General features: G+C 38.3%; 1 protein-coding gene across 2 annotated transcripts; it reads right to left on the bottom strand.

The window, feature by feature from the left end:
* Positions 1 to 19,689: 19,689 nt before the first annotated feature.
* Positions 19,690 to 62,220, bottom strand: RAB11FIP2 (RAB11 family interacting protein 2). 2 transcript variants are annotated; one of them, XM_027826640.3, is made up of 5 exons: positions 60,796 to 62,218; positions 46,169 to 46,611; positions 44,583 to 45,051; positions 28,376 to 28,421; positions 19,690 to 24,410 (listed from the first exon to the last, which is right to left on the bottom strand). In XM_027826640.3, the coding sequence occupies exons 1-5, from the start codon at positions 61,146 to 61,148 to the stop codon at positions 24,183 to 24,185; spliced, it is 1,539 nt and encodes a 512-aa protein (XP_027682441.2). In that variant the 5' UTR covers positions 61,149 to 62,218; the 3' UTR covers positions 19,690 to 24,182. The 2 variants fall into 2 exon arrangements, with proteins under 2 accessions (XP_027682441.2, XP_043407199.1); XM_043551264.1 differs by lacking the exons at positions 19,690 to 24,410; positions 28,376 to 28,421 and adding an exon at positions 39,874 to 40,015 and having other exon boundaries at positions 60,796 to 62,220.
* Between the last annotated feature and the right edge of the window lie 9,869 nt (positions 62,221 to 72,089).

Here is a 72,089-nt window from a genome sequence, read left to right as displayed (position 1 = left end):
GAGAGTTATTACACTTGTTGTTCTGGATACTTACAGCCTACCTATCCTAAACTGTTGTACGGTGCTGTCCTACCACCCAAAAGGTGGCGTTATTTCACCGATGGATGAAGCAGTTTCAGGACAGACACAAGTTATTTCCATTAGTTCCCTAAATGTTTATATAAGATAGATTCATATAAAAGTATGTTACAAGTTATGGCCCTGACTCTATGTTGACTTCAGTGGCAGTTTGGGGTGCCTAAAATGCAGGATTGAGCTCTATAATCCATGGTATGAGGGGGGACATTAGCACCAATTAAGGTTTTTATAACCTACACCAGTTTCTTCTAGGGCCCTATTCAACTGGGTTTTAAAACTGCCAAAGAAACTACTTGTTTCTTTTGTCATGAGGAGCTTGATCTCAACCACAGGAATTTGGGGTGCAGCTCTTTTCAATACAACAGTTGAAGTTCAGATATTTTTCCTCATCCAGTTTTATTAAGGTCTCCTTGTTAATTTTGGATAAGCTTTGGACTGCACTCTGACAGTTAAATAAACCTGGGACCTTTTAGACATGGCATCTCTCAGCTTTACATCCTATACTCTTCACTTTATCTCCGTTAGATAAAGATTTTCTTCCAAGCTTTTCAGTGTTGTTCCAATTTTATAACTCAGACAGATGAACTGGGTGACTTGGAGATTGTCCTATAGCTCAGAAGAGAGAGCAATATTCCACAGATTCATAGAAGGTCCATATAAACATATCCACACTTTCTCTGGGCTTCTGAACTCTTTGGTGAAAGCACTCCTGATCCATGTACATTCTTTTGAGGAATGAAATGCCCAAGCTTTTGAAGAACAATATAATTGTTATTCTCATCAGTTTATTCTCAGCAATTTCTTACAGTTACCTCCTTCCTCCGGAAAGGTAAATGATGTTAATACATTCTTTTAGCTTCAATGCCCATTGCATAAATTGACGAGCTGACCTTGACTTTGCTGCACTGTGTGTTAAGCTTCATTGCACTTTGGAATCTGATGTAGCACTCCTTCTACTGAGTTCATTCCATGGATTTAAAGTCCCAGAGAGTATTTTCCTCTTATTTATGCTGGTTCAAAGTCAGTTTCTCCATGTGTCAATGGTGAAGACTCACAGAAAAAGTCACTTTCTTCTAACATCAAACAAGAAACTCTGAGTAAGGACAATTCTATCATCCTCAAAGCTACACCTCTGTCTTCCTTTGTTTCACTGTAGAGCTTCTGTCTAGAACCTCTTCTGCTGGGCTTCAAGTTATAGATTTAAAGAAGCAACACCCAAAGCCTCACAGTGTCAATTTTCCCTTCTTCCATTATCCACACTCTCACCCAAGTCCAGGCTTTGATCTGAGGTCTGGGGTTTTTGGCACATTCTTCAGAGCCTCCCCTACTGTGTCACTGGCTGTCAAGGTGGGCATGGTCAGTGGCTGAAAAACACTGTCCTTTTCTTTCTCTGCTAGCCAGCTGGGCAACCTCCTGCTCTGAGCTCTCTTCCAAAGAGGCAGATAATTGAAAGAGGTGGAAGAGCCCAGACCAAGAAGACTGAGCAGCTGGCAGAAGGAGAGGGAGAGGCTTCCATTGGCCCAGTAGCTAGAGCTACTGCAGCCACTGAGCCAGGTACCAATGGACCAGGAGAGTGTGAGGTTTAATAGACTGGGTTGAGGAGTCTATGATGGAGAGTTGGGAAGATAGAATTGATGAGGAAAGAGAATTAATTGACTGAAAAGGAAGCTAATGCAACTGTAGACGGAAGGGGAAAAAGTGACAAGGAAAGGAGAGATGAGCTGAATTGTGAAGAAGAAGATTGATGTACATATTGGTGAAAATGATGGAGTAGATGGTTTTGTGTAGTTGGTTCCAATATGGAGATTTTATGTAAATTGCATGCAATTTTTTCCCCTCAGGCAGTACCAATATAGACAGATATGCCCACCCCTGAACCCTGACTCCTAACAACCCCTTCCCTCTCACAAACTGGACCAGAGAGCCCTTCAAATTGCCCAAGCAACACCCCCTGCTCCCCATAGCTCACCAACCCAATTTTCCACTTCCCATATTAGCTCCCATCAAAACCAACATCCACCCATATGCTCAGGCTCAGAACTCCCCCTCCCCGTTTTAGGCACCTTTACCTGTTTTGCCAGGCCCAGAGAAATGCATAAAGCTGGCAGGAACTCCTGCTGAGCTGAGTCCCTCCTGTCTGGGCTCCAGGCAGTAGGCACTTGGTGAGTCCATACAGGGTATCTAGAATTAGCCCTTCAGAGTCCTGGATTCGGGACTGTGCTGTCTCATCCCTTGCTGGCTGCAGAGACTCCAGGAACAGGAGAAGAATCAGCTGCACTAGGATCCTGCTGTGACAAAAAATGGCCCTGCAGAATAGCAGCAACACTGGGGCTACGTCTATACTTGGAGCTGGAGGTGTGGTGCCCAGATTACTAAAACCAGTACGGTAGCCATGGTAGCACGGGCAGCAATGAGCTGGGCACAGGCCAGCCGCCCCAAGTATGGACCCGTAGAGTCCCGGCTGGTTTGTACTTTGGGCAGCTAGCCTGTGCTGCTACTAACTGCGGCCTGTGCTACTGCAACTATACTAATATTTTTATATAGCTAGCGCAAGTGTGTCTCCGTGAGCTTGGAAATCATATCCCCCACTAGGGTTGCCACCTCTGTAATATTTAAAAACCAGACACTCCCACAGGAGTGCTGGAATCTCTTCCACCCCACCTCTTCCCCCCGAGATCCCACCTCTGCCCTGCCTCTTCCCCCCGAGGCCCCGCCCCATTCACTCTTCTTTCTCTCTCCCCCTGTCACTCACTGATCTTCCCCTCCCCCCCCTCACCCCCCCTCCCGGGTCAGGAGGGACTCTCCTGCTGAGCTGGGAGCTGCAGCTGCTGACACGGAGGGGCAGCCCTGGCTGAGTAGCGGTTGGTGTGGGTGATGACCCGGTGCCTCCCCACCTCCCCCACTCTCAGTAAGTGGACTTTCGGTGTCCAGTCAGTAGATCTGACCGGACACTGTCAGGTCCCCTTTTCAATCTGGCTTTCCAGTCGAAAGCCAGGCACGGGGCCACCCTATCCCCAGCTATAAGTGAAGACAGACCCTTAGTTTCTGATGCTGTAGGGGATCTTGATGCAGGAGTAGGACCTTGGTTCAAGATGTTGAAAAGTGACTGGTGATTTTGTTTGCTCAACTTGAGATACCTTAAAAGGGGCTTGTTTTCAAAAGTAGGCCTCTTCAAGGTTTCTCATGGTGGACTCCCAAATGTTGAAGTACCCGAAAATCACTATCCACTTTTGAAAATCTTTGCTTTACTCCAGACATCGTACAATCTCTGGTTGCTAGTTGGGGCATAACCCTATGAGTCCTATCCTTGATGTCCAATTCAAACAGTTTGAATATCAAAAACTTTTTAAACCTCTCATGAACAATCTACAGACCAAAATATATAATAATAAATTTGGTAAATATGTTGAATAATTAATACATGTGAAAAAGTCACAAATAATTTGCAAATTATTAAACAGAAAAAAGGCAAGGTTTGTCAGATGAATTATTTGTTACAAATTATTTGCCCAGCTCTACCTGGAGATGAAAATCCACATCATTGCAACCAATGTTGTGTAATTGTTAAAAATTGAGTTAATTGAGTATTTCCTCAAATATTTTATAGCAAAACTAGGGACTTTATTCCATTGACTTGCATTAAATTGCATGTTCAGTTCTCTATCCAGCTTTTCTTTAAACAGCTGTATTGATTCAATTGCGTATGATAAATCCTGTAGAAAAGAATGCATGTTAAAGATCAAATGGGAATTCCCAGCCAGTTCAATTACCTTTAAAGCTACAATAGAGTCTGTGGGTAGAACTCAAAGTGAATGTTTAAGGCATAGCTTCAGCTGTTTGTAACTTTGGTTTTGATTATCTGGCAGATCAAATTTGGTTTCCAGTTGCCAAAAATTCAGCAACATATTATTTTGATATAAACCCCCTATGATCCTGATGCCCTTCTACAAGTATTCCTACCAAAATATCATATTTTCAGTTTCACATGTCCCGCAGAGAAAGGATTGATTTGAAAGTTCAGGGACTGGGTTGCTTAACTTATGGTATTGTATCCAGATTTCTACTGAATTGTAGAATGGGACCCAAATTATTTTCTGGCGCCACCAAATCGTAACCTGTTCTTTACTATTTGCTAACTCTCATGGAATAATCAAGGCAAAGGTACAAATCTGTTTTTGAAAAAGTTGGAGAAATGAACCTACACCTTTGCTAAATATTAAAAGTAATCCCAGCTCTTCTCAGCACCCTGCACGATTTTTTTTGTTTTTTTGTAAAGACACATTTAAAATACTATGTTTACTTTACATTTGCAGTGTTGTACCCATGTTGGTCCCAGTGTATGTGAGAGACAAAGTGGGTGAGGTAATTCCTTTTATTGGACCAACTTCTGCTGGTGAAAGAGACAAGATTTCGAGCCACACAGAGCTCTTCTTCAGGAAAGGCCGAGTATCTCTGCTCTGATTATCTAGTAAATCAAATTTGTTTTTCAGTTCCACAAAAAAAATAAAAAAAAATTCAGCAATATATCTTGTCTCTTTCCCAACAGAGGTTGTTGTAATAAAAGTTTGCTTTATGATGTTTTTGATACCATACAGACAGGTCTATGGCATTCTGGATTTTTTTTTTAAATCTCATTAGTATTGTAATGGAAGTTTACTGAAGATGCAACTCAGATGCAGTTGGGTTAGTCTGAATACTCTCCCACATTCTTACCAGTACTTAATTCCAATTTGTTATTGCGATACAACTGATTCTGAGTAGAGGATTTGTTATCCTTTGCATCATCAAACAGATCTTCATTTGACAATATACCTAGATATAGCTTATACTTTTCATAACCAACTTGAGCTGGCAATTGGCTAACTTGATCCTAGGGTAAAATCATATATTAAAAACTTACATTTATACTTGTGACCTCCAGAAAAAAAATTGTTAAAAATTCTACTAATTTTATCAATTTAAGAACACCTTATGCGATATATCATTTACTGTTATGGTTTGTAACACCTTGAATATCAAGTTTCCCTCTGAGTCCTAGAGGGTAAGTAATTCTAATGCCAGTATGGTGATAACATATCTTTACACATTGCCTCTCTCATACTTTTACAGCTGTTGATTTAAATCCATTATTATAAGACTGTTTTTAGTGGAGAAATCCTTGTTCGCTGAAACATGGATCCAATCCTATATCCCTGATTTACAACTATAGTCCCGTTAAAATCAATGGGACTACATACAATAATAAAGATTTCAGGGTCTTACCCTGTATTTTCTCTGCATCTTAAAGAGATATCCCAATTCCACCCTGTTAATACAACATAAAGCCATTGGGAGAGCTGGTGAGACAATATGGCCTGAAGTGGCCGCCGTGTGCAGATGACCCCCAGCTTTTGCAGACAGCTTCTTTATGTTAGACATCAATAGCACTGTCTATGGTAGTCCCATAGATACTGAATAATTGGTAGGAGAGAATCAAGCCTTGTGGATGGTGCAAGTGAGGGCTCTGGAGAATAAGGAGCAGTTATCCATAATGACCCTGTTTGGTTTGGTCTGAGAGGAAGAACTTGAGCCATGACTCCATTCACTCCTGCAGTCTCTAGGAGGTAGAACAGGTGTATTTGGTGATCAACAGTATCAAATGCCAGCAGGATGCCCATGGCCTATTTAGTCAGGACTAGTTAAGGGTTCAGGATTGGTAAATACTGGCTCAGGAACGGTAAATACTGGCTCAGGAACTGAACAGCAACATTTACAAACGTACTTTAATGTATAACTTCAAGATTAACATAGCATACTTGCCTTGACAAAAGCAACTTTTAAAAATATTCCAGTGGAATGATCTTGGAATCATTTGATTTATTACAGATCTTGTGTCTTATTGTTCATGTAAGTTACTTTCTTATTTATTATAGATGTCATAGCAAATCCCAAAATGCACAGCTGCTTATAAAAATGGGTGGAACAAGGTTCCTATATCAGATGCCTGAACAGAGTCCAGTATAGTGTCATTTTTCAAAAAAACCCATCCTGAATAATTATTATGGATCAGTGAACCTGTCAGTTTTGAAACTCTTAAACAGTTTCCAGGCTAAAAATGGGAGTTACTTGAGGGAGAAAATGCTGACAAAACCAAGCTACTTTGGTTTTTTTTCCCCCCTGAAGTTACAAGAATTTGTGTACAGTAATGTAATATTTGCTAAAATGGTGACAATCCCTTTTAATTGAATAAATTTGCTGAAGAGCTTCATTGATGTAATGGTTTTATGAGTCATTTAGTAGAAAAGATTGAGCTCTTTAAGAGGATCCAGCTGTAACTTGCCCTGAGCATTGTATGAATTCTTCTGCAGAGTTGATGACTTTTTTTTGTACGGGTGGTTGAAAGTGATACCCAGTAGTTTCTTGTTTATCAGTGGGAGAACTTGTTTAAACACATTCAGGACTTTGCTGCTGTTTTTTATTGAACTGAATCCATCTGTTTCCCTTATTTAGAATGCTTTAAGACAAATACAGTCAACTTTGTGAAACTGTGCACTTAAGATTCATATTTAAATTAAGAAACAATATAACTGCAGTGTGTGATGATGCTTACCAAGCCACAAAGAATGGCGAGGCTACAGTAGATCTGCATAGTATTTTTGGCAAAGCAGCAGGGTCTTTCATAATAAAGAAAATGACTTTTCTCCTTTACCAAGAAAATTGAAGTAAAATTAGTTTTTGGCAAATTAGTCATCCAATTTTACACAAAAGTCAACCAAATAAACTGCATTTGACCTCATATTGTAGCATTGTTGGAAGTCACCATCTCACACTAATGAAGATTGTTTTACTAGTTCCATTTATCTGAAGGTATAGGAGTTAGATCTTGGAAAAATACTTAAAACAGCTGTGATGCTGTTTGTTTTAAACTCCAAGAATTTAATAAGTTTAGTCTCTTATGCCTTCGTCTCTCTCTGACTGATTATTTCTAGATCCAGAGCTGTTGCCTATAGGTTTAACCCAGGCAAACTAATAAAACACTATGTGGTGCCAAGATGCTGCAAAAGCCACATGGTAAGTCAATTACCTTCACTGAAATTATGCATTTACTATATTGTTTCTTGCACAACAGAATTTTCTGTTTGACAGGATGGGCATACAAACACAGCATAAAACTGGTATGTGTGTCAGAATTACTTGTCTGAAGAATTATTGCTGTCTGAAGAAGCTGAAAAATCAAATTGTTCTGTCATTTATACCCATGCAAACCCACAGAAGCTAAGGAAGCTGTATGGACGTAACTGCATACAGGATTTGGTCCATTGTAGGTTTCACACAAAATCTGACCTACCTTCAATTGCTATAATCAGGTGGATTCTGTGGATTCTAACTGTGGATTCTGATGTGGCTTTGTTTTTGAAAAGCTGCTGTTTTGAAAACCAGTGATGGGACCAAACTTCTTGTACTCCTGATACCATTTTAAATGGCAGAGATATTCGTAAAAGTGTGTGACTTAAAAGCGCCTTGACTTTATGGAGAGGATATTTTAGGCGATATATTTTTTAATCAGACTGTGCTTAAGATGAACCTGGCACAAACAGTGGTTAACTAATACTATACTGAATTTAAGGGAGAAGTTATTAAGATACATGCTTGGGAGTGTGCAAATATATCTGGAAAATGCATCTGGTGTGCAATTAAGGAAAACAATGTGGATGGGCAATATATTATTTTATTTAATTTATTAATATTCTTAAACTATTTTTTCCAGCTTACCAGAGCACATGTTCCATGACAATTTGAATCCAAATCAAAATTTTAAGAGCACCAAAAAGAGCATTTGACAAATTATTTTAGTAGCGGGAAAAAAAAATTAATGTTCAGAAATATCAACTAAAACTGCAGATCTTCTTCCAACTTCCGCATAAACATATTTTTAGGTTGAGAACAAACCAAGAAATTTCAGCCCTAATTGTCACTTTTCAGTAGGGAAGTTGTAATATTCTACAAAAAGGAAAAGTGTAATTGTAATTGGTGATAGTGATAAGATTAGAAATAAATAGAAAGTGACTAAGTAGACAACATTTACAATTATGCCTTTTCACCTAGGATGGAAGTCACTTTGACATGGATTCCCCTGGCTCCTGTCTCTCACAGTTGTGTTCTGGATCTGTTCAATGCACCCAAAGGGAAGTTAGCAGGGTTGGTAAATAGCCTGCATCTTTTAAATAAGGATCAGGAGCAGGGTAAGCATTAGAACAGAGATAACCTGATGCCACTGACACCTTTTCAGAATCCTAGGCTATGGGCAAACATTTTAAAATTGATCCATGGGAGAGGTCAACATGTCTACTTCATAGAGACTGTAGAGTCATATTCAATCTTTATTAATTACTGCTTTGTAGACATGTGGGGTCAGCTTCTATGTTGCCCTACACCTACACCGTATGTAGTCATTTAAATCAATTCTAAGTGCATATGATGATTATTATTCTGCTTTAGTAGCATTTTACACACACTTTGAGATAGTGTAAATTACTATACAAGTTGCAGGGACATGAAGATCTGGCCTAGTTTGAAAGATCAGAATTATGTGAGGTCCACAACTTTATAATTGGTGAAGGACCAATGCCAAATAAACTATAGTATGCTTTCCTGAAAATTTAAAGGAGTCTGAGTTTTGCTGCTCATGAAAGGTCATCTAAGAGCAATGGCTAGAAATATACATAATGTTAGCAGGCATTGGGCAGGTTTTCTCCAAAAAGCAGTAGACAAAACTCTTGGACTATGTGTAAGCATCATCTTGAGAAACATAAAGACTAGATATGTACGCTTTATGCCTCTGAAAAGCTAGGTGTTTTGTTTTCCCAATAGTTTAATTAAATATCCAACAGTTTGAGAGATATTCACTACTAAAAACATATTGTATTTGCACTAAGTGGAATAGAAAAGCAAGATAATTATCAGAATGATGTGATTTTAAGATCTGAAATCTCAATCTGCATGAGCTAAATAGCAAAGCTTTGTCAAATATTTTTGGAACAAGTAAACTTTCTAAGCACTAGTCCTGCTCCAGCAATCAAAAAGAGTGATGAAACCCTGGGATTCTTTCTGAAAAATTATAATTCTATTCCTTAGTATGTTTTTGTTCTCCATATAAGGCTATGTCCTTTTTAAAGATTTAAGACAAAAAATGTGGTTTGATAACCGGAGTTTTGGATACTTGAACTTGGCAGTGTTAATGTATTAATAGCATCACCTTTACAGCTGTGAACCTGTGAGAGTGGCAACTATTCTGTTGTGGTATTAACTAAGGGAAGCAAATTATGTTAGGAGCTAGGATTCATGATGTGACTGAGAGACTGCCAAGACTCATCAAACCCTCTGATCGCTACCCCTTCCTGCTTCTCCACGTGGGCACCAATGATACTGCCAAGAATGACCTTGAGCGGATCACTGCAGACTACGTGGCTCTGCGAAGAAGGATAAAGGAGTTTAAGGCGCAAGTGGTGTTCTCGTCCATCCTCCCCAGGGAAGAAAAGGCCTGGATAGAGACCGTCGAATCGTGGAAGTCAACGAATGGCTACGCAGGTGGTGTCGGAGAGAAGGCTTTGGATTCTTTGACCATGGGATGGTGTTCCAAGAAGGAGGAGTGCTAGGCAGAGACGGGCTCCACCTAATGAAGAGAGGGAAGGGCATCTTCGCAAGCAGGCTGGCTAACGTAGTGAGGAGGGCTTTAAACTAGGTTCACCGGGGGAAGGAGACCAAAGCCCTGAGGTAAGTGGGGACGTGGGATACCGGGAGGAAGCACGAGCAGGAGAGCACAAGAGGGGAGGGCTCCTGCCTCATACTAAGAAAGCAGGACAAACAGCAAGTTATCTCAAGTGCCCATACACAAATGCAAGAAGCCTGGGAAACAAGCAGGGAGAACTGGAAGTCCTGGCACAGTCAAGGAATTATGATGTGATTGGAATAACAGAGACTTGGTGGGATAACTCACATGACTGGAGTACTGTCATGGATGGATATAAGCTGTTCAGGAGGGACAGGCGGGGCAGAAAAGGTGGGGGAGTTGCATTGTATGTAAGAGAGCAGTATGACTGCTCGGAGCTCCGGTATGAAACTGCAGAAAAACCTGAGAGTCTCTGGATTAAGTTTAGAAGTGTGAGCAACAAGGGTGATGTCATGGTGGGAATCTGCTATAGACCACCGGACCAGGGGGATGAGGTGGATGAGGCTTTCTTCCAGCAACTAACGGAAGTTACTAGATTGCAGGCCCTGGTTTTCATGGGAGACTTCATTCACCCGATATCTGCTGGGAGAGCAATATAGCGGTGCACAGACAATCCAAGAAGTTTTTGGAAAGGGTAGGAGACAATTTCCTGGTGCAAGTGCTGGAGTAACCAACGAGGGGCAGAGCTCTTCTTGACCTGCTGCTCACAAACCGGGAAGAATAAGTAGGGGAAGCTAAAGTGGATGGGAACCTGGGAGGCAGTGACCATGAGATGGTCGAGTTCAGGATCCTGACACAGGGAAGAAAGGAGAGCAGCAGAATACAGACCCTGGACATCAGAAAAGCAGGCTTTGACTCCCTCAGGGAACTGATGGGCAGGATGGGAGAATAACATGAGAGGGAAAGGAGTCCAGGAGAGCTGGCTGTATTTTAAAGAATCCTTATTGAGATTGCAGGAACAAACCATCCTGATGTATAGAAAGAATAGTAAATATGGCAGGCGACCAGCTTGGCTTAACAGTGAAATCCTTGCTGATCTTAAACACAGAAAAGAAGCTTACAAGAAGTGGAAGACTGGGCAACTGACCAGGGAAGAGTATAAAAATATTGCTCAGAATGAAATCAGGAAGGCCAAATCACACCTGGAGTGATCAAATCACACCTAGCAAGAGATGTTAAGAGTAACGAAAAGGGTTTCTTCAGGTATGTTAGCAACAAGAAGAAAGTCAAGGAAAGTGTGGGCCCCTTACTGAACGAGGGAGGCAACCTAGTGACAGAGGATGTGGAAAAAGCTAATGTACTCAATGCTTTTTTTGCCTCTGTCTTCATGAACAAGATCAGCTCCCAGACTACTGCACTGGGCAGCACAGCATGGGGAGGAGGTGACCAGCCCTCTGTGGAGAAAGAAGTGGTTCTGGACTATTTAGAAAAGTTGGACGAGCACAAGTCCATAGGGCCGGATGCGCTGCATCCGAGAGTGCTAAAGGAGTTGGCGGATGTGATTGCAGAGCCATTGGCCATTATCTTTGAAAACTCATGGCGATCGGGGGAGGTCCTGGATGACTGGAAAAAGGCTAATGTAGTGCCCATCTTTTAAAAAGGGAAGGAGGAGGATCCTGGGAACTACAAGCCAGTCAGCCTCACCTCAGTCCCTGGAAAAATCATGGAGCAGGTCCTCAAGGAATCAATCCTGAAGCACTTAGAGGAAAGTGATCAGGAACAGTCAGCATGGATTCACCAAGGGCAAGTCATGCCTGACTAATCTAATTGCCTTCTATGATGAGATAACTGGCTCTGTGGATGAGGGGAAAGCAGTGGACGTGCTGTTCCTTGACTTTAGCAAAGCTTTTCAAGTGGAGTGCCCCAAGGGTCAGTCCTCGGGCCGGTTTTGTTCAATATCTTCATTAATGATCTGGAGGATGGTGTGGATTGCACCCTCAGAAAGTTTGCAGATGACACTAAACTGGGAGGAGAGGTAGATACGCTGGAGGGTAGGGATAGGATACCGAGGAACCTAGGCAAATTAGAGGATTGGGTCAGAAGAAATCTGATGAGGTTCAACAAGGACAAGTGCAGAGTCCTGCACTTAGGACTGAAGAATCCCATGCACCGCTACAGACTAGGGACCGAATGGCTCGGCAGCAGTTCTGCAGAAAAGGACCTAGGGGTTACAGTGGACGAGAAGCAGGATATGAGTCAACAGTGTGCCATTGTTGCCAAGAAGGCCAATGGCATTTTGGGATGTATAAGTAGGGGCATTGCCAGCAGATCGAGGGACATGATCGTTCCCCTCTATTCGACATTGGTGAGGTCTCATCTGGAGTACTGTGTCGAGTTTTGGGCCCCACACTACAAGAAGGATGTGGAAAAATTGGAAAACGTCCAGCGAAGGGCAACAAAAATGATTAGGGGACTGGAACACATGACTTATGAGGCGAGGCTGAGGGAATTGGGATTGTTTAGACTGTAGAAGAGAAGAATGAGGGGGGATTTGATAGCTGCTTTCAACTACCTGAAAGGGGGTTCCAAAGAGGATGGATCTAGACTGTTCTCAGTGGTAGCAGATGACAGAACGAGGAGTAATGGTCTCAAGTTGCAGTGGGGGAGGTTTAGGTTGGATATTAGGAAAAACTTTTCCCTACGAGGGTGGTGAAGCAGTGGAATGCGTTACCTAGGGAGGTGGTGGAATCTCCTTCCTTAGAAGTTTTTAAGGTCAGGCTTGACAAAGCCCTGGCTGGGATGATTTATTTGGGGATTGGTCTTGCTTTGAGCAGGGGGTTGGACTAGATGACCTCCTGAGGTCCCTTCCAACCCTGATATTCTATGATTCTATGTTATGGTCACAAATTATGTTACGGTTACAAGATCATCATCATTTTGCGAAACAATTTCCGGCACAGAAAGGGATCTACCATTTTAATATCTCACCTAAAGAACAGCATCATTCCTGATCTGCATTTGTTTTTTGAACTAAATATTAGTTTCCTGTATTTGTCAGATTAAATCTCACAATTTTCTTTGTCCAGAATCAAGGAGGAAATCAACTAAGACTATGGATGTCCTAATGTAGCTTATACTGGTATGTACATGGAATTTGTTCCCTGAAAGATCTCAGGGGCAAGTAATTCATTATTTAATCCAACTTTGTCAGTAATAAGGTCCTGGAGCTGCGCCTGCTCAGTCTCCTGACAGCCTAATGAACACATCTGGGCTTCATCAGCTAACCTGCCTGAAGGAAAGTCTTGCCTGATTGGATGAAGAAGCTAACAGGCTTGCACTTAAGCCCAGCAGCAGCAGCAATTCACTGCCTGCTCAAAGTGTTCACCCTCGGCTGTAATAGCTCCTGTACCTGCTTGTTCCCAGCTTTGCTTCTGTCCCACTCCTGCCTTGTTCCAGCCCTACCTCTCCCTCGCCTCACTTCGGGTAGCCCCGGTCTGACCCTCAACTCCTATTCCTAACTTGTCTTTGGCTGGCCTATGACTTCAGCTCCGACCTTCAGCTCCAATCCCTGGCTACCAAATCCTGCTCCAACCAATATGCATGATTGCCCATGTCCTGGTCTCTGACTAAGTCTTTCATTTTTTTGTTTTAATTAGGATTATTTATTTTTGGCAATTACAGATCACAGTGCCTTGTGTACTCTCCAAGTGGGAAACTTACTGTACCAAGTCAGAGTTGTTGTTTTAGTGACTTGAATGTTTTTTCTACAAATATAGCTGTTCCAAGATCCAGCTTTGGAAGTATCTAATTTGTGTTATTGGGAAGCTCATCAAGCCACGTTTTTCCCTTTCCTATTTTATATGAAACATTGTCAGAACTAATTTTATATGTTGTCTAGTAGCATCTGAACAAAATTTCATTTCTTCTGGATTTCTGGGACTTTTCTGTAGAAATGGTCTCACTGTCAGGTGGATTCCAGAGCCGAGTTCTGCTCAACGTTATGCTTCGTTTAAGTACTGTTTCTCTTCTTCATCTCCATAGAATACTTATATCTCTCTCTCTCCAGCAGAGCACTGCATCCTCCCCGGTCAACATCAGCTACCTTTGCCTGGCTACACAATTTTTATTAGAAGTATAATAATGAGGTAACAAATAATAGTTTAGGACTGACCAGTTATGCACACAGAGAGGAAAGATGTGGTCCCTACTTTTCCAAGCAAATAGGGTGAAATTAATGAATTTAAACCAGACACTGCCTTAGCCCTAAGTAAGATGGAAAAAAGACAAAGTCTACCCTGTCATTGGCTTATTCAAAGCTAGATAGATTTTTTTTTTCAGAAAAACTGATCGCATACTTCATCTTATTGGAAGATGCAATAGTTTGTTTTTAAAATGCCATTTAGCTAAGTCACTGTCAATTAGTCAGATGTAGCAAGAACATGGATCCCTTTTTTAAGCTGCAAGACAAAGGAGAGCATGGTCACACTGACCTATATGCACTCAGCAATTCACCTGTTCAGTCACTTCCTTTTCCCTGCAACGTACGCTGGGGTATTATTTTAAACTTTTACGACTCAACTCAGCTTTTAGTTGAACTATGTTTCTCATTAGCTCTGCTGCTTCATTTGAGTTAGCCTCTCAAATCTCACCTTCTCTGTCAAGACCTTCAAACAATTACCTTGTTCCTGTTCCACTTCCAGTTTTACCAGTCAGTGCAGTCACTTTGAGTCACACTTAGGCCCCAATCCAAAAGAGACCAGGAATTGAAAAAAGAATAGCCTTTCAAAATGACTACAACTAAACTTTTTCCTAAGCAGGTTTAGCCCACCAATATGCATGGGAATGGTATGTGTTGGAAGGAGTTTTTAAACATTGTCCAGAAATACTACAGAGATGGGCACTACGGAGTAACTAAAACACAATTTGCAAACACAATTTTAACATGGCTCAGCTCCATCAGTGCTATTTAACTCTTTGAAATCAATTAAACTGAAACAATGGTTAAATACAATAGAACTTGATTTGAAGCCCACTTTCTATGGAACCCAACAAATCTTATGCACTAGGACAGTTATGGCTCTGCGTTTCCATACTAAAGTGATTATTCTTTAAGGTTAAAATGAAAATACCAGTGAAAATACTCAGCAGTATTTACCATTCAGATCAAACAACATCAGTTTTTTATTTTTATTAGACTTATTTCTCTTCTTCCTCACTCTTGTTGCTGGGTTCCTTCATTTGGCATCTCAATTTAAAGTGCACATTATTCCAGTGGATTTTATGTTGAGTTGTGATGAGGTCACTTGAAAAGGAGTCCCAAACTGCAACTGTCATGTGACTGGTTTAGCCAATCATAATCCATTCTTTAAAAAAATAAGTTAATGTTTTAGAAGGCTTATATAAATCTAACAAAAGACAGACAGGCAGTAGTCCTACAACTAATCGTAAGTGCACAATCCTGGAAAGACATTAGCCCCTTTTATTCACGCTCAATATGTCCTAACAAGAAACAAGATTAGACCATGTCTCATAAAATATGTCACCCACCTTTTTCCTTGATCCTTTAAGAGCAACATTTAGCATCTGCTGTAATCAGATTCTATTTCTCTATATTCTTAAAACAGGACAGTGAATTTGAGGCAAGCCTATTTGATGAACTAGTCCTTGAGACTCTACACAGAAGTTTAGCTACATTAGTTTAACACAAAGATTAACAGAAACATATAGGTGTAAGTTTATTTTTAAAAAGATCATTTTTAATTTATACATGCAAAATAAAAGTTATACCAGAATTTGCCCAGATACCAATTTATTCTTTCTAATGTTATTCTTTCTATATATAAAGCATATGTATATTGCTGCAAACACTTATTAAAAAAAGCCCAAATAATTCTACAATACTGCCCAACACTACAGTAATTATTGAAGTATTGTAAGTTGTGGTGTTTTAGACCATTACTATAGAATATTGTAGCATATTTTTATAAGGGAATGTGAAAGCTATTAAAAAAGATTAAATGAAATTTCTAAATCTAGAATGGAATCAGGTATGAAACTATTTCAGAATGATTGTGATTACTCACAGCCTAGACAAATGGAGTCATTGTGTCCATAATTCAGGTCTAAAACAAATATATAAAAAACCCTACTTGGGAAGATCAGGTTCATGTTCATTAACATATTTATTAAGTAAATTATTATTATAAAATATCAATATATTTAAGCCATATAATTGTTCACTATTTGCAAGTTAGTTAAATGCACAATCCTTTATAATTACAATCTTTATAATAAAGGGACAATAGAACATACTGATAACTGATCAGTCAACAGCTGTTATTAAAATAGGTTATTATGTGGTTTCTGACTGTCTTCTGGAATCAGTATATTGACATAACTGGTGCAATGAGAAGACATCTTCCTAATCCCTTTGTACGAGTCCTTTACAAATGACTTAAAATTCATTAATTTTAAAACTAGTCACTTTGATGGAGCCTCTAAAGGGGTCCAGGGGAGTCAATTTTCAAGGAATTCTTAATGTAAGCAGCAGATATCTGAGAAGGAAGCCCTCATCACCTAAGCATGAATCATTTACAGAAGGAGGTGACGTGACACATTTCCGCATTTTCCTTGTTATAGAGTCATTGACACCTTGTGACAGACACCTATATGGGGCAACAATAGAGGCAATCTGGTCTGCCACGTGATGAATCCAACACCAGATCTCTTGAGGCACTTTCTAACTTCCCAGTGAAACTGGTTAGTTTAATCCCTGAAGATTATAAAAGTGTCCAGGTGGAGGTGACAGCTGGTTGAAGCTCTTCACTTTTGCCTGACATCTGCCTTATAGGTAACACCCTACTAACTAATCCATCTGCTAAACTTCCCAGTGTTAGCTACTCCTGCTGCATTATTTCATTTCTCCCATTTTCAGTGTGATGCTGATCTTGCTAATAAAGGATGCCACATTCAGTTCACTTGAAGAAAGAATCTGGCACATGTCTAGCAATTGGTTCAATGGGATATTAGTGGTATTTGGATCAGATGCCCCAATGTATAGCCTAAAGACAATTCTTCTCCCTTCATCAATTTGCTTCGTTATATTCAATATTTTATTAGCTCAAAGACAAGATGCATGGTGAAAAGAGAAGACAATCACAGGAAATGGTTCTCTTTCCCTTAATTGGTTCCATTTTAAAATGTTTGGGATATAAGCATGAGTGCTATCAATACCTTTTAAAAATGATTATTTTTAAACTAAAAGCACATCAGAACTTAGCCACAGATTGTGCTTCTGAGTATAAGCCAATCGTTTTATAAAACGCACTCAGAGTATGTCTAAATGCTGTACAAAAAAACCCACTATATAAATATTGCAAATTCCAGATGCCAACCAGCCCACGCAGATTCTGTGTGCTGACCTTTATTTAGCTATTGCAGACACAATGTCCTGAAGCCCCCCACTTTTCAAGTTGCATTTTATTTTGCATGGTAACACCTTAAGAGCCTGCCTTGGAGAAACAGCACCATTTTAAGCTGACAGCACTGTATGGGCACCAGGACTAGGCAGATTTCCTTAATAGTTATTCTTACTCTTACCTCTCATAAAATGATGCTCATTATAGAACAATTCCAACATTTAATGTACTAGTGCAGAGCCAATGATAGGCTTTTTTGGTCATTATTTATAGTTTTACTGAAGAACCCAAAATTACAAAAAAGGGCAACATGTCCTAAATAAGCTGCGGACCAAGCTAGCAACAATACTTAAATAAAAATAGTATACTGTTTGGTCTGTTATTAAAATACAGAAATGAGATCTTGAGCTTTGTTCCGATGAGCACCGCAATCAACCAATTTTGGTTTACATAGTTGGAGAGGTACTGCCCCCTTCCTGTCCCTTGTAGATTATATCTAAGGATTTTAGTAGCCCTCTCAATTTATGATGTTGTTTTTTTAAATCTGTAATTCAACTTTCATTGAGGGTTTTGCGGGGTGGGGGGGGGGGAGAGAATAAAAAGATTATAACCAAATCTAATATAGAGAATCTGAAAGCTATGGAATCTATCCAGAACTATATCTAAGAATTTATATTGCCCCTATAACCACAGTTTTTGAGCACATAACAAACACTGATTTTATCTTCACAACAGTCCTGGGGTGTGGGGACATATCTTCATTTTACAGGTTTAGAGAGATTAAGGTCTAGAACATCTGTGGCATAGCTGGGGATTGAACCCATATCTGCAGTGCAGTGCTTTAAAAGACCATTTTTATTTTCTTCAGCTGGAAAGGACAGACCTTTTAGCCCCCTATTCAGTGAGGAGAGTTGCAAAGCTCCTGAGGAGGGCAAGTAGCTAGGGTGAAGGGAAAGCCAGAGCCAAGGAAAAGTTGCAGAAAAGTGGGGGGGAAATCTACAGTAAATTGACTAAAATTTTCCATTAGCAACACTTGGCATAGATGCCTCAAAACACATAGCAGCACTTGTGAACCTCATTCTCAAGACCATATTGAGAACTAAAAATCAGTAATTTTCTGGTGGCATAAGCTCCAGAAGGCAACATGTAGGGACTGACCTATTCAAGGGACAAGTCCACCCACTGCAAGAAAGTCAAAATCCAAACAGCTGTGCATGTATAGGAATAAATTCTCCACCTTGAGGAGTGTTGCTCTCAACTCCTCCCCAACATCAGGTGAAATTACTATTGTCCTGGGTTAGGCTCCACCCTCAGGTTGCCCCAAGGAAGTAGAGGGGCAGAACAAGAATTAGACTGGGTGGCTTTAGTATGGATTCATGGGTTCAATTGCACCCGCAGAAATCACGAAGCCCAGGCCCTGTGTCACGGTGGCTCTGCTCCGACCCACATCACTGTGCGATGTTATCAGAGTCATATGCTGCTTTGGATACCGAAGAGTAAAATCTCCCAGAGGGGATTTGGGAGGTGGGGATCAGGAGATGCCCCCAAAAGTCCAGGAAGCAGGTACACGTGGCCAGGATGCTGGCTAAGGGCAGGGCCTTCCCCCACTCTGAGCAGCTGAGCAGAACTGCGTTCCCTAGAACATATCGGGTGGGGTCTCTCTCACTGACTTGTGTAACTGGGACCGTCCCCGGGGTGGCTGTGCAGAGTAAAGCAGGCCCTGTGCTAAGGCCTGGTGTACCCATTGAATCAGAAGGCTACATCTGCCACTGAATGAGGTCCTTTATATTGATAAAAACAGGTGAAATCATCATCCTTATTGATGGGATTGTGGAAAATATGACTTCTTTGGAGCGCCCTAGTTGTAATCTCTCTCTGGTTGGATTCTGTTTTGAAATTGTTAGACAGGGAAAGTGATGTGGATTATATATCTCCTATCATCATCTTCCATGGATGATTGTCAGCATGGTAAGTGCCACCCCAGCCATGAGTATCAAAGCCCTCATTACTATATGTCAGGTTTCAGAGTAGCAGCCGTGTTAGTCTGTATTCGCAAAAAGAAAAGGAGTACTTGTGGCACCTTAGAGACTAACAAATTTATTTGAGCATAAGCTTTCGTGAGCTACAGCTGATGAAGTGGGCTGTAGCTCACGAAAGCTTATGCTCAAACAAATTTGTTAGTCTCTAAGGTGCCACAAGTACTCCTTTTCTTTTTGCGATTACTATATGTGATGTTCTTGCTGTACGAAGTCAGAAGGGGATGGGGTTTGGTGACTGTTTCCTCTATATTAAAAGACACACACACACACAGCACAATGGAACAAGTCAGGTCTCTTTCAACAATTATGTTCTCAAGAGGGTATCTAAGAGGAAGCTTCCAAGCAGCTATGAAATACATTTACAACTGTCCTTGAGAAAATACACTCTTTGTAATTCTCAAAAGCATGGTCATTATGTCCTGAAACTACACACTTGATTAGAATGCTGAAATCTTGCATAATTTTGCACACATATTAGACACATATTAAACTACAAGACATTTGCTGTAGTGCACTGTGTTTTATTAGCGTTACACATGCAATACTGAATGAAAATGAATTCAAATATTAAGATTACGTATTTTAATCAACTAAAGAGAGTTCAACACCTAGTGCATATAACAAAAATGTTTCATGCAATATCGTACGTATACAGTTGTCACGGGTGCATATAGTTGTGAATCTGTAACTTTAAAAATGTACACAAGCTACCATTCATTGCACGAGACAAATCAACCCTTTTGTTTTAAGTAATGCTCACATCTTTTACAGACCTCCTGTATAACTTGGATCTTCAGCATTTTATTGTACCTAACATAATACAGGCCAGCTGGAAGCTTCTAAGAAGAATAAGAGTGACTGTATCATTTGTAATACACTTAACAGCAAATATAGTGGATTTTTCAACGTACAAATTATGAAAGATAAAATAAATGCTGTCTTTGCCTTTCTCAACAGAAATAAATCTCCCAACCCTTCAAAAACAGATTAAAGTGCCACCTATTGCATATTAAACACTTCCAGCGACTATATCTAGATTTAGAAGTTATAAATCTCTGAAAACAGGGGTTTAGAATGAAAATACTGATAAACCCTTAAATCTAATATCAGGAACACAGCAGTGCTATAACCCTTCACCATTTACCTCAAAAGAGAGCAAGTGGATCAAGAGGCTATAACCATTTTAAAATGCACAACTGACACCTCTAACATAACTACCATAGTTATGGATACACAAACAGCAACAAAGCATGAGTTTAGTTTAAAAACTTGGTGTAGGACAAGTTTTTTTTTAAAGCTATAGGTGTAAATAAAACTCCAGTGCAGTAGTAAAAATATTAAGACAGCAGTTCTGTTTCTTTTAAGATGCACCTAGTTAAAGAAAGGACATCCTTACAGCAAAATAATGCAACCTGGTTACTAATGAGCTCAGTTCTGTTTGGGTCCCCATTTGTAGAACCCTTTCAAATACAAGGCATCATTTTTATAGTTGGAAAATTACAACTAATTCTTGATTTACAGACAACAGCACTAGATGGAGTTATGTATAATCTATGGATAATGCTACACTCATTCGTAGGTGGCAAAACCAAGCTCAACATAAAATACAACAGCAAAAAGTAATACATAAATATTAAACAGTCTTATTGAATGGCAAGAAGTTCATTGGTTATTTACAACTCTAAAATATTGCCTTGATATTCATTCAATAAAGTAGTTAAACACATTGCTAGTACCAGAGCTGTTTCAAAGGAATATTTCAAAGTACAGTACATATACTGATGAAGCTTCATGTAAATTTTTCAGAGAAAAGATCAATAAAAGTGTGTGGATTGCCACTGTTTTCATCTTTAGATTTTAGAGTACTGAAAGATGGATTGTGTGTGGTAAGGTATTACAGATTCAGAAGCTGTTAGAAGATGCTTTTATAGTGTTATGCTTAAGAGTAAAATCAACAGAAATTTCCTCGTGTCTTATACATGTATGGAATATTCTGTATGAAGTGTTTTGATTTGAAAATTTTGCATGGTCCATAAAATACTTTTACAGTGAAGATGTCCTTGAAAAATAGCCTGTAAAAATCCCCACAAAATGTGAATCATTTTAAAAAACCTACTTAAAGAAGAAAAGCATGTGCATTTAATATCTTTCCAAAATTAAACCAAAAATAACTTGTACCTTAAATTACACACTGTACAAATATTTTTATAGTTGCACATGCTTCATTCTGCATATTTTAGTAATTGTACCTTTTTCTAAGCTACATTTGTCTTTTTCTCCCTTTTTGTGATAAACTAGGAGAAACAAAAGGTGCTTTTATTCAGTTATAGATCAGAAAGAACTAGATAGCACATTAAAAATTTCACTAAATTTCTTCACTAATGCAGTAAAATTGATCTTTTTGCTATGCAAATATGTCAAATGATCTACTTTTAATCAATTATGCATTTTGATATTCCACATTAACATTCCAATAGAAGTCATTTCAGAGGTTCTAAATACAGTAATGTTTCATTTCAATAATTATAGATTGGCTTGGAGAAGTTTAAACTCATTGGGGAATATTTTCCTACTGGTTTGCTTGTGAAATTCCTATTGATATGTATAAGACAGTGATGAGAGAAGAAACCTTACAAACGTAGGATCACATAGCGCCAGTGATTTTTGAAATTAAGGTGGAGTTCAGCTTCAAATTCAATGGCACATTTCCCCAGTATATATAGAAGTCATTAGCTTTAGACAAACTACTCTAAAATGTTTGAGAATCTTTGTGGGAATACTGAATAATTGACATACAACCTTGTATAATTTCTAAATTAAAATCTCCTTCAAGTGCAAAAACTAACTGAACAATAAATGAACTGTAACTTAATATGCTATCTTTGGCACTTTGAATATATTACAATAAACTTAGTCATTTAGAGTTAAGTAGACAAAAGAACATTCATATTGGTTTATGAGGTACAATACCTGATGAATCCTTGGGTGGTCTTAATAGCAACTACTTAGTAAATCAGGCCTTAATCCTGAAACATGATCTGCTAACGCAGAACACTACAACCAGGAGCAGTCTCACTGTAGTCACTGTGGCTCCGCCCAAGCATAATGGTTCATGATAATATAGCCCAACACAGGGTCAGGACTTTCATACTTAACACTTTTTACGAACCTGGCACAATCAATCAATCTTTTTTCCTATCCCAGGTACTGTCCCATGTCATTTTGGAGAATGAAAAGTAAAACAAGAAATAAAGTCAAGAAGTGAAAAGTTATTTACACTGTACAAAGAAATAATTTTCTTCGGAGTACAATGCAATGCTGTTGTAATATAGTTACATTGTCAAGAGCTCTCTGATTCCAATGGTTTATCTCATAGTGTCCAGAATCAGAACAATTCAAGATGGATTTATTCATTTTTGAAGTCTTAAACGTGAAAAAAAAGTCTTATTCTTTAAAACAACGACAAAAATCGGAAGTTTAGGCTTTTTTCCTCCTCAGAAAAGCCCACCACATGCCAGTGTAAGAAAAATAAGCAGTTTACAAGAACAAATGGAGAAAACAAAAAACAAACAATCCTGCCACCATGCACATAAAATTTTCTTTCAAAACCAAGAATTTTAACTTCTTAAATCCAATGCTATTATATTCTCCTGCATAGGTTCTGATACACCTCAGAATTTCACAGTAACAGACAACCCATTTAAGACGTACAAGGCAATTAAAATAAAATAATTTAGTGGATATTAGTACAGTAAAGTTTTTTTTCCTTACACCATTGTTTCCTATCAGAAATTGATTACTGTATTTTGCTGATGTGTGAAACAGTACACACTTTTGTACACCATATTATACGCAAATATAAATGATTAGATGCATGCTTATTTAAATACCTCTTCCATCGTCCTTATTAAAAGCAGACCTTTAAAATGGTTGAAAAGGAATACAGATCTCCTCTTTTTAGTTTCAGGTCTTTGTGAGAAATACTCCAGGCATGCCTAAGCAATACACTCTTTTCCTAGCAGCCTTGGAAATCAAAGGAAAGATGCGTCACATGAAAAACCCAACTTGAGATTGGGTCACTTTAGTTCTTCAGAATCATATCTCTAAGTCAGTCTTCTTATTTCTCCTCCTAAACTTTTTTTCTGCTGTAGGATTTGACTGAAAAAAGTATTAACCTCTTTATCCACCACTTTCTTCAGTCCTACTTCTGACTCGATTAGCATTTTGTTTACACTATTTTAATGTATAAAAAGGCATGCAATAACTTTACACCAAAAACCCATATCGTAATTAGCTTTTAACTTACTGATTTCAAAGTTCAGTGTTCATTGTACACAAAATCCAGAATTTAAGTGTGAAAATAACTGATTGCAATACATGCCATTGTTGAACTGACATGACATTTTAAAACATTCTTAAAGTGTACCGTACAGGATATGGCATTTCCTCTTTGTTTCCACTGAGTTCTCTCTAATAAATGCTGAGAATTAACTATATTGAAATATCACATTGCAACAATCCATATTCACATCCGGCAAAACGTACCATACAGACTTTAGCATGACACCCGTGATGGAATGCTGTAATACCAAAAAGAGTGACTCTGCATAATAGTGTATCAATAAGTAGTAAAAGTAGAGATATGGTATCAAACCGCAACAGGGCTAGGAGTAAGTTATCATGTAAAACAACTGAATGGACATTTTCAAGGTGTATTATTTACAGTACTGCAAGTAAAATATAGCTAACTGTAATTTCCAAAAAAGAATGTGAGAAATTCATCTACTATATCTCCTATTTGTTTTTTCAAAGTTCTTTAATAAACATAGCAGACTACTAGCTTCGACGGTCCCTGCTAGCATTTGGAGGACAAAACCCTGAATCTCTCAGAATGGGAAAGGAGTGGACAATAGAACAAAATTAAGAAATCAAAATGTGTAGTGCAAAATGTCCTTCCATTAACACATTCAATAAAAAGAACCATGAAGTGTTATTGCCTTAGCTTTTGGAAAATTTGCCAGCTCTTCGAGAAGGTTCATATGGCACTCTGAGAATACTAGGTGTTTCCTCCATTACTCGTACAAGAAGATTGTCAATGTAGTCCTCAAGTTCACGGATATGGGTGTCTTTCTTCCTAAGTTGCTCTTTATGTTTCACCAGCTCCTGCAAGACCTCTTCATATGTAAGATTACGGTACCCTGCAGTGGCATCAAAAGGATTTCCATCCTATAAATGAAAAAATGAAAAAACATCACAAAATTTTAGTAGACATATGGGAGACAATCCAATATTGTGAATTAGTTGAGAGGTTATGAAACAGAAAGTCACTTATGATATTGCTCTCAAGCAGGATACACCTCACATCCAGAAATAAGCTTCTCTCCATGGTAATATAATGCCCCTAAAATGACTGACCCACCAAGGAGGGGAAGAAGCAAGACAGCCCTGGACTATTCAAACCTTCCCACCACTATTTTGAGTCCTCTTTCTTTTATTGTTCATCTTTTGAGATGACTACAACAAAGACTCTATCTAGCTTTTTAATGACCTCAGGACCCATCTGTCTCTAATTTTCCATTCTTGGCCTTCAGTGGCTCTCCAAGTCCTGGCCTCACTCTCTGCTTATTGTATATTAGAACTCCTTATTTTATATTTTGGATGAAGTTAAAAAGCTGCACAAGAGCACTAATTGCACAAGAGCACTTACCTAGAAAGGAGAACTAACAGAAGTTGAAAAAAGCATGTGCTGCACTGAATTCTAAATTAAGTAGCAAGAGAAACAACAACATTTCCAGCAGTGCTTTCTGATGATTCACTACGTGTAGAAGTATTAACAGAGATGGGTACGTTTAATTCCCGTAATAAAAGCAATGTACAATCCAGGAAACATATAATTAAGAAAAGGATAATTAGCAAGAGTGGGTTTATGAAAATAATAGCACTGTTAGACGTGTATAATAATTAGCTTTATCTAGTTCAGAGACTGGGACATTTAAAGATATAAAACATTTGACTAAGTAAAATCATCTAACCTCTCAATCCTGAACCACTGACTTGAATATAAGGTGAAGTAATTCTTGCTTAGGAGATATTTTTTGTTTACATTTGAATCTTCTCATTAAAAATGATAAATCAGGCACAATCAGCAACCACTCTGAGCAGTAGATAATACAGAAGTAGCCTGCTTCACTCCTTTTCATTTCAGCACAGCTCAATATTTACACTTTGGCATCCATCTCATCATTAAAATATGCAGGTGGCCAAAGTTTTCAAGTAGGGCTAATTAAAAGTGATGGTGTATTGCAAATCAGTTGGAATGCTACAAGTTAATCAACCTCTCTCCATCAATTGTTTTCTATTAGTAACTCTTGGCACCATTTAACATTTTAGGATTTCTGACTGATTCTGTGAGATTTAATTTCAGCTAAACATCAGTATTTACTAACAGTTAATTTGCTATTGTCAATTTACTAAAAAATCATCATAGCAGATAATTTCTTTCCCTTCATAAAAATACCTAAGTTGGTGAAACTTACAAATCATTTAGTACCACATTTCCAATAATATGTACAGAATAGAAAGCATTTCCAATTCTTAGTCATTCACGTATTTTGCACATTTTCTTCCACCCTGAGGAAGGAAATTTTTCTGTTTACAGTACTAATACTTCATATATATCAGAAAAAAATATTAACACTTCCATGTCTAAAAATAAAGGGCTTGCTCAATTTTATAAATTGGAAAACATCTAGATCCAGTATGCAATGATGTTTTTAACTATTAAATATTGTTTCCCATACATAATATGTATGTTTTAAGAGGTTTTCTTACATTCTTTTCTCACCAAAACATCAAGCAGATATACAAGAAAATTCCAGCTAAAGAAAAATAAAGATTCAACTATATATCAGTATGTCTTTAATACTTAAGGAAAGGACAATGCCAACATTATGGGGATAACTCACATTTTGGTTGTAATTTTCCATTTGAAAATTTAGGCAACACAGCACGTTAAAAGATTAAGGAATAATCTAATTTTTACTTTTCAAAAAAAATTGCTACCAAAGTTTTACTAGGACATAATTATCTTATAAAATTTAAATTTTAGCAAAAGATTTTAAATAGCAAAATATTTAAAGAAGGGTTGTCCTAGTAACCAACTTTATTGGGGTACAAACTGACATCCACAGCAACTGAAGGAGAGCTACAGAGATAAGATAAAGGCTTGGCATTCTCTGATTCTATTGTTCTAATGAGGAATTTTGCTCTGGGAATATCATCTCAGCTGCTTTCACATCTTTTGTCCTACATGCTTCATCTCCCTTTCAGTTCTTAATTAGGCCTTAAAGAGCTCATGCTGCCCTTTCAATTGGCTACTGCTCCTGTTTAAACATTGCTTTCAGAGACAGGTGTTGGCACCAGAGTAGAAGATATACAAACTTAATTGCTAAACACTACATCCAAGGGAAGAAAAAAAAAGTTACTTGGTGGAGGGCTATTATTGCAGAATCTAATATAAATGACTTCAAATATCTTAACAATAATCATGAACATTCAGATTTTTCAAATAGTTTCCTTCAAAAAGTAAGGGATATAAAGATAGTGTCTTCTCCTCTTAATTATATCTTACATTAAATGAACACCACCTCAGAATCCTGCAACTGACATTTAGCATAGTTGGTATTCCAAAGAAACATCACAACATCAAGGATTTCTTTTATCACCTTTAAATAAAATAATTCACATCATATTTCTTAAAAGAATTCTAACGATGATTTTACCAACAATAAATTACATGATTTGAGGTAGTACATTTACAAGCACATAGAAACTGTAATTAAGGTTACTTTACAGACAATAGCTGCTAAGTTAAATCAATTTTTTGATGTTGCTTTTTGTCAGAGATTAAGTAACTGCTTGGTAGAATTCAGTTTACTATCTGATCAAAGGCAGTCTTCATGCATTCCGACATCTCCCACCAGTTTCTTACATTATGAAAACTTGGGCATTTATTATGAAACATCAAAAGTTATTGCAAGTCATTTACATAATATAGTGAAATACAAACAGTATAAAGTCCTATCTATTTGTCTATGCAACTTATTTTTTTAAGAGGGAAAACAAACCCACTTTTAAAGATCTGATCTGCTCATAAAAGAAATTGTAGCAAGATTATATTTTCTTTTGTACAAAGAAATTACATAGTAAATGTGTAGAATTTTTTTTCTTTATTTCTTAGTACACACTATATTTTTGCTATTTCTAGGGCCAAACAACTATTCCAAAGAATAACTTCAAGTCTCTTTATTACAAGGCCTTATTGCTGTTCTTCATTAGGTTGTTCATTTGTTATTTGTACTTCTAACCATAACATAATTTACTCATTTTCCTAAACCTGCGGATGACTTGCATTTTGATTAGCCTACTAAAAACTGTCCTTCATAAAGAATCATAGACTTCACAGATGGGAAAGACCTGTTAAGATCATCTAGACCAGGGGTTCTCAAACTTCATTGCATCATGATGCCCTTCTCACAACAAAAATTACTGGGGGACTGAAACCTGAGCCCACCCAAGCGGCGGCGGGGGCTGGGGGGTAAGCAAAGCTAAAGCCCAAGGGCTTCAGCCCCAGGGAGGGGTCCTGTAACGTTAGCCCTGCCGTTCAGGGCTGAAGCTCTCGGGCTTTGGCTTTGACCCCAGGCGGTGGGGCTCAAGCTTCGGCTTCTGCCCCAGGCCTCAGCAAGTCTAAGTCAGCGCTGGAGACCCCATTAAAACGGGGTTGCAACCCACTTTGGGGTTCCAACCCACAGTTTGAGAACCGCTGATCTAGTTCATCCCCTGCCAATGCAGGATTGTTTGCCAGGCAACACATTCTAGTGCTTTGTCCAAACTTATTTCAAAATGGCTGAAGCAAAAGGTGTTTCACTACTTCCCTTGGGAAGATCTATTCTACACTATAACTTCAGCGGTTATTCCAAATACTCTGCAAAGTCTCTTTTCAGTTCCTTTGAATTAACCCAGTCTCCGACCAGGAAAGAGAAACTTTTGTTAAGAATTGCTGGATAAAACAAGCAGGAAAGTTTTTAAAATGTTCATATTAGAAGTTAATAAAAACCACGTTTGGTTATTTATTCTATTTCAGGCACCAAGTAGGTATTGAACTGATAGTTCTCCAATACATTGTCACTCACCCTTGTTTTCCTGAGGTCTTCAATGCTTGCAGGATTCATAGTAAAACTATGGGAATAACAAAAAACAAAATATTACAGGTATGTACTCATCAACAAAAACACCATTTTGAAAATAACATTGTACCGAATGTCAACATTACTAAAATAGCTTATATGAAATGTAGAAACAGTCACATAATTTCTTGACTTCAAACACATTTAAGAAAAACACAAAATCAAAGATAATTTTCATAAAACAATATGTAAGCAACATTTCTAAAACCTGTAAATATATTAGAGTTAAAATCATATTATAATTATACTGACCATTAAACACAGAAATTAAGGCTTTGGGGAGATGGTTGCAAATGATAATTCAACAATTTGCTCTGCAGTAGTATGCAAAATGCATTTTTCAGAACTTTATATCACGTTAAAACTCAGATTTTCATTTTTTGAAATCGTGTTTTCTACTCTAAACATACATGAAATTGCTATAATTTTTCATTGAAAAATAGAATAAAAGCCTTTTAAAGATTTTTGTTTTATTTTGTTTTTTTGGTAAGTGAATCAACTGTTCAACCAATAGTCCTGGAAATTCAGGTTCTCTACGGATGAGACCAGGTAAACTTCAGATAATGAAAGTCACATATCACAGTGTCATTATGCTTCAACTTGACCTGAGAAAGATCATCTCCAGAGGTGAGATGCTAATACAATTTCCATGTCCACTTCGTCGTACACATCTAGACTGAAATTGTCATTACAAAGGTACCAATTAATGCCAATTTTTCTGGTGTCTTTTTACTGGAGATCTGCTTTTCAGAAACCCAGTTCAAATCACTAGCTCATTTTATAGGTCGAAAAACCATCTCACATTAACAATGCTTACCCCTACCAGATCTAACATGAAACAATTTTTTTCTCCTTCCAGTTTTATACTACTTGTCTAGCTTTTCTTCCTTGCTCAACACTACTGCTGCTAGTTTTATTCTGATATAATTCTTTTAACACATTTAGCTCCTCACCCCTCTTGCTTAATTTTCCAAAATCCCCATTAGTAAACTTCCCACAGAACTTCTTGTAGCCCATTGCTTTCATTTAGCACATACCCCGAACTCCCCTACTCCCTGCAGCAATCATAAACAAGTATTTTTGGTGATCCAGCAGTGCGCACACACATTTAGAATGCTTTGGTTACAGTGTATTAATAAATATTAAATACGTATTTAACACTGGACAGTATATACTTCATTTATCTGTTTTTATATGGTCAGACTAAAGGACAAGGTACAAATATAAATAGCAACATGCTTTAAAAGAAGCATAATAAGATCAATAAATAACCACTCAAACCTATTAAATTATTCACATATAAAAACACAGCTATTTTAAAATTTTCCCAAATTAACTGGGACAACAGACTGCTGATATGGATAATACTAAAGTTGCCATTGTCAAAGTGGCAGGCATGTATGTATATATGGTAATTTTCAGAATATATTTTCATTTTCAAAACCAATGCTTTTGTATCCTTTTATAGTTGTTACAAATGATTACTGAAATAACATTTACTCTCTGGAAAATGGGTTCAGATTCTGGATTATAATAATAAATTATTTGACAACATTATTTTTAGTCTCTGTATTATATATCACAAAATCTACAATTTGGTAAGACTGTAAAGGTTATATATAGCCCAGGAGCACACATGTACTGAAAGTGCTGAGGCTGAAGCTTGCTGGCAGAGCTTTTGCCAAAGGGCCCTTCTCAATGCTTGCTTGCATGTAACCTGTATCAAACCATTCTGATCAATCCAAAGCCTTCTTGGCTCATGAGTAATGAATTCACCTTTAATTTTTAAAAGGAAGAAGAAAAAAAATATCTCAGTAGCCTAGTACTCATGAATACATTAAACAAGCTGGTGCATGAAAAAGGAAAATTAAATTTGGTAATGAAACATTTCAATTTCAGGCTACTGAAAGGTTATTACAAGCATCTGAAAGAACAATTTTAAAGCTATGAAAACACTGTACAGCATTTGTAGTTTTAATATAAAAAAATTAACCTAAAATAAGTAATGGCTATTTTGTTGCTGTCCATTCCTTCCTTTGCTAAGCCTATAAACCTTTGATCATATATGTAGTTGATATGGAAGAGTGGAATGGGCATATTTTATACAGAGGCTTGGAAGGATTAAATTTTTGTTGGTAAATGTCAATTTCACTACACACACACACACAGTGGAAGAAGTATTTCCATCTATAATGACAGAAATTCACAGACAGACAAAGTAAGAAAAAATGCTGCTTGAAAACATATTAGAGTTTGATTTAAGATCTACTTTGTATATTTTAACATTTGATGTTGATGACTTGTGTTTTAATGGTTATAAAGCTTTAACTTTTTGAATCTCAACATCTACTGTCATTAAATAATTGTTGTCTATTGCCCCCCCCCCCCCATAATTTCCTGCAATGGTGAAAATTTAAATTGATAAAAAAAATGAAAAAAAAAAAGTTTAAAAAGTAATATACTTCCAAATTATAAAAAAATTAAACATTGAATTCTCCCAAGCCTATTTATATAGCAAGTATTTTGCAATTATACAGCAATTAAAGGCCAAATGAGCTCTAGGAAAGTTTGGTCTTTGGTTTATACTGAAGCACAGTGAACCAATTGCAATATTTAGAATATTACATAAAGACTGGATTACATGAACAGTCACAATTGTGAGGGAAAAGGTGTCTGAGGAATCAAGTTCTGGTTGATTTCTATTATACCAGTTTGTACAGTGATCTGAGGCGTTCTGTCCTGTTCACTAGAGAACAGTTTTGAATGAGGGGCCTCTTTCATCAGGTATTGTCCACACATCTAAAGGCAGGAACCCTCTCACAAGGTCTGCCTTTTAGTCTCACACTGATGTGTCAAACACATGATGAACTACTCATTCATGGCTGTCTTTTGTGATCTGTTCTGAGAACAAAAAAAATGAGTTAAGTGAACTGGATCGAATTAGCTTGGTGAAAACCAAGAATGTCTTTATTTAATGAAGTGTGGCGTTAATTTGGGATACCTTTCTTTTGGAACGGTTTCCTCATGTTAGACAAGATACAGAATAATACAATGACTGCTCAACCGAGTTTCTGAAAGGTTAAGGAAGCAAGATCTTTTATAGCACTGAACCACTTAAATGCTCCTGTGAAGTAAGTTCTGAGATACCTGCTCTTCTTTATCTGCTATTATGGAAGAGTAACAGTCACTACACAATAAATCTGTATTTTGAAATTAGAAATGTAAACCATTGGGAGTACTGACTTCTTTAAAACTGAAAAACATGCACACTTATTATGACACAGCGGGCATCTTAATTCCATCTACAAAATTAGCAAGTGTTATGTTTGGTACGTAGTTAACTGCAATTGCACACAAATATGACAGCAAGATTACAAATGAAGCACACATTATTCAAGTTTTAAGACATAAGTGGGAAATACTCTCCTTCCCAATGAAGGAGGAAGAAACAGGTGGTCTGAAACCTTGTAATTTTTTTATTTTTATTTTTAAATGAGAAGGTCTACTAACTAACTTGGGAGCTCCATGGTCTCGTTGAGCCTAGCATGGTTTCCTGCCAGCTCTTCCAACCAGAGGTGAGCCTGAGCAGTTCCAGACTCTCTCAGCTGTACTCATAACTCACTAACTGAGAACCCTAGAATACCTTTAAAATTGCAAATATAGGTTTTTCTGCATGTGTTGTGTATTTGAAGTTACTGGGCTCTTTTTGTTTCTTTTGTTTCATAATGCCACACCCTTAACTTTAATTTAGTATTTTATTTGACTATAATTATGTAAAAAGAAACAAAATGACATACTCCTTTACACTATATATAAATACAGTATTGATCATAAGCCTTTCCATCTCTTCAGCAACATTTTCTTAACTACACAAGGCCATTCTGATTTTTTAACTGCAGTCACTGATGTAACCAATGCAACATGTTTCTATAGAATATGTATATCTAACTGATAAAACAAAGTATATCAGTTTTGCTGTTCTTCTAATGGTAGCAGTACACAACATAGCTAAAATAGTTAAGGTCCTATCCTTATTTTTCCCAGGGTTTGATATATTGGCAGTGAAGTTTTTCTGTGGAAACATGACAAAAATATGTTCACAGCTTGGAAGCATTTTTTTCTGTTTGTTTTTAAAGTGTGGTTCCACTGTCAAAAGTGACTGTAAAAATTGGCATTGTGGTATTTTATATTTATTGTTTCTCATTTACTTCAAAACTAAATTTGCTCAGTTTACTAAACAGCTCTGTCAACTCCTCCTGGGAACCAAAAGTCAAATTGGTTCTTTCGGGCTCACAGGTCACCACCATCAAAACTGTGTGACGTGTATGCCCGGTTACTATTTCACAAAATGGATTTTGTATGTATTCGCTATTAGAAAGGCATGCTCACATGCAAAGTAAAAATCAATTTTAACAGGATTTTGCAGCTCCACAAACAACCGTTCCAGAAGACAGCGTACCATTGCTCAGTCAGCGCATGCATGATCCTAATGTAAATGATCTATTAATTTTAGTAGGAATAGTATGTAAAGTGTAGTTTAAAATTGCCATTATAATCCAAAATGACGAAGATAGATATTAAAATAAGCTTCATTAAGATGACATTGGGCCCAGAGACACTTAAGAAAATGAAAGAGATAATTGGTAGATCAGCTGACTTCTGCTGCTACTAAACACTGCTTATTTATTCCTTCTGCTCTTTTTTAGCACCATGATCCATGTAGCTCCTTTAACTCCCATCCTGTGTAGTAAAATAACCTCCACGTCTTCTTTCAAATCCCTCCCGTGTAATACACTACTCCTCTGAAGTGTTTTCAATGATAATCCACCCACCAATCTGCCACAAACATTATACCACCAACTTAAGATCTAGTCTACACTTAACAAGTTTTTCTGGCAGAACTATGTTAGTAAGGGATGATTTTTTTTTAATTAGTTTAGTTATCCCAGTAAAAGCTCTACTGTAGACACAGTTATACTAGAATAAGGAGCTTTATACCAGTAATGCTTATTGTGGTTCATTAACCAGAATAAACTATACTGCCATAAATATTTTTATACTGGTATAATGGCATCTACACTAGGATTTGTTGGGGTTTTTTTTGCCACTTTAAGTATGTCAGCATAGTTAAAGTGGAAAAGCTTTTAACTGTATATAAGGCTTTAGTATTTGTGTGTCAGAATGGTGTTATTCCAATTAATTTTAATGGGATTATCTATGAGAGTAAAGTTAGGCTATGTCTACACTGCACTGTCGTTGGTAAAACTTTTGTCGGTCGGGGTGTGAAAAAAAAAATACCCATCCCCCCGATCGACAAAAGTTTTATTGACGAAAATCGCCGGTGTAGACACTGCTTTGTTGGCAAGAGAAGCTCTCCTGCCGACAAAGCTACCGCCCCTCATTGGGGGTGGTTTTATTTTGTTGACAGGAGAGCTCTCTCCTGCTGACAAAGAGCGGCTTCACTGCGTACCCTACAGCAGCACAGCTGTGCCACTCTAAGGTGCGCAGGGTAAACATAACCTTAGACACATACATAAGTGTCTCAGGATTAGGATCTTAAAACGTAAGAACTTTGAGGCAGGGACCAGATTTTTCTCTATGAATGTATAATGCAAAGCATTCTGATGACACTCAAATGAGAAAAAATGATGAAGTGTTTTTTCCTAGGGGGGAGAGATCACAATTAATAAAAGAGGAAAAGTACAAAAGATTGTTAAAACACAATAAAGGGCTTTGCTTTTATCATCAAAGCAACAAAATATTGTGATGTTTGAAATGATGGTTGTCACTGCCCTGAGCTGTGCAAACTTTTGATGCAGAAGGAGTTTCAGACAAGTCCTACATGCCACATGTACAGTATTTAAGCACAATGGTGAGAAGTAGACACTTAATCCACAGAACATTAAGGAAGCTCATCTACCTTCTAGTTCCTATTTCGTCCATCACCCTAAAGGAATCAAGGCATTTCACACCCCTTCCATGACTCCAGATTGCCAGAACCACCCCCAACAACCGCACACACTGCCCACAGCATGCTCTCTTCCCAATTTTCCACTGCTAGCCACATTGTCAGACTCTACATCCAGGTGCCATGCTGGCTTCCATGAATGTTCCATACCTGGGCTCTCAAATGCAAACATCCCTTTATCAGTTCTACTCTCCAGAAGAGGGGTCATGACTTAGCACAAGGAAAGTAAATCACATCAGCAGAACAGGCCAATGAGAAGAGTATAGACGCAAAATCAGCTGCCGTGAAATGGTGTAGGAAGAAACATTCCAATCAAGAGACCTGTCCAACATCCAAATGCCAGAAACCTAAGCTCCCTCCTAAGCACAGAAAATTCTACCTAGCATAGTCATTAGCCAATTCCCCCATGTCACTCACCTGGGAATCAGCTAGCTTCCTAGGGTTATATTATTTATATCTGTTATTTTTATCAGGTTAATTCAGACCCTTTATTTTCCTGGAACTATTTTTTAGAATCTAAATTTTATTAAATAGTAAAACCTGTTTGAAATTTCCTGGCTTTTATTACTTTGACTTCAACTTTAACTTATTTGAAGTCACAGCTGAAACTCCCCTTAACTCCTGTCACAATGAAAAAAAGTGACTAGAAAAAAAATGACATAAGCTAAGACAGACAGACTTACCATAGTTATGATTTTATGGGTTGTCTTGGTTTGCATCATGACCATAAAAATATATTATTTTATACTTAATTTATCATGTGTGTATGATTTTTCCACCAGTTAAATACATTTATTTAATCACAGTGATATAAAATACCTAATTTTCCTTCCAATACAGCCACCTGGAAAGAGTTAGATAGTTTGGTGGTTGTACATTACTTGAATAGTCCTTTCTAAGTTGCTCTGATCAGTTTTATGATTGAGACTTATGTTCTTGAAGATTTATGATGGTAAACAAATAAAACATTAGACATATTGGCTGTTTAAATACTTGGTTTCTAAATATCTAGAGATTAAAGCAATGTTTATAAAAAACTGCTCAACAACAAATTTAAAAATATTACAGCTGGAGCAGTTTACTTTGACACTGTGATGAGTATATGGCAAAGATTTCTAACATACTGTATGTAAATCATATTTCCCCTAAGGAGCAAGAGCTTTTTAGATACTCATCTTTCACTATGCAGGTTAGTTATACAATCACTACTGTGTATAACTTTTCAGTATAAAGTATGTATTTACATTAGTCTTTACTATTCAAAGTATTAAAATCTTCTTGGTTAATGTAATATCAACACAGTTCAGTGAGTGCTTTCATCATATGTTACACAATGCCCATTTTACAGGTAATTTGCAAGTTACACCAATTCTTTTTTTTACTTTACTTAACACGGGTATTTTTAAGGTGAAGTAGATCACTCCTATCCAAAATCTTTGGACTGTGGAATGTTTCTTTACTCAGAAGTGACATACCTTTCAGGTTTCTTTCTTTCTTTCTTTTTTTTTAAAGTAAGTTTCATGAACTTGAAATTAATTGTATATTTATTTTCATAAAAATATATATGAATATAATCCTACCACCAACATACTCTAGGGGGAAAAAAGGAATAAATGCAGATGATATAGTTAATGAAATTCAGACACTAACTTTCCTTCAAATATTACCAGCCATAGCAGGCTAGTAATGAAGACACCACTTCCTAGGGGAAATTACAGTGCAATATGGCAGCTATGGAAGGATGGATTGGGCACATTATTGCCATCTACTTCCCTATGAGATTCTGGTAAACAATGTTTTGGGATTCACTGCTATATAAATTGTTCTGCCACAAAGCAATCATTCAGGGCTTTCTGGAGTATGTGAACCACAAGGTTGCAAAAATAATACCAGGAATTGTTGTTGTTGCCATCCTTCCATTTTGTTAACATTTCTATGAATTTGCGAGTTAAGGAGTTAATAACAAATCTTGGATGGAAGACACTTTTTGTTGCATCTCATCCTCCATCTACATGTTGTGTATACAGACCCTGATTCTACAATAAGTTATGCACGAGCAGACTTCTGCATTCTTATGGAGCTCCATTAAAGTCAGTGTGAGGCTCCCTGTGGATTCAAGGAGCCTTGTACACAGAGCTCATTGCAGAATTGGGGCCTTAGACTGTAAACCCTTCAAGGCAGGAACCTTTTCCTCACATCTGAAGAGCACTTACTATATAACTGATTTAGGATATGTCTACAGAGGCGACGTTCCGCGCTACGGTGGCAGCGCTTTAACATGGCTGTGTAGTCTCGGCTCCAGCACTAGGAGAGAGCTCTGCCACTGTACACTGCCACTTTACAGAGCTGAAACTTGCATCACTCAGGGGGGTGGTTTTTTACACCCCTGAGCGAAGGAAGTTTCAGCGCTGTAAGTGTAGACAAGTCCTTAGTACTATACCAATAATGTTAATAATGAAACTTTACATTTACATAGAAATTTTTATGCAGAGAACCCAAAGAACTTTGCAAAACTTAGACCACATCACTCTCTCAACGAGGGGTTAGATTAATTTTAAAGATTGGTGAACTGTGGAAAAGTGGTTGTGACTTGTCCTGGGTCACACAATAATATTCTCCACAGATCGGATAACGGAACCTAGACCCTTTGTTGCTCTAACCAATAAACGACAAAATTGTTCTCAGATATTGGACTTAATCTGATCCATTGTACTAAGCAACCGTCAGCTGTTACATTGAGTGTCTATCACAACTAACAGCCTGCCTATTCATGTATAAAAGAAAAGAGTGGCTGCTCAATAGAGGCAGAGAGAAAAACAGACTGAGGTGGAAGTGAAATATAGGTCAAAAACTTTTCTTAGTAATTTAGAAAACTCCAACCAAATACTTTTTAATCTGGGATTAATATTAATGTAAACTGCAACAATACTTCTTTTAAAAGTACAATTTATGTGATTTGAAATTACATTTTTTCTTTTGAAAAAGTGCAATCATGAAATATAACAACTTTAGAACACCTTACTGGAGGTCGCTTTGTTATATTTATAAACAAAAGATAAAGGACATAATTCTCCACTGCTGTGTACCTTATGTAGCCATTTACATGTGTGCAAAGAAAATAAAAAGTTGGTGTAAAATGCCAAACGAGAATGGTAGTTTTACCCCCACTTTGCACACGTATAAATTGCAGCAGAAGTGACATGGCAGTGGAGAATCAGTTCTACAGTGGGTTGAAGGCAGATTCCGAGACGCATAATGGGGCTTTCTGAAAGTGCTGAGAGAAGAATAAGTGTGGTAGGCCATGCACAGGGGCCCTGCTGGGATGATGGTTTAAACTCTCTCAGGCCTGGTCTACACTAAAAAGTTAGGTCAAGCCAGCTATGTCACATCCCTGAGCGATGTAGTTAAGCCATCCTAACCTTTGCGGTATACAATGCTAAGGTGAAGAAAAAATTCTTCTGCTGACCTAGCTATCACCTCTTGGGAAGGTGGATTACTTACGCCAATGGGAGAACCCCTCTGCCTTTGGCATAGGTGGCATCTATACTGAAGCACTACAGTGGTGAAGATGCACCGCTCTAGCTTTTAAGAGTAGACAAGCCCTTAGAGGCAGTTTCAAATATAAGTACCTTGAAATAAGTGAACTAGCACTTTGAATACAACCACTAGATGTAAGCACCACTATTTCCAGATTACTATTAAACATGCAAGTGCAATAATTGAATAATTGCACAGGGATTAAAAGACTATTTGAACCTCAAATATAAAGCTGCAGTGATTTTGCACTTTATGCCAGACTGAATTTTATTGCAGTTTCTATAAACAAAATTGGCTAATGACAATAACCTTAAATAAAAAGGGAATATTTCTAAGCATTTAAATATTTTTCTTTTTATTAGGCATTTTTATACCAAGCTAAGAAATCTAGTTTTGAACAGATGGTGCTCTACCTGAATGATTAATGATGTTTCATCCTCAAGAGATGTACTATGGATCATTCAGGTCACTCTAGTTTAGGTTGTGTAAGCACTTGAACTATAAGGCACAAATTCAGGGATCTATAACTCAGCTCGAAAAATTCACTCCAGATTGAAATTAGGTATTTAAAGTCTCAAGGTCAAGAACTATTTCTAAAGACTTCAGAACTAGTTCTTTTATTAATTTATTTTTACATCAGTGAGAAAAAAAGGGAAGTTTATCAGTTTTAGATTCTTTATGCATTGGTTTAAATTAAAAAAGAAAAAACAACTTCACTTGAATAAATGAAATTTGAGAAAATAATCTAAAGCAATTACAATTTTTTAAAGACTTGAATAGCCAATGCAGTCTGCTTTGAGTGGAGTCTACTATATATGCGCAGGAACTGAATTTCAAAGGATTTTATATGCCTTAATATGCATTTACAAGACTGTAAACGCTTGTAAAAATCTTGTAATTATTTAGTAACATGAACTTTAAGCACCATCAGTATTTATAAAATAGGTATTCTAATCAGAGATATCTGATTCATTTACTCAAGTCAAGACCAATTCAAACTGTTAATAGAATATCCCGTAAGAGTCCATCACTGTTCCAGTCCAGCGTAGGTAGTGACTCTATTATTGAAAAGTTGCTTTGTAATGGCCTGGGGGTTGGTGGTTTCAGCCCTGTTCAGAGTTCATTTGTGTGCACGTCACAAAACCAAAATCACAGCTGGCAGGTTTAGCTCAAATGTCAAGACAGAGACATGAAGATGTAACTACTCTCTCATTATAAGAGATGATCCTTCCACATCAGAGATTAAGCACACTGGCAGGGTGGGAATTCTGTACTGCTCCTGCAAGCATTGTACTTGTTCTGTGCTTCAGAAAAAGGTCAGACTGGTGCCTTGCATACTGAATTCACAGTTCATATTCAAATTCTATAATAATACAATACACTGACTCATTCTGTCATTTTCATAATATTCTCAATAGGTTAGGCGATCAAACCAGTAATCTAATTTAACTAGAAATGTGGCAATTTAGCTATAATCTCGTGAATACCAGCAGAGGAAAGTGAAGAAAATAAACAAAATGCCATCCAAGTTAAAGTTAATACAGTAACAATGTATGCAGCTGCTTACAGAGAAGAAATTTTACAAAGTCAGGAAAAAGAAATAAAAATTCAAAACAGTGTAGCCTACACACCTATGCTTTATGAATGATTGACAAAAGACAAATACGTTGAGAGACTTCATTACTGCAGCAGGCAAAATAATGGGTTTTCTGGAAGCAGGATCTCCAAAACAAAGTGTATGAAGGAAAGTAGCTAAGAAGAGAGATGCATTGCTTATTCCTTTTAAAAGTTACAACATTGCACTCCTTTGCACCGTTCCTCTAATGGGCTCTGTGCAAGAGCAGGGGTCCACTCACATGGAGCTTATTGCAGAAAGAGAGCCCCAGTGCATCATGCTTAAGGGCGAAATTGAGAAGTAACAGTGACACATACTAAACTTTAATGAAATTTTAAAGCCTGAAAATATACTGTGTGCTGCTCTTTGTCCTCAGTTGGTATGTTCTGGTCACTTTGATGCTCTCAAAATTCCTGTAATTTTTGTGCCATCTGACTCTCAAACGTTATGTTCTGTGAAATAGCATCTGAAAATGAAGAGACGGCAAGAGCTGTTTGGTGAGAATACAGTGATGAGAGGTCAGGAAGACAGGAGCAATGCAAAAATCTGTGTTATTTCAGACTTTCACAATTAGTTGAAGTATTTGTAAAGAGGAAGTTATCATCATCATTACTAACAGCAGACACCCAGCAACAGCCAGGGCTGACTGTTAAGCATGACGAGATGCACAACCATTGAGATTCACTGAAGAGACAAACTGTCAAATCTAGGAACGGTTCTCAAAACAAGAAAGATAAGCAAAACAGAGTAAATAAAAGCCTTATTTTTTTTTAAATGCAACTTTTAGGTGTGTTTGAAGTAGCAAAAGAACATTTAAAAACACAGTAAGTTGTCACTATAGATTACAGGATAGAAGGAATGCAGGTTTTATTTGTATTTGTTGTTATGCTATATATTCAAATAGATTTCAATTTCTATAAGAATTTTGTAAGTATTTCTTACAAACACAATTGTATGTAAAGATGTTAATATTACGGTATTAATGTAATACACATAAGAGGTGACAAAGTTAGTATGGGAATAACGCCTATATTTTAAGCACTATAAATTCTCTTTTGGAATCAACACAAAAGATGGGTAAATTTCCACCCCCCGTACGCTATTGTGACCTTTCCACATTAACAGTCTTTGACCAAATTGATAGTATTTTTCTTCCAAAACTGTGTGGATGGCCAACAGGTTGGTACACCTCTACCCCGATATAACGCTGTCCTCGGGAGCCAAAAAAACTTACCATGTTATAGGTGAAACCGCGTTATATCGAACTTCCTTTGATCCACCGGAGCGCACAGCCGGAGCCCCACCCCCCCCAGAGCGCTGCTTTACTGCATTATATCTGAATTCGTGTTATATCGGGTCACATTATATATATGTATATATATTTACAGTATATGTAAATGCATATTTGAAAAATCCCTCCTTCTCCACTTCTACATTTCCTTTCCTCTTTCCTTAAAATACACAACATAAGAAGTATTTTACAAGAAACCAGAAATCAAGAAAGTAACCAAATTTTCTCTTATTTTTTCTGAGTGGTTTAATCAGAACTCAGATATGTGAGGAGAGAAAGCTCTTCTTATTTACTATAGAGGCATTTAACTCAATCTAAGTCTGCTCAGCTTCTGGAACATCTAGTTCACAGAAAGTTTAGTCAGTTGTTCAACTGACTTTTTTCAAAAACAGACAATGATTATAGATACATAGTACTTAGTATGTCACTTCCCTTTTGGGGTGCTACATCCATTTGATATTCTATAATGAAATTTCAATCTTAACTAGCTCCTACACTGTTTAAGTGTAGAATTGCCGTTATGACGACTACTCTGTCATAGAAATGTAATCTAAAGGGTTATTTTTAAATCATTCTTCGAAAGTTCACATACATCTATCACATACATCACTTTCCTAAATCTGCCATTTGATCATACTAGTAACAACCTGTCAGCTTTAACTATTGGACTATTTGTTACACCGTGTCCAGTACCCAGAAGCTCATTAATTACCTAAACTCCTTCTGTAGGTCTTGTTAATTACCCGTCTTCTGTCTCAGAGGACCTTGTTAATAACTTGTACAATCTCTCTAAAGAGGTCCTAACAACACATTAGAATTAAAGATGCTTTTCTTTTAGCACCTGTCAAGTGGTGTAAATTGAGAAATTTTCACATCAGTTTTATTTTTTTAAACAAACAATTTTAGAGAAAAGATGCACAAAGGTTTGGTCATTTTATGAAGGATTTTTATTTTTCGAAGACAAATATCTATTTATTTAGGTGTGTTCGGTATAAAGACAACATGGCTGGTGTCCACAGATTAACCTCCTGAGAGCTCTATCAATTAATGGGAGCAATTACAATAATGAATGCAATATAATATATAGGGCAAAAGTTTCAAAGCAGTGGATTAGGAGTTATGAAGACAAATCCTATTACTGTTAAAGGATGACTAGGAATACTAGCATATATTGTATGCTTAGTGACTGTTCATTGGCTGCATGGTGTAAATGCCTTGGAACTAATGGATTTATAAACATTTACAAAAAGTGCATTTTCTTTTACTGTAAGCCCATAACTTATTTCAAACATCAAGAAGTTAGCATAGAAGTGTCTAATGCTCATTTACACCAGACAATAAAAGAGTAAGAAAATAATCCTTGCCATTTACACAATACATTACATCTTCAAAGCCTTTTAATCAACTGTAATATCATCCTCACAAAATTTTTAAGGGGTACAGAAGCATCATCCCCATTTTACAAATAAGGAAACTGAAGCAGAAAGGTTAAATGACTTGCTCAAGGGTAGAGAGCGAGCTCTTGCCAGAGTGGAGATTATCAGAAATTATGAATTCCTATATCTCCATATTTCCAACATCTCTTACTCTTGCTGATTTTATTGTAATTCTCTAACAGCAGGTTAACCCTTATTAAGCTAACCAGACCAATGAAAATGAAATCCTGCTTTCCCTACTGCATCCATCTAACTGTTAGGAACAAATAGGTGCTGTAAGCAAACTACTCACATCTCTCTCCACTTCTGAAGTGGCAAACACAATTACTTTTTATTTTCATAATGTATTGTTTTATAATAGCAAGGATAATCAATAAGGTGGGCAATTAGTGGATTGGCTAGGTGATGAACAAAAGCCTCCTTCCAGGAACTCATCTAGCCAACAATTATCTGTACTACCAGGAAATGCTATTCCTCAAATTATTATTGTTTAATCAGAAAATGCCAAACTAAATTAATTAGGATTAACTTGGAGTCTGATATAAAGCTCACTGAAGTCAACAGAAAGACTCGCATTAGACTCGCAAGAGGCATGGTAGGCCCACCAAGAGTTCACGTATGTATGTGTGGAAGTTAGCCACCTAATTACCTTTGAGTATGTGTGCTCCAGGTAGCTTAGATAATAAGTCAGACAAAAAAAAAAATTGCCTGTCTTTCAGATTCACTTGACCCAGACAAAAAACTTGCATCATCCCAATCTCCAGTCAGCTATGGTCAATACCAAAACTAAAGCCACCACCTCAAACCCTAAGTCCCAGATTCAAAAAGGAGATACACTTCCTTCAACATTAAAAGCTTAATTGTCAGCCAGCCTGATGCCTGAAAAATAGACCCTCTCCTACCAACCTACCTTCACAATAGTTTTATGTTCTTCATATAGTCTCCATTTAAACTTCGTAAATGACAAAGAATTTATATTTCAGCCTTGAGGTTCTATCAGATAATCTTCAGATACATGCTGCATGAGGCCAGGTATATGGTTTCTTTGTAATTTAAGCAAGACAAGAGCATTTGTCTGTAATTTACATTACCTTGCCTTTTAAACCTCTAGTTGGGAAACTTACCCAGATATTTCTGAGTGTACTAAGATGGGGAGAACTGGAAGAAGACTTCAGACTAAAAACTGTTATTACGTAGTATCAAAAATATGCTAGGTACTTGATGAGTAAGGAAACAAGGTCCCTTCCACAAAGAGGTTAAAATATGGAGAACGAGGAAAATAGAAATTAAGCAAAAAGCAGCTCAAAATCCAAATTCTCAGTATGTACATTTTATCCGAATATTGAACATGCATATATTAAAGCAGACTTTTTCAGCCTAACTTATGCTGTATCTATAAACATATATATTTAGACATTTTGTACCATATCACTAATACCACATGTACATTAAACATTCTATTTTACTTACATTCCAATTAAAATTTGTAAAAGTGAAGTTAAATTGTGAAGTTATTACATATATATGTTTCATAAGTAAAAGTTTCTAATTCAAAGAAAAATATTATTTGCACATAATATATGTCAACACAGGGAGAACACACAAAGATTTTGATATGACTATAATATTGGAATGTGTAAAAAGTAAAATTTTTCATTTAAATCTACTACATGATGGATATTTTCTTATAATATTCATCATATAGTAAAGACGACTAACTTTTATACTTCTGGCTCTGCGGAATTAATGGAATGAAATTTGCATTATAAATGCGACGTGTAATGTGACCATAAACTAGGGGAAATTAGGAGTTATTCTAGATCCAGGTAGCAAATGCCATTATAAGATTAAAATTTATCAATACTTGCACTCTGTATCTAAAATATCGCAATACTTCTACTTAGCAAAGGAAATAACTATCTTATCTTAGATACAGAGGTGTTGTAATAATTAGTGACTTCTAAAAAATGATCACTATTTAGATTCAGTAGTAAACAAGCCTCCATCTAAAGCCAAGACTTTAAAGACAAACCCATGCTAAAGATGTATAATGTCTTCAGAAACTCAAAACCAAACAGCACTTACAGCTCATGTTTGCAATACACAATGTAACTTCAAAAAGATCCTTAGAAGTATACCACTGGAAAGAAAATGATCAAACTATATGAGAAATTCATCCTTTCTACTTACAAACGGATGAGCCGTTGTATAAACGTATATAATCTGTATGCTTTATTATATACTTAAACACATTTTCATTTATATAACATGCTCAAGATATCAGGTCCAAATAAAGTAAAACTTACCTAGATGTAGGCAACATGCTTGTGGGCTTGAAGTTGGTTGTAAACGGATTACGTGAATCATAATCAAAACTCTCCTTATGACTTGCACCAAATGCACTAGGGGATTTCAAGTCAGTGGAACTATCTGATCCCCCGTTGCTAAGTTTATCCAACTTCTTGCTATCTTTTTTTCCAGTCACTCTTTCAAAAAGGCTAACTTTCTCCTTTTTCTCTTTTTTAATTTCTTTTTTGATTTCAACAGGCCTGGAAAACAGACTTATGTTTTGGTCCCATGATGCAGGGCTTTCTTCAAATGGATTTTTCTGTCTTGGAAGCGTAGCGAACTTTTGGGGTAATGAAGCACTCACATTTGTAAAGGGGTCATTTTGTGCTTTAGATGCTGATTCACTTTCATCAGCTGTGTTGTCAAGCTGGTTCATTTTAGAAGTATCAGCACTTAATGTCCTCCTATGTGGAGATTTTAGACCTCCTGCAAACAATTTTGTTGTTAGTATATAAGCAGTGAGACATTACCTCACACTTTATGACTGGTGGAGAGCTCATGTTATTAAATTCAGGTTTAGAAGTTTTGCAATTGGTTCTAATTTCAAAAGACAATTTTTACTGAATTTTTTAAAAAAGCAAAGCGGTTGTGGTCCCCAGTATGTGGTTAAGGAACTTTTAAGGAATCCATATGCTGTGCAATAAGCACTTGTTTTCTATCTCAGTGTTCTCAAACTGCGGTCCGCGAGCGTACTCCAGGGCGGTGTGTGACTCATGTCTGCGGCCACTGGCCCGCTGATCAGCAGCATCCAGGAGGCGCTGGGAGGGAGGAGGAGTGGGGACGGGGCATGCTCAAGGGAGGGAAGAGGTGGAGAAGAGGAAGGACAAAGGTAGGGAAGAGGTGGGGCAGGGCCTTGGAGGAAGGGGTGGAGTGGGGGCGGAATTTGGGGCTAAGCGGGGCTTGAGCACCCCCGGGGAAAATTAGAAGCCGGCTTGGGGGTCTGCAAAAATTTTTAAATCACAGTGGGGGTCCTTGGGTTGCTAAAGTTTGAGAACCACTGATATGAAAATTAGGTTGTACACATGAGGTGGCTGTGACTAGTTTGAAGTTTTAGAAAATGACAAACATATTGTTCTGCAAGAAATTTTGCACAACTGAAAACATTTCCAATTCTTCATCTACATTAGAGTTACTCTGGTGATAGTTTCTAGACATTCTAAAAAACATGATCAGATTCATTTTTTTCTTAAACATTTCTGACCAGTTAAACCATTTTTTGTATTGGATTGCTACATTAAACGTAATGTTATTACTGTATGCTTTAAACTTAGGAAAAAATGGGCAATGAAACAAGTCACAGAAGCTAGTTATTCCCTGTTTCTTGGCAACAACATTTAAACAGGAAATACGCATCATTTACTGATCTAAACAAAAAGGCAAGACTTCTATGAATTAACCTACCATACAGAGAAATAATTCTAAACTTCTTTGTCTGGAATTTAAAGCACGCACTAAACTCAACAGATACTTAAATGTTTTCACACTGATAGCAATGAGACTACAATCATAATGACTAAGATGAAGAAAAACATGTTTTACTTACCACTTTCATCGACAGAACTAAAAGATTCTAACTGACTTCTGAAAAGGTGCGTATGGCCAATTGTGCTGGATTTCATTTTTTCTGAAGAGACATGTGATCCAGTTAAATCAGACATTGAATGAGCTGAAGATAATCGCTGAGGTCCCAAAAGGAAAGGTTTTTTTGGTTTTGATTTTATTTGTATTTCATTACTGGAGATGTCAATGTTCGCATCAGGTATGTGAGTACTCAGAATGATTGCAGAGGATGTATCCGAAAGCGTCCCATCATTCTTTCGACCCTTCATTTTGTCTTTCAGTTTAGCAAAGGGGGATTTTGTTTTGTCCTTCATTGACAGATCAAACATGCTTGCTGTCATATTATTCCTCATAAACTGAATATTGACCTTTATTTCTCCTCTGTCTTTAGTTCTTTTCCCTTGTTTGGACTCTAGACTAAACCATCTTAAAAGAGAAAGGAAGCAAAAGAGAGAGAAAGTTGAGATATGTTTCATTATGAAGACTGGTCATAAAGCTGCATGCTATTTACAAGTTAAAATAATCTTGATATTGTAAACTGAACACCAGTACTATGGAAATTTTTATTCAAGCAATTCTTGGTTAAGATTTTCTATGTAATAAATTGACCAAATTTATATTTTTCCAATATAAATTCTTGAAAAGGAAGCTTTAAAAAATTACTTTGGCCTTGGAATGTGAGACGAGTGAAAAGTCAGACTTGGTGCAAGTGTACTAAACCCCACTGACGTCAGTAGAGTTTCATATGCTTAACAAGGCTGAACTTGGCATCTAGCATTAAACACCCAAATAATTTTTATTTTGCAATTTAAAGGACATTGCGAACTTTTCAAAAATAGACTTTATTTGTAAATAATGTACTACATAAATGTATATTGTGTGCCAAGTGTTCTACCCAAAACTCATTTTTGTTTTGGTTTTGCTTAAGTTTATATGCCAGTAAATATTTTTTTGCTCCCCTGCTGAGGTTTACGTGGGTGGCACTAGCAGAGAAGTGCTCACACACTGCTTTTGGGACCTCTGGTAATTCAGGGCCAAACATCCCATCAGTTATGCAAGTTCATCTCCACTGCCTTTAAGGGTAGTTGCAAGAACACAAATAGAGTAAACAGGTCCCACTTAGGTATGCCCCCACAATGAAGGGCTTGCTCCTCCTCTTTGCTGGTCACCGTAGCACTAACATCTACCCCCTCCTGTCTGGTTTTGGAACCATATGGATTCCCCACCCCTTCATGGAGGAGACAAAGTGAGGTCCCCAACATTTCCCGTTTCCCCTAAAACCAGCCCAGTGATGTTCCCTGGTCAAAAGGATTAAGGGCCCACCTAACCCCAAGCATGCTCTATTCCTACTCTGTTTTGCTCCGTAGTCCCCAGGAGGCATCTGTGGAGCGAAGAATCCCTCTACTTTCTATATCTACTCCACCTGTACACAGGACTCAGTGAAGGTCATTATCTCCTCCCATGTTTCTTCCACAACTACTTCCCATGTACTGAGCAGAATTCGGGGGGCCTCTAAGACACACACAGAGTCCCCAATCCTGAAAGAGGGGGAATAGGCACAGACTGAAAACATTCCTACATCTCTTCTTCCATTTCTCCTTGCCCTAAGGGGGTTTGAGGTTTCCTCCAGCTCCCGCTGCTCATACAGCTATGTGAAAGGTATCAAGGGAGTGTGGGAAATCTTCGTTCTCTAGCATCAGAGAAGAGAGAGAGGAATGAATGAGGGAAATAGGCTGTCTCCATGGATCAATGAAAGGGTACAAGGAAGCAGACACCCAGATACCCACCCAGCTGCTCATTTACTTGGCTCTGGCAGGTTCTAGGAGGTGATGTTACACGTTGATTCCTGAAAGACCAAAACAATTTCCCTAACAAACCAATTTTATATATACATATATAAAATGAGGGCTTATCTACACTGGCAATGTGAAAGCATGGCCACGGCAGCGCTTTAATGTGGCTTGTGTAGTTGCGGCTCTAAAAAAAAAAAAAAAAAGAAAAAAGAAAAAAAACACCTCCATGAGGGGCGTGACTCCCAGCGCTGGTGCACCGGGGAGGTGTTTTTTCCACACCCCATAGCGAGAAAGTTGCAGCCACTGTAGACAAGCCCTGAGTTAGTCCACAGCAACATCCACCTAAACTGTGAAGTGTCAGCTGCTCCACAGCTCCTGCACTGTCTGGAAAAAACACATGCATATGTATTCCCACAACAGTAGATTAGCATAACGTTACGAAGTTAAAACAGGAGAGTAGGAAATGACACTTACTATCAACACAGATAAGAAAATGATTATGCACATAGTACTATCAAATACTCAAAGTAAATAGGCTGAAAAAGAAGAGAAAAATAGTTCAATACCCTTTCAGGTTTTTTGTTTGTTTTCTTTAAACAAGTGATGGCTTAAGTAAATAAAAAGGTTTCAGAACCAGAAATATGAATTCTGAGTTGAGAATGTCCTTCAAAAGGTGACCTGCCAACGAAAAAATAAAAAGGGAGAAGAAGGGACATTGTCTTTTTTTGTTTGTTTGTTTCTTCATGATGTATAAAGAAGGTCCAAAAAGTTTTATACATTCCCAGTATCAAGTCTTGTCTTCCTTATTTTTACTAAGTATACATTTGAAGGCACAGATAAGAGGATTGAGAATTTTTTCATTCCTTCACAAAAGGGGTAGGAGAATTACATTTCTAATAAGGATACTCTTCCTTCTAATTGTTAGGCATTTAATTTGCATATACGTTAAACAAAAAGCAAACAAAGAAGTGTAAACAGTGAAGAAAAATATTTCTCTTTTCAGTTAAGCCAACTTCACCCTCTTTGGTATCAGTAATGCCACCAACCTAACTAGTTCGTCCAACTCTTTAACGGAAAAACAAGGTAGACAAAACCTAAAGTTCTAATGTAAACAGAAAACACATACACACACATATACCAGTCCTTTGTACATCATAAAGTAGCAAAAGAAGAAGTGAAAAAAACAACTCCCCGAAGCCCTTTGACAGGTCACCTTTAAAAGAAAGCTTGCTCAGACTCCGTATGTTCTACTATCTGTATTTAAACAAAAACACAAACAAAGAAACAAAAAAATATCCACACACATATACCATACACAACCCTTATGTTCTATCACTGGACTTAAATTGTACATTATTAATTAAAGCAGATCCAGCTTCTCAGACAAGCAAAAGCTGAGGCAGTGAAAGCTCCCTCTTCTACACCATTTACTGGACAGGCCAAATTTCACATGGGATTGTGGGTCTGGTTGTTGTTGGAGCACTCTAGAAGGGGAGAAGTAAATTCTGGCAAGAAAGACCAGGAAACAAAAAATTATACAAACTTTAAGTCAGTTTTTCCAAATTTAAGAAGTCCAACCTCAGCAGTGATTAAGCATTTTCCCCCCCAGTAAATCTCAGACAGGAATATTGTATCTTTGACAATATTCTTGCAAGGATATTCCTGAATTTGCATATGTTTTCATTTAGGGATCAGAACATTACTGTAATTTTAGACTGACATCTGATGTTTATTAACTTGTTTTGTAACAAATGTCAAAACACACATTTAAGGTTTAAAAACAGAAATGTTAGTATATCTGTGTGTGGATCTTTTACTGTTTAATGTAAGCCAACTACTGAAATCATCACAAGTTAACTAATGCATGCATCCGAAGAAGTGTGTTTTAGCCCAGAAAAGCTTATGCCCAAATAAATGTGTTAGTCTCTAAGATGCCACAAGTACTCCTTGGGTTTTTTTGCTGATACAGACTAACATGGCTACCACTCTGAAAGTTAACTGATGTGTGTCACTATCGGTATCACCTGTTGTTGGCACACATACAGCAAACTATTTTGACATTCATAAAAGCCTGAAGGAGTTTCATTATAGAATGTTTACAACTTGCATGTTGCCTTCAGAGTATGCGCAACTTGCATTCAAAGACTTTAAAGATCTTCATACCAAAAAACTAGTTCAGTTGCGAAAATGAAACAAACAAAACAAAAAGTCCCTTGGAAAATAATAAAAGGACATATGGTACTTGATCATGCACCCACTGAAGTCAACAGCAAGGGTCGCATTGATCCACTGGTACAAGACTAGGCCAATGGAGCCTGATCCTGAACTATTTACTCACGCAAAATTCTCAATGATTTCAGTGGAGTTTTGCTAGCGTGAGGACGATAGGATCAGACCTTTTTTCTTCTTGGTATAAAAACACACATTTGATTTTTATGGTGAATACAAGGTTATTTTGGTGACTTTGGAGACTGTATCTTACATTTTAGTTATAATGAAATTTCCATATGAGAGAAAAAGACTCAATTTCTGAATTTTTAGTCTGAGTCAAATATGTAATTTTTTTTAATACTGATAAGAATAAACCTTAGTAATAACAAATCTTGTGAAGAGTTCATTGTGAACAATCAATTCTGAAAGAAAGTGAATATTTCTTATTAGAATCTGTTTTTAAAGTACAAGGTTGTGTGCAGCAAACAGAGAAACAATGTACATAATAGGAAAAGGATTTGGAAAATAAAATTACGTTTTCAGATAGCAGCATATTGGGCCTGAATTATTAAATTCCATTATACTGTTGCCAATTTTTATATTGTAGTGTATTATAAAAGGTTATAAAACTTGCTATTTTGGTTTTGCTTACAGTACTTTTAACCACAATAAATGTTGCAGTTGACAGGATGCCATGAGCTTAGAAAGCCTGCATAAACTAGGAAAATGGCCAGTAACATGCATGAACAGGGACTTTTATTTAATAACCAAGTATTACATCTATTCTTACAGTCTTATATAAACAGACTTCATACCAAGACTCAACTTCAAGGGAAGTCCTACTGCCTTCTGCTTCAGATTCAAAATTCTTGCCCTCACCTTCAAAGGTTCTGAAGACGATGCCTTTGCTTATATCCTCTTATTTTTTCCTTACTCCTCTTCCCTCTCTGAGTATGCCTCCCATCAAAACAATTTTTGTTTCCTTTTCTCATACATTTCTGAGAATCCTGACCATGGGCTTTCGCTCCTCCCACACAAGCTTTTGGTTACCTTTATTTTGTAGATGGTATTTATTATTTGTATTGCTCTACTACACTCCAGCAGCCTTCTCAAAACATAAAGACTAGGAGACAGAAAGGTTCAGGACAAACTAGGAAAAATCTTATTACCTAGCAGCCCAAGACAACCAACAATCCAATCTGAACAAGCATGGTTATTTACTAACCACTAAAGAAATTACTTAAGAATCCTGTAATTAATAAGGAACCAACATCCACTATTCTAGCAATCTTCTTAATGACCCTCTCGATGCTACATATATAAACACCACAATACCAGGAGCACAGACTCCTTTACCTTGGCAGTAGTACACTGGGAGGGTAAGGAGGAAAACATACTGTGTTTCTATTATAGTGTATACACTAGTACATACTAATTAGGGCCAAATTTTCACATACACAAAAAGCCAAATAAGACAGCAGTTCAAAACGTTCACTCAGTGTAGCAAGAGAGCTATAAGCCCACTTCTGTTTTCCTGGATTTCGGAAGCTATTTTCTCTCTCCTCATTTTCTTCTGATTCTGTTGGTTTCTCCAACTTACTTTTTTCATATTTGATACTGTTAAACTTACACACTTTACACCCTGCTTCCAATAAATCTTTTGTGACCAATACTTAGTTTCTCTTCCAGTCATGGCGGTAGGTCGTATTACGGTCACTGTGATTCCTCTGTCTTCTCTCTCTCTCTTCTACCAATTGCCACAGAACTTTCCAATTCCAACATTTAATCCTGTCTCCTGTTAAAGGAGAATCGCTTAAAACATTCTGCTCATTATCTGAATAATAATATGGGTGCGGCAAAGATCTATGTACATTCTGTTACAAACCATAAAGTCTGTTACATATAGTCTCATACAGCTCCCTGTGAAGACAATGGGAGACTTTCTATTCACTTCAGTGGGAGATGAATTGGGCCATAGAATCATAGAAGATTGTGGTTGGAAGAGACCTCAGGAGGTCATCTAGTCCAACCTCCTGCTCAAAGCAGGACCAACCCCAACTAAATCATCCCAGCCAGGGCTCTGTCAAGCCGGGTCTTAAAAACCTCTAAGGATGGAGATTCCACAACGTCCCTAGGTAACCCATTCCAGTGCTTCCCCACCCTCCTAGGGAAACAGTGTTTCCTAATATCCAACCTAAACGTCCCCCACTGCAACTTGAGACCCTGCTGACGAGCATATTCAACCTCTGGCTCAGAATGAAAGCTGTCCCCCACCTCTGTTTCTTGCCACTGCCAAACATGGGAAGCAATGGAGTGATTTCCCCACTGAGTCCACTACTTCCCAAAGTTCTTCCTCTTTTCCCTCTCTGCCAATGAAGTATCTACTGTTTTCAGTTAATTTTAAATTTAGGCAAAGATTTTAAAAATAGGAATCTAAGGTCAGTTACCTAAATCAGGATTTAGATTTCTAAATTAGTTGGTTGATTTTTGAAAGTACCGAGCACCCACATAGAGTGACCACTATTCCTATGGTTTCAGTGCTTTGATTCCACACAGTGGCCTAGCGATTAAAAAGAAGAAAAAGAAAAAGAAAAAAGGGCTCAGCTAGACCAGCAGTTCTCAAAGCTGGTCCGCCGCTTGTTCAGGGAAAGCCCCTGGCGGGCCGGGCCGGTTTGTTTACCTGCCACGTCCGCAGGTTCGGCCAATCGCAGCTCCCACTGGCCGCGGTTCGCCGCTCCAGGCCAGTGGGGGCTGTGGGAAGGGCGGCCAGCACATCCCTTGGCGTGCGCCTGAACAAGCGGCGGACCAGCTTTGAGAACCACTGAGCTAGACCACTTACCAAAGAGGAAAAAGGAGAGTGCCCTACACCAGCAGTTACCTCTAAAATTACTTATAAATACCATCAAAATCCAAAACAAACGAGAGAGCACATGCAAGTTCAACAAATCTTTTAATCACTAGACCATCTGCCTTTCAAGATAAATTGCTCCTAGTGGTAATCCTCACTGTCTTGTAATATTGGAGTGGTAGAAAGTGGGTTTTCTTGAGTGAACGTAATGAAAGCAAACCCATGCACACGCACATACACACCCGTCCCAAAGCAAAACCCATTTTTGGACTGAATGCAGAGACGAGTGAATACCCCAAGTGTTTCCAGTCCCATCAGTCCCTTGCTTATAAGGGAACCATTTACAAATCAAAGTGTTTCCAAATCTTGTGCATGAGGATAAAGCACATGGGCATTATCCATCAGGTATTAGAATTTTTGCTTATATTTGAAATAAATGTTTACTGTCTCAATTCTAACTTCATCTTAGACAGGCACTGGAAGGGACATTTTAATTTATGTTAAAGTGAAGGCGAAACTAAAACATAACACCCAGTGAATCAGACATGCAAAAATCAAGGAAGTAAAAATAACACTCCCTACGATAATACTCCAAGAGAGAACAAGCAGAACACAAAGAATGTCTTAGATAATCACAGCTGCAACAGTATTTCATTTTAAGTTACTTGAGAGAATGAGACCATAGCCTGAAAACTGGGATAACCACATTTTCTTGCAAGAAAACCAAATTTGAAATCTTCGGTGCTCATGGGGAAATGATCAGCCAGGATTCAAGTATTCCAAGGACTGACTCAGCATTGGGAATAACTAATTTTTCCATTTAGATTAATCCCTTCAAGATTAGGGTTTAAGTACCCTGAACATTTCTTCACACAACTTGACTAGCGTGATAATCCATAACTATCTGATCTGTGAGTAGAAAGAGGACTTCAGTGTCCACAGGTATAAATTCAACATTTTTCACTATCACTAAATTTAATTAGAAAAAATGTAGAAGGCTGTTTTCCTGGTAAGATGATCAGACACCATATCAACAATATAGGTTGCATCAAATCAAAAGTTGATAAATGGTAAAATTAAGGAAGGAAACAGAACAAAGATTGTACTGGTTAGGGAGGGAAATGATGGGGGAAATTGATTCATTATTTATTAAAATAAGATCTAAGACATCATTGAAAAAGATATAAACCAGGACGGGAAAGCAAACATTATTTTCTGGAAACTAACTTAAGATGTGATACAGAGTTTAAAAAAAAAAAGTATACAACAGCAATATCATGTCACCACAAAATAAATGGAAGTAGGTGTACTAGGATATCTTACTATGGGCTTGTCTATACACGAACTGGAATCAAAGTAACTAAATTGGCTTTAATTCACACCGTTACTTATTTCAGCAAAGACTATGCATGGACACTCTTATTTTGGAACCAAAGTAATTAAAGGTGTGAATTTAAATAGTTAGTTATTTCAGATTCAATTTGTGTGTAGACAAACCTCTAATGTGTGACTGAAATTGAAGCCTGAATGAAGTTCAGTCCAGATGAGTGTGTGACAAGTAATGAGTTAAAGGTTAGACAACCTATAGATATGGCCGGAATTACATCTGCCTCCCTCATTCAGAGTGCATGCTCCCACTTGTTACTGAAGTTTTCATTCAGGGAGTATTATTGGATCTTCAGTTGCTGTGAAACGATCACACAGCAATCTGGGAAAGGAGCTTTCCTCTTTATCTGATCAGAATATTATGACTGTTTCTTTCAGAGGTGGACCTTGCTACTACCAACTATGCCTTTGTAACCTAAATATTGATATAATACAACGTGTTACAACTAAAATCAACTTGAACACCGAGTCTGGCACAGAACGCTTTACTTATTACTTGTCATTGAGTCATTTTATAAAAATATAGAAAAAGCACCAATCCACAAAAAGCTCTGGGCTCCTTGCCATCGTAGTATATTAAGTTGGTGACACCAGTGCACTGTGATCTGCACTCGTAGTCCATTTCTGGGTGGAGTGTACGATGTTGTTTTGGAAGACACCTAATTCAAGAGATTCCTCCCTCCCATGGCATACTTCCACAGCAACAGTCAGAGATGCTCAAGGTGCAGCCCCCTCAATGAAAAAGAGAGGGCAATGCCAGCAAGACAGTAACCATAACTAGCCATAACTTTTGGAGAATCATTGGTTTAAAATAGTCTGAATCTGTCAATAAGACATTCAACAAAATCACTTAAACAGGCGTTTGAGGATACATGAACACAATAAAGGACAGGTGTTTGTGATGAGGGGATGTATTGATTGGAATTATTTAAGTTGTGGTTATTTTCGGAGGTAAAGGAGGTTGGGATGAGCAGAACATGCTGGCGACTATCTTACATGATGGCAAAGGTCTCTGGAGCCTAGGCTGGCTCCTTTTTGTATATTAAACAAATAGCCAAGAGAAAAACCACATACTTTTCACTTTTGTCCATAGTACCTACAAATAATTTTTCGAGGTTAGGTCACAAAATAGAGATTAAAAAAAATCCTCTGCAACAAATTTCAACATGTAAGAAAAAGTATAACGAAGAAAAGCTCAAGTTGTAATACTTCAGACAAGTGTTGCATCTCAAAGCAGATCACTTCACCAGGAAAAGTGGTAAAGGAATTGATAATAAATGGTTAGAAGCCAACAAGAATGAAGAGGATGCAAATGAGATGAGTGACACCAGAAGTAAAAGTTAATGGAAAACCATTGTTATAAAGCTCTATGAATTTAAGGTATAGCACATGACAATAAGAGTTAAACACAGAAATGTAAACAACTACAATTAAATAATTTGCTACAACATTTTTAAAGAGTCAATTATTGGAGATTATTGTTTTCATGCTGGTTCAGGAATTTATAGTCTTTTATTTTGTCATGTTATGCTTGTCAGGAGGCCAGAAGACTGTGGGCAGAAATGACCAATAGATAAGTAGATGTATGTACAAATATGTACATATGCTTTAACACACACACAGAAACATACACACCCAGATATTAAATACAGACTGCAGTGGCAACAGGGATGTATTTACTTTGCAGTAACAGACAAAAAAGCTGCAATGAAAAACTTGGTTTACATAATGGAAATATAGGCATAATTAGAGCCCTGCGCAGATACAAAAATGTGGATCTGCATCCAATCCGCATCTGCCAGGATCAACCCATGCTCCACTAGCCATCTTTAACCTGTATCCACACCCACATCCGCAAGCCGTCTCACAAGGGCTAGCGACAAGGGGTGGGGGAAAGGGAGCGAGGTCTTGCAGGCAAGAGGCAGCGCGAGGGTAGGGATTGGGGGTAAGGTGCAGCGTGGGGGCGAGGTCTTGAGGATAAGGGACAATGTGGAGTGGGGGCTGGGAGGAAGGGGCATCACATTGTGTGCTGTTCCCAAGGGCAACGGTACACGGCAGCAGCAAAGCATGTTGCATTCCAGTGGGGCGGAGGGTGTGGTCCCGGGGTCCCGCCAGCTCCAATCCCCATGGCTGGGGGCAGGCCCTGCTGCCCAGGAGAAGGCGGGCCAGGCCTGGGAGCGTAGCCAGTGCTCTGGGCCAGACCATAATGGGGAGGCTGGTACTGCCCAAGGGACCTGAGCTGCTGGACAGGAAGCGGCATGGCGAGCGGGTGCTGGACACCCCTGACTCCAACCTGCTGCCCAGCCCCAGCCTGCTGGTCCCGAGCGCGCTGTGCCACCCCCTGGACTGCCTGAGCTGAAAGCCATGGGCCAGGTGCCGCTGGTGACTAGAGCCCTGTGCGGTTGTGTGCCGCTGGTGACTAGACCCCTGTGTGGTTGTACCTGCATCCGATCCACTATCCGCAACAGTGGTCCACGGATACGAAGCAGATATCCACGGATTTGCAGGGCTCTAGGCATAATTACCATACTTGCTAAAACAGCTTCTTTTATGAGGATATAACACAGAAATCTTAAAGAGACCTTTAAAGGCCTATTCTAGAGATTATCCTTTAAACAAATCTGACTATTTCCCAAGATTTTGGGACACTAAAAACACAGCATATTCAGCCTGGCTACCAGAATGGATCAATACTCTAGTTTTTCATCTCTAGAAATCTGCATTCAAATTTATCACATGAAATGAGTCTGATGACCCAGTGTAGTTCCAAATGGACAGAAAAGCAAATTACAAGACCACCACAGCATAACTGGCACTTTCTCACCAAGACAAAGAAAGAATTGGAACTGGGGTGTTACATGTTCATTGACTGAGGTATCAAGGAGAAGTTTGGAAAGTGACTGCCTGAGTCACAACTGGATTTAGCCATTCCAACAACTTTCATTTTTATGAATGTGAAAAATCATCAATTGGTAAAAGAAAGAGTAAAGATATTGCATAATGGCATGTAAAGATCTTTTTTACCATCAAGTTATAATAAACATTGTGTTTTATTTTCTTAAGTCTTGTGCCAGAAAAAACAAACATTAGAATACAAGATGTGTAAGTCCTCTCACCATGCCTCTGCTTGAAAACTTTATTGTTCAAAATATATATATATATATATTTTTTTTTTCTAAAAATCACATTTTCTCTAAAGGTACAACAAGTACCAAATAAAAAATCTAAATGAAAGCCTATTTTTTCCTGTCATGTGTTCCTGAAGCTGCAATGAACTTGTAAATATACTAACAAACAAAACTGTACGTCATACACCCTGCAGTGTTCCTAGGAATTCAAAATCAGCTGGTAGCCTTCACTTCTCATACCTATTTCTATAAAGCACTGAGGAATTGCTGACAAGGTTCAGCATTGTGCAGAATATTAAATATCTTTTTTGTAATACTCCAGTGACTCTTGAGTCTGTCTCTTACAATGCCATATGCACAGCTGCGTTGGAAAGAGGAAGCTATTAAATATATTAAAAGGTAGAAATATTACCAGTAAAGACACAATCAAATAACTGGATCTCATTTATCTCCAAACAAAGCAAAAAATGTTAACACTACATTAACATAAGAAAATCACTCTCGATGTAATAATACCACAAGCCTGTTCAACATACCTGAAAGCAGAATCAGAGTTTAATAAACTAAATTAGTGCTTTTGAAACAATCAAAATAGCATAGAGGCATCAGACTTATTTGTGGTCAAGAACAACAGGCCTGACCCTAAGATGTGTTAAGCATCATCAACTTTCACTGACTCAACCAGTTAATGCTCATGCCGGAGAACACTGTATTTATTCTAACTGCCAATGTGAGGTTAATAGGATGTTACAACGCCAAAAAAATCTTTAATAATAATTAAAAAGCCAGAATTTAAAAGAATGCTTAAGATTATTTCACTTTGTTAGAGAGCCTGCCTTGGTGTACGTATACCTGAAGGTTTGTTCTCCTCTCAACAAACATGCCTAGATCTCCAGTTAACAGTAATCGGAAATAATGCTGACATGTATGAATGCAGATACTTATGTAGAGACAGTAAAATTTGCAAAACCACCTGAGTGCATTAGTAGCCTAAGCCGAATTTTCAGAAGAGTCTTAGGGCCAGATGGTTCAAGCTATGTAGGCACCTAAAAATGAAGAAACGTGCCTAGTACGTACTTTTGACAATCTCAGCAGGTGCGTGTCTGCATCTTTAGCCACATAAATATCTTTAAAAATCTGACCCTAAGTCACTTTTGAAAATAGTTCATGGTTGCTTTTGAAAATTTACCCTTTGGCCCCAGTCTTGAAAAGTGTAGTTTGTAGGGCACAGCTGCAGCTTTGTGGAGCCCCACTGGCTTCAGAAGGGCTCTGCACCAGTGCACCAATCTCTCACATTTTACATTATGCAGGATAGGGGCTTCTTCTCAAACTTGAAAATAAAAGCTATAAAGATACAGAACATATGTAAACTTGTGCTACCCATAAATACACAAAAAAAGAAGTATCTTGAATGTTCATTCAGTTATCACAAGGATCTTATTATTTCAAAGCACACAGTCCTGGAAATCAAGTGAATTGCATTTTCCGGGAATAATTTTGCAATACTACAGTTCAACCATTACTTTCAGTTAGATTATAAAAGAGATGTGAAAGTACTGTGCAAAAAAGTTGCACTGCCCTAAATGGAAGGAGTGATTTTTCACAATAATTCCGGATTGCTTTATATGCATCTCATTTTACCTTTTCCACTTTATGAACATGTATATCCACTTTGATTTACTTAAATCAAGTTTTTATATTTACTGTTGTCTTGCTTTACTTTGTCTTTCATTTTGTCTTTTTGTTTTCAATGGGACTAATCACATCCTTAAAGGTACGCATGTGATTAAGTGTTTGCAGCACAGGGTTTAATCATCACTTCCAATTATAGAACACTTAATAACACTTAAGAACTAATTTTAAAGAAACAGTGAAACGTGTTTGAATCAAACTGAAATAGAAATTAGCACACCATTAAGGTTATAAGCATTAGCATCTATTTCAGTGGAACAGTTGCAATTCTTTTGGCCTGCCTTTAAAAAGGGAATAAATTTAAAAAACTAACCTATGCTATGATTCTGCAACTGACAGTCTGAGCAGACATCTACACACATGTAGAGTTAATTGCAGAATTGGGACTTTAGATGGTTAAAACAGAAACAGCAAGTCCAATTTACACACCTAACTTATGGCTTGTCAGTTTTTGTACTAATTTAACTATATTGGTTTGAGACTGGTACAGTTAAAGTTATATGACCTCTAGCATGGATACAGTCATACCAGTACAAAGGTACTTACACCAGTACAACTTATTCCCATATATTCAGAAAAATAAGCCACACTGTACCAATATAATTGGGTCCACACTAAGGGTTGTACCAATTTAACTACTTCGGTTAAAAAAAACAAAAAAACCACCTATACCCTAATAAAAAAAGTTAGATTGGTACAAAAAGGGGGGTGTTTACCAGGCCTTAGGATACTCAGTCTTTAAATATATAGTACATTTACTGTGCAAAATGATATTTATAAACCTAACTTTTACATTATTTCCTTTGAGTTCTAGTTACAGAATTTGTTGGTTAATTAGAGTTTTATTTGGGTGCTGCTGAAGGCTACTGCAATAGAAGAAACTTCTAGGAACTGGACTAACATGAACAGACCAACTCCAGTTTGTCGCTAAGGCCCAAACCCTACCACACAAGCTTCTCTGCATGGGCCTGCAGTGCAGAACAGTTTGCAGGATCAATACCTAAAATTCTAATCAGAATCAGAAAAGTACAGTACAGCTGTGGTAAACCTTAATTTAGTCAAAGTTCATTCAACACTAAATAATAAATGTGGAAAATTTAGAGTCGCTTAGTTTTGCAGAATATGAAGACTGAACACTAGATTAGACAGGTTGATGCTAGACATATGCTTGAATTTAAGGACTTCCTCAGTCAGAAATATAGTCCAAACTGCGTGCCACAAGTTGAAAATGGTTGTGCAACTGAGTAGTATGAAAAAAAATTAAAAATAAAAAGTAAGAAGATGTTAAAAATTAATATATTTAAAAATTGTAGACGATTTTATTATCTATGGTCCCCCTCTGTCAAGGCGGGCCCATGTGGTCACAAGAAGTCCTACTGACTTCAATGAGGATATGCCCTTGAAGAGCTCTTTGTAGGACAGAGGCTTATGATACATCAGGTAACAAAATATAATCTTAGATACCTGTTAATTTTACTTTAGCTATAAGGCTTCTGATCTGCAAGTACATACCTCAAAAAACACAAGAACTATAATACAAAACATGACTTACTCTGTTTTTCTTCGTTGCTTGTCCTCAAATATATCATTTAGATTTATTGCCACCTGTCCCAAAAACTTATCCAGCCCCACCAGCGACCTGTGCATGACAATCAGGTAGAGGATGTATTTCTCTGGATTCCCCTGCATCAATAATCCAGGGAGCTCAAATGAGGCCTCTTCTTTCCAGACTGGCTCTAGGGTCTTCTCAGCTACCGAGGTGGAGTATTTTTCCTTGCCCAGTTGTATAATAGTGTAGGTATCGTTGGTGCCATTTTTGCCTTTTGGCTTCAGATCTTTGGCTTGAAGAACTGTAACCTGCACGTGGGTTGGGAACCACTTCTGGGCTTGCTCTGCCAACATCATCCTTGAAGGGTTCAGCAGTAGTAGCAACAAAATAAAGTCTGTAAATCTCCTAATTATTGCATAAGTGCACTTAAAATGGGGATAGCTATGAAAGCCTCAATGTTGTTTTCTCTAAATACTTCTTTGGTTGTTTTGTTTTTTTGAAGGAGAGAGAGAGAGAGAGAGACTAACCATTGCTTAGATTTTCCCTCCAAAGAAGTAACACCTTTAGCTCTATTACTAATTTTTGAAACAAAATTCTCTCATATTATGTTTTTCTTCCACAGCAATTAATCAATCCACTCTTCTTTACTCAGCTTCTCCCCTCACACCATAAAAAACAACAACAACAAAACCAACTCCCATATCCTTTCATGATAATCCTGAACTTTTAACAACAATTTCCCATTCCCTGCAGGGCAGCCTAATGGGGCATGGCAGGTCCCTCCTTTGCAAAGGGAAGGGGGCAGAGGGTGAAGGACTGGGGGTTTCAAGGGCTGTAACCAACTCTAGCCTGCAGCTCTTCTCACCCACAAACTCCCCCTAGTGATAAATACACCCAGGTCCCCCCGGAAACCATATCCTCGCAGGAGCCCCAACCTACCCTCCCGCATAGATCATCCCTGCGTCTGGAGTTTGGGGTCCCCTTCAGCAGCGCTCCACCACCATGCCCCACTTGGTACTGGGAAGCCCTGGGGTCCCCCCCTCAGATGTGAGAAACCCTGGGGTCCCCCACTCAGTTCCCCCCACCCCCCGACGTGGGAAGCCTGGGGTCCCCCCCTCAGCTCTGGGAAGCCCTGCGGCCCTCTCCCTCCCCGGGTCTGGGGCGCCCTGGGGGCCGCTCACTCCGCCCCCGGCCTGGGAAGCTCTGCCCCCGCTCTCGCCGGCCTCCCGCCGGCCCCTTACAGCCTCGGCGCCTCAGTCCCCAGCCCTCCCGCGGCGGAGGGGGGACGGGGGGCGGCTCCTGGAGCGCGGCGATCCCAGGCTGGGCTCCCCGGCGGCTGACGGACGAGCGTGCCCGGCGGCTGGCGGCGCGCTCGCGCCCCGCACTGACGCCGCCCCGCTGCCCGCCCGCACAGGCTGCGCCGCGCTCGGCCTGCTGCCGCCGCCGCCGCTTCCGCCTTGCCGCTGCGGCGGCTGCCTCCTCGGCGGTCAGAGGACAGGGGGCAGGGTTCAGTCCCCTCCCTGCCGGCCCCCGGGCCCTGGCAGGCCTCTGCCAACCGCACCCTGCCTCCTGGGCTAGCTTCAGGGAGCCGGTCGCACTCCCGCCCTACAGTGGGGAAAGAGGGGACCCCCTAATCCTGGGGGACTCCCGAACAGTAGTAGGGAGGCAGGGTCCCTTATTTCTGGGCAGGGGGATTCACCCTACCAGCGGGGGCAGAGGGAGAATAGAGGGGACCCTGTACTGTGGGAGGGGGGAACCTTTGCATTAGGAGGAGAGACGAAAGCCCCCTAATTTTGGGGTGGGGGAAGGAAAGAAGGAATTCCTAATTTTTTAGAGGCAGAAGGGCCCATGGCGGGGTTGGAGAAAGGAAGAGGGGACCTCTAAGCATCTAGATAAGGCGAGGGGAGGCCTTGAATTCCTCCTTTTTTAAAGCAGGGCAGGAAGAGATCCCTGCTACTATCTTGGGTGGGAATGCACAGTTTTGTGGAGGAGAGACTCCCCCAGGCTGTGATTAATTTTAAAGCAGTGTTTGAGAAAGGAAAACGGGGGGGGGGGGGTGCCCTGATAAAAGTCTTCTGCTGTATGAAGGGCTTTTATGAAAGAGAAGAACGATCAATTGTTCTCCAGGCCTGCTGAAGCCAGGACAAGAAATAATGGGCTTAATCTGCAACTAGGGAAATTTAGGTTAGATATTAGGAAAAAAACATTTTCACTTACAAGTGTAGGTAAGCTCTAGAAGAGGCTTCCAAGGGAGGTTGTAGAATTCTCGTCACTGGAGGTTTTTAAGAACAGATTGGACAAACACCTTCCAGGAATAGTGTAGGTTTAGTTGGTCGTCTCTTGGTGCAGAGAGCGAGACTTGATGGCTTCTCAAGGTCCCTTCCAGTCCTACCTGGCCTTTCTATGATTCTATGAAAAAACTCTTGCAACTGAAAGGCGATATTGTTGCACATTTAAATAAGACATTTAAAATATCACTTTCTTGACATATAGATCATTCAGATTGTCCCAGCTTTTTGAAACTACCAAATATTTCACCACTTCTGCATTAAAGATTAGTGTCCACACTTGGGGAACAAATCTAGATGTACAATTAGTCCAAGCCTGTCACTCATATCTGCTACTCTAAAAGAAGTTTTAAAAATTCCCAGTCTTGAGATTCAAGATTTTGTGAAGTCTGTTTCAAGAAACTCATTTTTTTCAAGTCACCCCACTTTGACAACACCTAAAGAGCAAAAGTAATTGTAAAGTGTTTGGGGATACAGTTGAACACCAGAGTTACGAACTGACCAGTCAACCACACATCTCATTTAGAACCAGAAGTACGCAATCAGGCAGCAGCAGAAACAGAAAAAAAGAAATAAAAAACAAATACAGTACAGTACTGGGTTAAATGTAATCTAAAAAATAAAGAGAATGTTTATAAAATAAAGAAAGGTAAGGAAAGTGTTTCTGTGTTTGTTTTGTTTAAATTAAGATGGTTAAAACCAATATTTTTCTTCCACATAGTAAAGTTTCAAAGCTGTATTAAGTCAATGTTCAGTTATAAACTTTTGCAAGAATAACCATAACGTTTTGTTCAGAGTTACAAACATTTCAGAGTTATGAACAACCTCCATTCCTGAGGTGTTCTTAACTCTGAGGTTCTACTGTATACAGTTTGAATGGTGTGACACCCCTCTCCCCCCCCCGGGAAACTTTTGTGTGTGTTTGCCTGTGCATAGTCATTGCTACAGATACTAGCTATATTTCTACATACACAGGCAGACACTTTATGGTTGCTAGACTATATATCCCACCAACACAAACCATAAAAAGTAAAGAAATAAACAATTATGTCATTCTACACCTCATGCACACTAGTCATCAGTTCCCCTTTGCAACCACAGCTGCTTCTGGTGCACAGCCCACATGTCTCCACGCTCATACTGTACAACTACTGGTACTCTTGAAGTCTGATTGAGGACTGGCTGTTTGTGTATGTTTATTGATGATTAAATAGGGTTGGTGTGTCCTTCATAAATTACCGTGTATGTAGTTTTCTTTTGGTGTAAGACTGCGAGATAATTTTTTTTGTAATGGTGAGAAAAAGGTAAATGGATAATCCATGTTAATGTGATAAATTTGGTACTTTTGTGTGGAAATTACAAATATTAAATCTGCATATCTGTTTGCTAAAGTGTATTATATCTGTGGTCAGAATTAAGGCTGCACATTGGCTGTTCAAGATGAACAGCTCTTCCACACACATGCTCCTTCTTTTGTCTCTCCCATATCCCCTTCAGCATCCCCAATAATCATCCCTTAGATATATATGGCAAACACTGGAGTGGGGGTGGGAGGATATAAGGAACATGAAGGGATGAATGGTCAAGGGGAGTCAGCAAAGATGTCGATGATGGTAGGTAAAATGTAGGGGAGAAGATAGGTTAAGGTGGGAGGACTATGGCAATGTTGTTTTGCAAAAAGGCTGATTTGGGGGGTGCGGGGAAGGGAGATTCTTTGGGATCTTGTGGAACACCTTGATTATATCTTCCACAAGTATTCACAATGGAAACAGAATTTGCAATTTGCGTATTTGCAGCAGATACTAAGAGAGCTGGTCATCCAATCAGGAACAAAATTATACCGTGTGACCTATGTGTCCCCTCAGAACTAACCAGGACCACCCAATTATCCAAAGTTTAAAACAAATAGGTACCAGTGATCTGCTGAGCAAAAATTATTCCCCAAAGTTATCTAGCAAATAATTCCAAATAATGCAGAAAGAGCAAACTCTTCAATTTGCAAACCGAAAGCATAGAGAAATTCATTCATCAAATAAATTATTTGCTGCAATTTATTCATTTACCTCTGCAAGTACAGACAAATGTGTTGATCCTTTTCGGTAAGTACTGTTCTGTATGCAATCGGAAATGAAACAGAAGAATGGAATGGTCTCAAAGCAGCCAAGTGTAAAAGGAGAGTGTTTTCTTTTACAGGGGCAGCCAAAGTATCAACTCTGATGTGGAATTAGATGTATTGTTGGCTCACTGGGTGAGAGCAGAGAGAGTATTTAAAATTACTGAAAATGACAGAATTCTGCCACAACTCTTGGAATTCCACAGGTTTATTTAAATACTGATCTCTTGGGCCAAGCACATGTAGAAGAGTGAATTAATAGAGAAAGGTGGTGCGCATGAGAATTAAGATTCTGTATACAAAGTATAACTGTCACAGTTACAGGGCAAGTTTCAGAGTAGCAGCCGTGTTAGTCTGTATTCGCAAAAAGAAAAGGAATACTTGTGGCACCTTAGAGACTAACCAATTTATTTGAGCATAAGCTTTCATGGTGACTAACCAATTTATTTGAGCATAAGCTTTTGTGAGCTACAGCTCACTTCATCGGATGCATTCAGTCCACTGAAGTGAGCTGTAGCTCATGAAAGCTTATGCTAAAATAAATTGGTTAGTCTCTAAGGTGCCACAAGTACTCCTTTTCTAGTTACAGGGCAAGACTCCCTTGTCTTGGTCATTATTTTGTTTACTGATAATTTCCTCCTTACAGCCTCCTTTTAGTTAACTCTATATAGCCAGGGAGGATCTTACCACACAGGTAAACCGAGAACCATACGATATTTATAAACAATAATAGACATTCTCATTCTCCACAGCACAGCTATCCATTATTATTCTGTGATAATTATTCATTTTTAAAGTCATGCTGATTGTTATATGTTATTCTTTATCCAAATTCATTTACTCTAAAGACATAAACCAAAACGTTCATTTCACCCTTTCTGATTTTATTGGTTATGATATGTTAGATTTATATTAAATATAGGAGTGCAAATTCAGTAAACATAGAGTCATACTCAACCCAGCTTGAAGACTTGTACCAGGGATATATTTGGGTTACAGTACATAAATATCATTTATTTTCAGTTTTTCATAAATATCTGCATTTCCTTTTATGTTAAAAAAGTTTCAAATGTTTATGACCTTCAAACAGATTTACTGGGTTGGAGTGGGTGGTACAGAGATTTTGTAAGGATGACCAAAATATTATCCATCTCTACATATGACATGCTTTTGTGTTTGGTCAACCCTGAAAATTGTTTTTAAAAAGGAATAAAGCTATTGGAAGAATATGGTCCTCTATCTGGTTACCCAGTGAACTATGGAAAAATCAGAGACTTTTATCATTTTCTGAGTCTGAGGTGTCTCTGGAGACATTTTTCCTGGGGTTTATGTCTCATTCTTTTATAAGCTGGTAATAAGTTTCCAGAGATCTCAAAGACCATTATGTCACAAATTATCCTGAAATTATCAACTCCATTAAGGACAATCTCAGAAAATACTACTGTTTTTCTCCAGTGAAATCATTTTTTAAATGAAATGAGTCTCCAAAACAAAATTATTCTCCTTGTTAGAAATAATCCCAAATACTGTATGATGTCTTGCAAAGTTCTTGGTAATACTACTTTGAACTTGCATAGCACCTTTCTTTCAACGTTCTCAAGGTGCTTCACAAGCATTAAATATTCAGCTTCACAACACTGAGTGCCCTAGGTGTTATTATACCCATTTTACAGATGGGTAAACTGAGGAAGAGAGAGAATTGTTGCATGTTCAGGGTCACAGAGTTGATGTTAGTCAGGAATAGATCCTAGGAATCCTGAATCTCAGCTCCCCACTCTATTAGATGACATTCTTTTATAAGTTTTGTATTGCACACTGCGAGATATGATGTGCAAATAAAGATCAGAGGGTGTTAGTATTTGCAAATATCTGAAACTACTATACCTCCATTGTCTTGGTATGTGTTAAACTGGTAGCTCACTGTAAACTACTCACCTTTAAATAAAAGAGTCAAAAAGTCACTATTATTGGGTTTCTTAACCAAGAGAGCAATTACAAAAATAATATACATAAATTTTGGTCTCTTCCTAGGCCTGTTTCCCAGGCTTTAGCAGTTTCTAATATTCTTCCCATTAGGCCTTCTCTGACTCTGTCTCCCACTTCCCTTCTCTTCAGAGAGCAGTTCAATGAGGCACATCTGTTGTGACGTTTTGGAGTTCAATCCAGACCAGTGAGAGATTGTGTCACCACCTGCCCTGAAACCTGGGGTCTTTAATGCTCTGCTGCTGGATCTCGCAGCCTGAATACCAACAACTGGCAGACAAACATGTAGCTCCGTGAGGGTCTGTGTGCTAAGCAGCTCTGATTCAACACTCTGACCCCAGCAGCCTGCCTGCAACACAACAGCTGCACCCTTGACTCCACCAGCCTTGGTTACTACTTGCAGAGTGACCCCAACACACTCCCAGTCCCGAACTTCCCCAAAACTGTTGGCCCTGAAGTGTGCAGCCCTCTCCTGGAACACTCAAAGAAGTAATAAGGACCTTTGACAGAAGTACAAGATGTGGTTTCTTTTGTTTTCCTAGGCAAGTTTTTCAGTTCCCAGAGAATTCAACCCTTTTTGTTTAAGGACCTATCTTTCTCAGCTTGCAAGAGCTCTGGCCCCTTGTGACTGTCCAGTGATGGATGCCACGATGGCTCTTTCTTTATATCATCTCAAACTCACTGTTTTCTCACCAGACACAGGTTGACCTCATGCTGGTCTTCCCTGCCTGTGGACTTCCCATCCCCCTAATGATTTGTATGTAACTAAGGCTTCCATTGTTTTGGTCACACCTTGCTTAACTGCACTGGAGACAGGTTGGTAGCTGCCTTCCATCCTGTCTGGAAGAAAACCTGTTTCTCTGTTTGGCCAGACTTTAAAGCATATCAGTGAGTATTCATAGTTCGTCATAGTATTAATACATATATTTTACAGTGATATTAATCACCAGTGTGTCATTATCTTTCACAAAAGACCTTAGCTGATACACTTTTATAATACAATAATATTGCTTCTTCTTTGGGGTTCAGATCCCCTGTCTTTATAGACCAGTAAACCTTTGAAATGTATTTTTAGATAAAGTTCCTTTTCTTCTGTTACAAAGAGATGCCATGCAGTCTGGTGAAGACTTCATGCTGGTTCCTCCCTCGCTGGCGATAGTTGAGTTGTTGCCTTGGTTAGCTTGATAGCTTTGTTTACCTTTTATGTAAATATATTCGTTATCTCTGCCTGACAACCAAGTTAGTCAGACAAGCAAACTGTGCTTGTGCATTGCTTGCTAAACACATTTTAAGTACGTAATTGTAGCACATATCCATAACTTTTTGTACATATCCCATACATGCAACATGCAAGAATATTTATGATCAGTGAGTGATTTATTTTCCAATTATATATTACATGGCACCTTTTGGGTTTATATTATGACTACAGTGTGTTAGGTGTAGTGAGTGAGCATCAGTGAGTTGCTGTTACAGAGTAGTGAATCACCAGTGGGTCACTGTGTTACATATCCTCTAATTACTCAGCAGTACTTCACCTGAATCGACTGCAGGGTCCCAACACCTAGTAACAGGGTTGGACAAAAGAGAATCCTACCCCTCCAGTTATACCAACAAAAATATTGTGGTATATGGAAGATGACATTATGTCGCTGTTCGACTCAATATCCCTCCTCTTTCTACCTGCTCTAGATGGTACGGAATATTCCAACTATTCATCATATGTTGCAGATCTGCTATAAAGCCCAGGTGGGGGGAAATAAAATTAAATTGGTACTTTGAAAGAAGATTTCATTAACTGAGTGAAAGGATTAGTGTAGATTTTAAATCAGCCCTGTCCTAAGATAGGGGTTCTCAACCTTTTCCTTTCTGAGTCCCCCCCCCAATAAAAACTCCATAGTTCAGCTGTACCACAATGGTTTTTCTGCATATAAAAGCCAGGGCCGGCATTAGGGGGTAGATAAGGAAGGCAATTGCCCGGGGCCCCATGCCACAGGAGGTACCGCAAAGCTAAGTTGCTCAGGCTTTACCTTCAGCCATGGGTGGTGGGCTCAAGGCCCCAGACTGCAGTCCCACCCAGTGGGGCTTCAGCTTTCTGCCCTGGGCCCCAGCGAGTCTAACGCCAGCCATTCTTGGCAGACTCCCTGAAACCTACTTGCAGCCCCACAGGCAGCCCTGGACCCCTGATTGAGAACCACTGCTCTAAGCAATTTTAAATGTGGCTACAGCAAGTTCTTAATATAAATATGTGATAATAAAAGGATGTGTAACCCAAAATGTTGTGGCTAATATTTATGCAGGTTAAGCTTGTGCACTCCAATCTACCATTCTCCAACATTACTAGCACCCTCTTCCCTTTGGAGCACTGCTTATTCTTAAAAACCTCAAGCTGATCCTAAAATTCTTCTTTCAGTAAAGACAATTTAGTTAAGAACAAGTTATTGAGAGAAGAATGGCTATAGAACTTGTGCACGCAAATAGGGAATGCCAGCTGACTGTAAATTCTATTCCTTTATGAGCACAGATAAGAATTATCTAATACCAAGTCATACAACAGATACATGTCACTCATTCCAAACAATCTGCCGTGTATCTTCTTTCCTGCACTAAATGTTGGAAGAATTGTGAGGGCCGTGGGAATTCTGTACATTTGTTTTGGCACTGGCTAGAGTTACAAGCATCCTGTAAGTCAGTACTGGATATAGTCTCATAGTCTGGATATAAATTAGCTTTAGGTGTATTACTGGAATTATCTGGGGATTATATTCTGAAATTATATTTAGGGCCTTAGATAAATCAGTTACTATACTGGGGCCAAATTCTGCTGTCATTTACATCATCATAACTCTATGATGCCTCCACTGAAGTCAGATTTACCCCTCTTGTAACTGAGAGCAGAATTAGGTCTTTGATTATTATTTACAGCTTTAAAGACCATTCTTCTATACTGGAAATTCACCGATTGTATTCTACCAAATTGGCACAGTGTAGCATTAGAACTGTGTTTGGCAGAATTACCTGCTTATGGAAACAAAAAGATGTGGTCTGTTTAAGCAACTTATTCTTTGGGGAATTCTTATAATAAATAAAAATCAAAAACAGTTGTTGTAGATTATTCTTATTGATCTCTCATTTGGGATAACATATTTATCTGTATTAATTTGCCCCTAATGCTGCTCCCTCCTCTCCTAGCTCCTGTCAATGTTAGGGAAATTTTCTATACGTTTCCCATCATTCCTAATACTGGCTCAACTCCACTTGTGAAGTGCTGGTGCACACAGGCCACCTTCTGAAGCTGTTTTAACCACACATTATTAAACCTGGGATATATGACAAGGTGGTTAAAATACTAGTGGCAGGTGTCAGCTCATCTACACTAAGTCTGGTGGAGCTACATTAGTGTTGCAACCGTGGTAAATGTTCCTACTGTAGTCAGGATCTTTGAATTTCCAATGTATATTTGTATTATTTACTGTTTATTTGATGCACTACTGTTCCTGTGATTACCATTTACATATACAAAGATATATGGCTATCTAATTGTGAAAATGCAATGAACAAATGTAAATAAAAGTTGTCTACCTCAGGATATGTTTTGAAACCCAAGCCTGCCAGAAAAAGTTCAAAACAAATATGCTGAAGAGTACCAGTGATGCAAGATAAATGGAGGAAACTCTAATCCTTAAGAAAATTTTCCTCTAGAAATAGCCTCATTAAAGAAGGAGCAAAAATAACTGCCCATGTAAGAACATAGATGGCTCATCATGCAGCAACATTCCTGACTTTATGGAATGCCAATGAATGGATATAACTTCCTAGCTGTAATTCAAAACTGGTATGCAAAGCACACTGGGATACTAGCCATATCTTTTTCAATGCAGTTTATTGTTCTAATGTGAAGAAGTTGTCTAAATGTATCTTTTGTGAGTCATAATGAATTTAAAAAAATAAATTACCCAGATCTCAGAAGTGATTTTAAGTTACCATCAATATTTTGTCTTCTTTCAGTTCTCCTTCATTTCCTTGATGCAGCTCGATCTCTTTTTCTCTGTCTTTTCCACATGCTGCTGTAGCATCATGAGCAGCTCAACCGGCAATGGCAGAAGGGGTAATTCAGCATTACGTATTACATGTTGGCCTGCTGCTGGTACTAATGAGTAGCTGTCTTCAGGATCTTCTACTGTGATTTCTTCCAAAGATCCAGCTCACTAGATCCCCAGTTTCTAGGAGACTGACAGGGCCAAAATGTCCCAGAGATGTATATTCAGGGAGATAGAAATGGCACAAGAGTCTGGTTCCATTCATGGGTGGGATGGTAATGAGGTGCTGAATAAAAGAAATTCCAAAATATTAATAAGCTCACTTCATCCAATGAAGTGAGCTGTAGCTCACAAAAGCTTATGCTCAAATAAATTGGTTAATCTCTAAGGTGCCACTAGTACTCCTTTTCTTTTTGCGAATACAGACTAACACGGCTGCTACTCTTAAAATAATCTTCGGCGGTGTCATTCATAAACAATTCTCAATACTGACTTTAGATGGTCTCCACCCAGAAAATCAGTCCTCAAACACATCACTGAAACAGCCTGCAGGTGACTTATATCTTACAAGGCAGGACCCAGTTCAATACTTCATTAGATATCCAGTATATTGTCTGTTGGCAAGCCACTTTACTGACAAGTCCTATCCAACATCAAGCCTGAGATTTAAAAATATGGGAAGAGACTGAGGAATGCTGAAGATAGGTAGAAGTAGAAATTACAACAATTAGGGTTGTACATTGCACCAATGGATCTGAATCAGGAGCAAGATTTGCTCTCATTTTTACACTCTACATAAAGATATGTCTGTTGAGATGTACAGTGATGACAGGCTTGATTTACAAAGGTAGTTAGGCACTTAAAGATCAAGAT

Source organism: Chelonia mydas, chromosome 7 (genome assembly GCF_015237465.2).
Source record: "Chelonia mydas isolate rCheMyd1 chromosome 7, rCheMyd1.pri.v2, whole genome shotgun sequence".
Classification (NCBI taxonomy): Eukaryota; Metazoa; Chordata; order Testudines; family Cheloniidae; genus Chelonia; species Chelonia mydas.
Note: the sequence above shows the minus strand (reverse complement) of the source record. Positions and strands in the feature narration are given on the sequence as shown.

What these genes read in the sequence shown, in the direction of transcription:
- RAB11FIP2 (XM_027826640.3), bottom strand. Translation starts at nt 61,148, where the DNA reads ATGATGTTGGCAGAGCAAGCCCAGAAGTGGTTCCCAACCCACGTGCAG. An exon ending in AAGCAACGAAGAAAAACAGA is followed by an intron (nt 46,612 to 60,795) that starts GTAAGTCATGTT and finishes TTCTCTTTTAAG; the next exon opens with ATGGTTTAGTCTAGAGTCCA. An exon ending in AGCATGTTGCCTACATCTAG is followed by an intron (nt 28,422 to 44,582) that starts GTAAGTTTTACT and finishes TTATTCCCATAG; the next exon opens with TTTTACTATGAATCCTGCAA.